We start from the raw sequence: 72,089 nt of genomic DNA on the forward strand, positions 1-72,089 counted from the left end.
AATGCATCTGTTCATCCTGACCTATCAGAAACAGAGTTAGTTTCCTCCTTCGGCTCTAGGAGAGAGTCCACAAAAATGCTATTTTAGATAGTGAATTAATAATAAGAGCCTGGCAAGTTCTTTTACAAACTAAGTGATTAAACTCAATTTTCTAGAGCCAACATATTACATGGCCAGATGAACAATGAAAATTTTCTATAACAAACATTATATACATTTCTGGGAGATTAAACAGATTTCTAGTTTATTTACAATAGACATTTAAATCATGATAATAAGAAAATATAAAATAGGAAACCATACAGAAGATTTGTACTCTTCTTGGCTAGATTCTTTGTTTAGACTACTTCTGTGGTTTCCAGAATGAAAACATTCCCTAACCTTGTCGTTTGTATCTTGGCCTGGGAGGATCATACCGGAACTGCACTTTGAATTCTCTAAGTACTTATGGCAACAAAATTATTCAAGAATTCTCATCAAACACAACCATAACCTACCATCTTATAAGGAACGTTTGTCAAAAACATATGCAGGTTGTTAATTTCCAATTTCCACAATATCGATATTATCAATTCATGACTTTGACTAAAGCAGTGGAGGCACAGAGGACCACTAGTAAGCGGCAGAGAAACCCAGGGGAGAGCTATTTTGCAGCCTTATGTGGGTTCATTTGCAGAAGTTGCTGTTGAAAATTTATGCCAAAATTCAAATTTGACTCATCTGCACATGTGGACAGAGAAGTGCTATGGAAGAGGCATGAATTTTATCACAAGAGTTCAAGTCACACTTTGGAACACAGATGTTTTTTTTAAAGAGGAAAGATTACCACTCCCAAATGCTCAAGTTATGTTATTGAACCAAATCCAATAAGCTTTTTTTTTTTTAATGGAAAAAAGGACAATTATGAATTCTTTTCTCTTCCAGAAAAACAGGAGGAGTTTTAAATCAACCAGTCAACAAAGCCAAACAGGACTATTTCTCTGAGCCTCCAATCCAATAAAAAGTTAGAAGTGGAATCCAGACAATCTGGAGGTCTGCAAACTTGAATCAAAATTAAATGATATTTTCTGTGGTGCCGCAAGGAGATAATAAAACACTCGTACTGGTCTTGACCAATCTCCTCAACGTTTTTGCTTTTCTTGAGTAATCACAATGATTATAAGCTCAGCTGCCTATTCACTGAGGCATTAGATAAGGGGAAGACAAAGGAAAAAACAAAACAAAATACAAGCAGAATTTTAAGACTGAAGAAAGTTTAAAGTGAGTTCACATTAAAATAAGTTTAATGACTTCACTTTACAGAAAACCGAGGCCCCGGGAGGTTAAATCATCTGTGTGCACTGGTTCGCTTCCTTATTAACTCATTCATTCATTCAATACATCATCACTGAATATCTTCTGTGTCCCGGATGCAAAGATAAGAGTCAGCAAAGAGTTCCAAGTCTGATGGCAGAGCCAGGCAGGGAAATCGGCACACCCAGGTCGTCACTGAGTCTGGAATACAGAGCTTTTCCCATGTTCCAGTGGGACCCATTCTGCTAGCCCACGTTTTCTCCAGTCTGTCATGTGATAGGAATCACCTGGAGTGCTTGTCAGACCTGCACATGCCGGGCCCTGCCCTGGACTTCCTGAATCCAAAGATACACCAAAGGGACCTGGGATTCAAAATTTTTAACAAGTGCCCAGATGAATCTAATCACCCTGTGCCAGCCAGGTTCAGGGACCTCTTACCTTTTACTTCCCTCTCTCAGTGGGTAGGTGCAACCATTGGCTTAGGAGTCCCACATCACACTGTTTTGGAAAGAACCTACATCAGCATTTCTCAGCACAGCCTCAGCTACAGAATGACCGACAGAGTTTTAATAAAAATACCTAAGAGTAAGAAGCCCAGGCCCCACTTAATCCAGCTATATTGGAATCTCTAAAATTGAGGATTTCTTTTTTGAAGTTCCGCAGGGGACTCTGATGAACAGTCAGTGTTGAGGACCACTGCCAATCCGGGTCCTTTCGGAACCCTCCCTGCCCGTAATGAGGCTGGGGAGAGGCTTGGGAGTATCTCTGGAACCCGTGGTACAAGGTGCCGCCATTACCAGGATATGCCCTCTCCAGCCCTGTGCTTGCCCAACATCTTAGATTCAGGTAGGAAGAAAAAAAAAAAAAAAGCCAAAAGGTGTTTATAAAGCAGACCTCTCTGAGATGGTAAGATTCACAAATTTTCCATCAAGACAAAGCAAAATGAAGGAGACATTGGCTCAATAGCTATCATGTCAGATGGTGTGTACCTCACACTACAGTAATCTATCACCCTCTGCCCCTACTATAATCTCACCCGCATGCCTTTGTATTCATTTATGCATCTGCTAGGGCATCATCCTCCCAGGATTTAGCACTTTAGCTGAGCCACATCTTCTTGGCCCTTGGACATGGGAGCCCCTGGAGGGTGGGACCTTGTTCCTTTGTCCCCAACACTTGTACAGTGTCAGGATGCAGCGATGCTCGGTAAATGCTATGCAACTGACCCATCTGGCTCTCGGTGCAGAACTTTCCCTACCACCCTGCAAAGCCTCTCCCCAGGTGCATGACATTCAGGAGACAGAAGAACATGGGCTTCTCCCGAGGAGTGGCATGTCCTGGCACACTGGCTTCCGGGGAACTCCAGAAAAAAGAACATGGGTGATGACACAATGTTCCATTGGCAGCCAATAGCCTTGTAGCTTTCACAATGCATGTTTCTCTCCAGAGCATCAGGAAATACTTTGAGACTTTGGGGATGGACTCCAGTTCATCTTCCATTTTCTGTCTCGTGCTGAAATAGTGAGTCTAGAAGCAGCAGAAAATACGCCTTCTCCTTGCAAGTAGATTCCTTTGACACCACTTCAAAAATCTGCATAGCAAGCTTCATGCTAATCGCTTTCAGTGATGTTTGCCTAATGACGCCCAAGCTCTTACAAATTCATTATGAGCCCTCTCTGCTTCCCTTTTATTACTATGCTGTCCTTTTCTTTTTAATTAGTAATGCTTTGGATTCAATGCATAACTTGACAGGTAACTTAAAAGGAACTCTTGTAAAAAGTTCTTTTCTCCACAAGGTCAAGATTGTTCCCGTTATTATTTATAATCGTTTTCATGTTCTCTGAATTTTATTTTGTTTTCTTAAAATATTTGAAGGTGCTGTATTTTGGTGTTCTTGGATGAATTATAATTACTGGGTACTGGTATTTAGTTGCACATTTCATCCAGGCTGGGTATTTTGTGTTTCTCAAGTGTATCTCACAGAGAACTGAAAAGAATTCCTTGGTGGAGTAATAAGATAGAACACATGTAGGTACTTAAATAGATATCGATGGAACAATTGAGTAGAACTTCATGTTCACTAAGTCTAACAGGTTGAATCTCTGCCTCTTTTGGTTTCTAGATCCTTTTCTGAACTTATCTTCTATCTTTCATCATTTGTAACAACATCTCAGTGACTCTATCCAGACTCCCCCTAGCCCATCTGTATTACTGAAGAGAAGCACCCCAGCCCAGCCTCATGCACCCAGGTAATCTCAGGATGCTGATACCTGCCTGTGTCTTCCAGGGACCAAGCCCATCGTCCTTTAATCTTCCTCTGTTTGTAATGCATAGCTACCAAAATGCATATTCAGTGTGTGCTTTGAGGCATATGAAATGGAATCTTAAAAAGCAATAATCCATCACCACAAGAAAGGGGCTTAGTTTAATGTGTCCCTGCAAATAATAACATCATTCCCTCTTTCCCTTTCCAGTGCCAGCATGACTTCATTGTGAGATACAGGTGCACCGCTCCGAAGTTACTCTATCTTAGGTAACTACAGAAAGCCAGTCTATTAACTAAAGCCCAAAAATGGAGCACAATTCTTCTATTAACCATTTATTAAGTCAACAAGCAGAGAAATGGCTTCATTTTTCCTTCTACTGTGCAGCAGGTTTATGCATTTAGCGGTATTATTCCTTGAACAGATGTGTCTTTTCAAAGTCATCTTACTTTCCCATGAACGCAGGATTTTTTTCTTAATTGTACGCTTGTAGTCTGCAACAGCTTCAAAAGGTGTTTCTGAACACACCACTGAGATTGCTCCTTACAGAGAGCCAAGTGACATGAAAACCACAATATCATCGGGAATGCGAGCCGCCAGCTCCCCGCATCAAGCACCCAATTAGTGCGTATTCTTTGGCTAAATACACTCCACAGCCAGTGCAGCCATCCTCAGCGCTTTGATTTCCAAAGCCTTAGAAATACCTGGGAGTTATTTGAATGTGACAGTATTAGAACTACAAAAGAGAAGCAAGAAGCATTCACAGTCAGTCAGCAAACTGCTGAATTTGACAGCAAAGACACTGAAGGTTGTGTCAAAGTCCGTCCACATTGCCATTTTTGAACAACTATGCACTTTTACTGTTTTTTTTTTCTCAGCACTTCCCTTTATCAATAAAAAAGGAGCATTCACAAAGAATCAATATCTAAATCATATCGGGCAACTACTATTACTCGTATGATTTCCTCAACGCTGAGCATGAGAAAGAAACCCTTGCTACTATACTTTTGAAAGGTACCAGTGCAGCTGGCAACCAAGTCGATACCATTTTTTTTTTTCCTATAAGGAAGTATAATCAGCTCTTGGGTCACCTTCAAAATATGGTTCCGTGCTTTCCCTGGAGTCGAGTTACTGTGAGATCAAGTGACTGAAAAAGCAAGGAGAGAAAATAAAAGGATGGTTCAGCAGGAAAGGCGCAGTGCTGCTGTCCGGGCCTGCCTCTGCCCAGTGCAAGGTCATGGAAATTCAGTGTGAGCCCAAGTAGTTCTTCAGCAGCAGACAGCAACGGGTGTGATCCTGGCACATGCTGGTGTTTGTCTGACAGCTGCGTGCGCTCCAGCCAAAAAGCTGCAGTAAGCGATCTGCCCAGTTCTGCTCTGCGGAGGAAGGCTCGCCCTGCAAGTCCCACTGAGTCATGAGGTCAAGGAAGAATTCCACTGAAGTCTTTAAATAGCCTTGGCTCCAGCGGGCTAACGTGGGTGAGGCTACCGGAGTGTGCCTGTGTGCGCCTGGCAGGGACACACAGATCTCCATGCTGCAGGAGGGGGAGTTGAGAGGGGATTTCTTCAGCTGCCTCCCCGTGACACTGGTAAGATCTGTTTGCAGTGGTGCAACAGAAGAGCTCACGCATGAACGTGCTAATGGAACTCTGGTATCTGATGATAACAGCCAACAGCCAACAGGAACTGGCCTCCCTCTTTTGTGTATCGGAAAATTGACTTGGGAGTCTACTGGGAAAAGTGATTTTTCCATGGATAAGTTATGTGGACCCCTCTGAGCAGCTCCATGCTAAAGTTGCCTGAGCTCAGAACCTGAGAGGGGGTTCCCCACTGCATTCTTTCCCAGCGGGGTGGGGGTGGCGGATGGGGACGAAATAACTCTAGGGAACGGAGGGTGTGACTGGCTCGTGTCATGTCCTTCAGTCACCGTTCTTTGGTTACTGAGGCTTCGGGGCTCAGTCTAGTCCACACCGTCCAGTGTGTCAACCCTGCTGTAGACTTTGCTTACAATTCCCTTTAGCAGGGATCACAACCTGCCACATGTTATAGAAACCCACATGGGTCTGTCTCTTTCTCCAGACCATGAGTTCCTTGGTAGAAGCAGCAGGACATTTATTCCTCTCGAGCTTCTAGCCCAGTGTTCAGCCTAAAGAAGGTGCTAAGAAATACATGTTTAACCAAGGGTATTAAGAAATTAGACAAGTCTTGGCAACAACCCCAAATCTAAGTCTTGATATCGTTTGCTATATTCTATAGACAAATCGGCCCCCAAACCTGAGCAGTTGGCTCTCCAGTGATCTGAAGGGACTGTGCTTTCTTCACTGCCACCTTTTCATTGGAATTTCTTTACCTCTGTATAAACCGTCATGTCTTAGGGGCTCTTGGCTGCTGTGACAGCAGTTAAGATCCGATGACCCTGGTGGCAGGAATTCTGTAATTGCTCATCCTAATGTCCATGTTTAACTAACAGCTGTGTACTCTTAGAATTAAAAGCAAAACAAACTTAATAGTTTTACAGAGCCTTTTGTTCAAAGAACTTTTAAATGTCACCAAACTCATTTTTTAAATGTCCACATGCAAAAGCCAAGTGGCAAATATTACCCTCCTTTGAATGTGAAAAGGGTAATTACTTTCTGTGTGTGTTGCTTGCCTATGCCTCACCTCCTCTTTCCTGCCATTTGATAATTTTCTCCCCCAATTATTAGCTCACCCCTGAGAGGGCAAATCTAGTAAGGGAGAAGAGGAATTAGAATTGGATGATTTAACCATCATCTGGAGTCTCTAGAAAAGCAGAGGGGTATAACGGGGTGCCAGAGGATTGGGAAAGAAGGTTGAAACTGTGTTAAAATTGGTTTGTATTTATTATCCGAAAGCCATCATGCTATTCCCGTCACTCACCAGCAGACGTAAACATGAGCAGCTCGATTGTTACTTTACGGTCATTTTAGAAACACATTTCTTATGATTGTTCCCCCAGAACTCAGGGGGGAGAAAGCTCTGGTTGACCTGGTCGTTGCCAGCAGAGCAGGGCTCTAGCTTGCTCTTTGGTCCTCAGTGATGCTTGATGGAGGCTGATGCAGGAGCACGTCTCGGGGCTGCGCCCTGACTGCAGGCTGCCAATTCGAGGGTTGAAACCAGATGGTGTCAGTGTCTCATGCCACCCTTGGCCCACGGCACATACTTAGCAAAAATCTGACTTCTGAGTCCCATTGAATCGGACCTGCTGTCAACTATCCCAAGGGCTGACTCCCACTGCTCCTTGGGAGAATTGGAATGGTTTCTCTTTGGAGAAAACCAAAGACATGTTTGGGATGAGATGAACATCACACATCATGGGGCTTCTTAGACACGTACACAGGTAAAAGCAAACACCTCCGTAGAATGAGTGCTCAATACCATTCGGCAAATACGGACACAAGCGCTAACCAACATGAACAGTAAGAGCAGAAAGCTGGGGCTGGAGCGGTACCCAGCCGGCAGGTGCGACAGGTGTCCACGAGCCGGCGACCGGCTGCACCCCTGGGGTCCGGTCAGTGGTGCTTTTTGTCCTTCAGGTAACTGAAGAGCATGTCCAGCCCCCCCTCCACCAGCTCCGGCAGAGGCTTGGAAAGCGGGTTATGGGAAATGTGGAGCCCCTTGTCCATGGGGTTCCAGGCAATCCGCCCCAGTCTCCACAGCAGGTAGAGCTCGTCCGGCAGGGTCTGGATGTCGTTGTTGTTGAGGTTCAGCAGCTCCAGGCTGGTCAGCAGGCAGAGCGACCGTGGGAAGGAGTGGATGTTGTTGCTCTCGGCGATGAAGATCTGCAGGCCCGCCAGGCACTGAATGCTCTCGGCGATGTTTTCCAGGCGGTTGGAACCCACGTGCAGGAAATCCAGCTCCTTCAGCGCGAACACGCAGATGGGGATGTGAGCAAAATAGTTGTTGCTGAGGTTGAGCTTCCGCAGCCTGGAGAGGTCGGCGAGGCTGGCGGGGAGCTGGGAGAGGCAGTTGTGGGACAGGCTCAGGACCTCCAGGCTCCTGCAGGCGCTCAGCTCGGCGGGCAGCTCGGTCAGGCAGTTCATGTTCAGGAACAGGACCTTGAGGCTCTGGAGGACGCTGATTTCCCGGGGCAGGCTCCGCAGGCGGTTCCCACAGAGGTTCAGGACCACCAGCCGGCTCAGCTTGCCCACGTCGGCCGGCACGGCCCTGAGCTGGTTGTGAGACAGGTTGAGTTTCTGCACCTCGGACAAGCCCCACAGGAAGTCGGGGACGTCCGTCATTCCCTTGGTGACCAGGCTGAAGCTGACGTGGCGCATGCCCCGCTTCAGCAGGGCCCGGGGGTCCTTGCCCGGGAGCAGGCTGTCGTCCCACGGGGCGAAGGGCTGCCTCCCGCGCAGGAGCACCATCCTCCGGGGGCCCTTGTCCCTGCAGGGAGCCCTTGACTGCTTGGCCCCCATCCTCCTTCCTCTTCACCCACTGGCCTTGGGCACCCCAGGCTGGGACAGTGTCCCCCGCAAGCTGTCGCCGGCAGGGAGCTCGCGGAGGGCGCTCAGTGGGGCCTTGCAGGTGCCTGAGAGTCCCCTCCCTGCTCCGTCCCCGAGGTGGGTGTGGGTGGCTTCTCTCCCAGCAGCCCGGCTGTAATGATACACTTGTCCCTGAGACCGCGGAACTGAACCGCTCGAGTCCCTCTGAATGCCACGAGGCAGCTGTCACTGTCATTCGGCCCGAGTTTTATTGGCCTGGTGTGTGCAAAGAGGTCACAGGGAGGCTGCATCTAACTGTTGCCTCTTGGCTTGTCTTGGGTATCGGAGCCGGCAGGTGGTAAACCAGCCCACCCCCCAAAAGAAGCAAAGCCAAAAACTGGAGCAGGCCGCGCGGGGCCTGCCTGGGCGCATGGGGGCGGGAAGGCCTCGGGAGCCCTGCAGCGACAGTGAGCCTCGAGAATGGAAGGATGGTCAGGTGATACCGTGCACGCCCGTTTCAAACTCTGATGAGTTGTGTAGCTGTGAGGAACTCATGGGGGGGGCCTGCAATCCTCGGGGCCAAAGGTTTCTGCAGGGTGCCTGTCACAGGAGAGAGGGAAGGGCCCAGACCCTCCACGCTCATGTCAACCGGAGACGCTCTGCAGCCATCTCTTTCACTCTGGGCTTCTGGGTGGAGCGGGGCCCCCTTTAAATGTTTGAACAGCCACTCGAGTGGCTTATCCTAGTGAGGTTGGCCCGGGGTGCCCATGGTCCTGGAAGAACAGAGCCTCCCTGGAACATTCCAGTCAACCAATCAATCTCTCTGTCTCTCCCCCTGCCTTCCCTCCCTTCGTCTCTCCTCCCACCCTCTCTCTCTTAAATTAAAACGGTTAATTTATACCCCTAAGTATGTAGAGTTAATTATTGGCATCATGGGCTGAAAACTGCATTCCCCCGACATTTCAAATGTTGAAGTCCTCACCCCCATGTTGTGCCCAAGATCGCGAATCCGGGAAACCACCAAGGAGCCGACACCGATGCAAACACACGAGGGTTTATTTACGGGAGCTTGGGTCCAAGTGTACCCGACACAGCGGAGCAGGGAGCAAGGACTTGGACCCCGAGGTGGGTTTCAGCTTAGTTTTTTATAGAACGGTCTAGGGGACCTCCAGAAGGGGTGGAGGAATTTGTCAAGTTCTGTTTACATTCTGATAGGGGGCTTTCAAGGGCATTGAGCTCTGTTCTCATTCTAATAGGGGCTTCCTAGGACGTTAAGCTGTAAGCTGTTTTCTTCCTGTAACTGAAGTAAGGTAAAGTTCAGCTCTTATTCACAGGGGCCTGGGATGGCTGTACTTGTGCTAATGCTGAACTTAAAGTGGAATGGCCTTAATTTTCTCGGCCTCCACACCCCACTCTTCCCCCGGACCTCAGATGGGACTGTATTTGGAGACGGGGCCATGTGAGGACACAAGGAAGAGACAGCCATCTGCAAGCCAAGGACAAAGGCCTCAGAAGCCACCAATCCTGCTGACACCTTGATCTGGGACTTGTAGCCTCCAGGATGATGAGAAAATAAACTTCTGCTGTTTGAGCCACTCAGTCTGTGGTGCTTAGCTACGGCAGCCCTGGTAAACAGTGGAGGAGGCAGACACATTTGCATAGGTGAAAAATCCTAAAAATAGGTAGTGATTAAGGAGAGAAGAGGTAGCGAGGGTGAGGACCCAGGCTGAGAGAAAGGGCTTGCGGTCTGGAACAAAGGCTGGCTTGAGCCGGAAGTGTGTGGCTTTTGCTGGCAGCCCTCGGCGCAGCACTTGTATATCCTGGAGAGCAATGCTGGTCCTATGACCGTGCTCTCAGAGCTGTGACCACCACGCCAGGAGCTGGAGCTGAGCCCCTGCTGGGTGCCGCCTGCGGAATCTGCAGGTCTGTCCACACAGGGACCAACCTCCGGGCAGGAGGAGCAGCAGGAGGTTGTAAAACAACGCAAGGCCATTTCTCCTTCCACCTGGTATTGACCCAACAAGCCCCTGGGATTCTTGAATAAAGGGGAATATCTGGGGCTTTTTTTTTTTTTAACAGAGTACTTGAGTGTTCTAGCTATTAAGTGGGGTGGCGTGGCGTGGGTGGCGTGGGTGGGGGAGGTAATGTGGCTAAATTTGCACCCTAAGTTTTGGAAGCATACTATGCCTTATATATGTAAATTTTATCTGACAACAAGGTTCTGGTGTTAAAAAAATAGGTATGCATCCTCTTTCCCTCTTTCCTTCTGGGAGCATGAGAAATTATGTTAGTTCCTAAAATATAGGAGCTGAAAAGGTCTAAGCAAGAATCTACAGGTTGCTTCTTTGTGGTAATTACCCTCCTTCCCCTTAATATGTTCTTTCTAACTAAATACTTTTTAAGCATTTATCAGTAGCCAACATTTGTCAAATGTTTACTGTGTGAAAAGCATCCAGGGGTGGCTCAGTCGGTTGAGCATCTGCCTTCTGCTCAGGTCATGATCCCAGGGCCCTGGGATGGAGCCCTTCATCTGGCTACCTGCTCAGTGGGGAGTCTGCTTCTCCTTCTGCCTCCTCCCCTGGCTTGAACTCTCTCAATCCCTCTCTCTCTCTCTCTCTCTCTCTCTCTGTCAAATAAATAAAATATTTTTTTAAAGGAACAACACTAGGCACTGTACAAGCAAGATGGGAGGATGGGTACTGAAACCATCGTAATTTTATAGGTGAGGAAGCGATGATAGAAAGAGGTTACTTAGGCACTATCAAGTCAGTTGCCCAAATTCAGGGATCTGGTCCATGGCAGAACCAGAATTCAAATCCAGTTATTCTGACTCCATAGCTCAGACTGGAACCATCAGAAGACTCTCAGCTTACTCCTGTAGAAAGATGGAATGAATATGGCCAGGATATGGATTTTTGTTTGCAAGTTGCTAGGAAGTAGGACTGGAGGAAATAAAGGTAAAGGAAGTACTACATAATTACATGCATAGAAATAGCTATACAAATTGGCATTAACCCTTCTCAGTCTACCTGCAGCACAAGTAGGAAAAGCAAAGTTAAAACGCCATTCCAGAAAACTCTAGCATAAGGGACTTCATCCTTTCCAAAACTAATTTGGTTCTTCTAGCAAAGTTGTTATTTATCAAATGAATGAGCTATGTGAATAACAGACTGTTTCTTCTAAGTTTTTGAAATGTAGATCCTGCCATCTTAGTTAGCCATGTTTACCCAGTCTGAGAATAGTTCACCTCAAGGATGGTCATTGTGTCTGGGTAGTGTCCTCATCTGTGAAATGGGCCACTTGGGGGTAGAGATTTCCCAGAGCTCTTTCCTACTGTATCAGTGGGATTCTCACTACAAAACAGACCTGCCTAGGGAAGTGAAAGAGATTTAACCCCTTTTCTGGTGAAAGCATGCAAAATCCAAGGCAGTTTTTTTTTTTAATTTAAAAAAAATTTTTTTGCTCGCATTAATATTGGTCCCTGGAGAATAAACACTAAGGGACTAATGGGGAATGCTGTTGGATCTAGGATTCACTATGCAGCACTTGGGCCAAAAGAGATTTCCCAAGGCTCTCTGAATGAAATTCAGTTTGGAATAAGTCTCAGAATGAAGCTTTGTTGAACAGACTTGAAACTCCAAGTCATGGTAAGTCGTGTGGTTGTCTTTAACACCTAAGGAAGTTAGGAAATAATTGAAATGTATTTAGTATGCTCAATGTGTTTACTACATTTTTGTATATTCTAATTGATGCCTCTTCCAATATATGAAATTCAACATTTAATTATTTCTTTAATTTCATTAAAATGATGATAGTATAAAATAGTAGATGATGAAGGTGCCTATAGCTCCCCCTGAATTCATGCTAATGGAATATCTATTTTCTTTATTCTTTTTATTCTCACTGTGGTTTTTCAGCTTATGTCTACACATCATATCTGTTGATTTGGGAAGAAACTAATGCATATGTTTAAATAGTATAATAAAACAATCATTTAGCTAATTGAAAATTTTAGAAATAGAAACTGTATAAAAGTATAGACAATTGGGTTATCCTCTTGTGTATGGAAATGGGGTTCTTTCTCCCACGCATATCTACCTCAATGTATTTTCTTTGACCAAAAAAAAGAAAAAAGGTCTGTGTTTGTTCTGGCTTCCTCAGAAGCAGTGCTTGAGGCCAAAGCCATGGGCTGATACTGCTTTATTGAGGAGTATAACCCAGGCAAGCAGACATGAGTGGGATCCTGAGAAGTAGGACAGGGAGTGAGAGCAAAGTCAAGCCGTGCGTTCTGAGCTGGACACACTCTGTGTCAAGTGCAGCCTGTTCTTCAGTTCAGCAGACATTTGAGGAGAGGCTGTGTCCCAGAGCAGCCTGTGGTTAAGCATCTGTAAAATGCATGTAATGGGGAAACCCTACATACATAGCACAGTTCCCTAATTCATGGTTATTAATGGTCTATGACTCACAGGACTGTGACAGCACATGGTACGATCTCAGTATAAGTGGCCCTAACATACACATGCCTCTGGATCCATTTCCTGAACACTCTCCATGGGTTTGATTTTTATTATACTCTTGTTAATGAACTTGACACTTTTTTCAAGGCCAATCAAACCTGTATCCATGAAGCACCCCTCATTCATCTTTTACTCGGCTTGTATCTACAGAGTATTTACTTAGTGTCAGGAGCTGTTTTGGACACTATTTTTTTTTTAAGATTTAATTTATTTATTCATGAAAGACACACAGAGGCAGAGACACAGGCAGAGGAAGAAGCAGGATCTTTATGGGGAGCCTGATGTGGAACTTGATCTTGGGACTCTGGGATCACGGCCTGAGCCACAGGCAGACACTCAACCACTGAGCCACCCAGGCGTCCCTGTTTTAGACACTCTTATAGAGTCTATCTGATATTTAAACTACCTGAGAGGTCAATATTGCTAACCTCAAGATCAATATGAGACAGCTGAGCTTTGGTGGGGTTAGCTGACACTCCAGGTTACAAAACTAGTTAGTATCAGTTACCAACACCACCTGGGTTGTCTGATGTAAATTCTGTTCTCTTGGGCACCTGGATGGCTCAGTGGTTGAGTGTCTGCCTTTGGCTCAGGTTGTGATCCTGGTCTGGGACTGAGTCCTTCATCGAGCTCCCTGCAGGGAGCCTGCTTCTCCCTCTGCCTGTGTCCTTGCCTCTTTCTCTGTGTCTCTCATGAATAAATAAATAAAATCTTTAAAAAAATAAAATAAATTCTATTCTCTTTCTACCATGTGCCTACCCTGCTTGACTCTGCACATTTCTTGATAAAGTGACCTGTTACTCTTCTGATTAGAATGTGCCCCTTCCCTCTAGCCCTTAGCCAGCTCAGCAGAAGGCAGCACTGTATGGCAGCCAATGTCATAGGCCCTGGTTGTTGTGGCTGATGGCCTTGGGTTATAATCCTGAGTTTATTCCAGAAAGGCTGTGTGACCCTGGGCAAACTACTTAGCTTGTCTGTATTTTCATGTCTTCATATGTGAAGAGGAGAGAGTCATAGTACCTATAGATTGCTATGGGAATTAAATGCCGTACATAATAGAACAGGGCTCCGCACGTAGCCTGTGAATGGAAGCCCAACAGAGCATGGGGAAGATGGCCAATTCCACTGCCTCTTCCAGGGGTTCCATTGCGAGGAAATTCACCAGGATAAGGCCAGCCTGGTCCATTTCCTCTCCTGGAAACTTCCCTTAGCCAAACTTTTCAGCAATCAATTCTTCCCATAGGAAAACGGGCTTTCCGGGGATCCCTGGGTGGCTCAACAGTTTAATGCCTGCCTTCAGCCCAGGGCATGATCCTGGAGTCCCAGAATCGAGTCCCATATCGGGTTCCCTGCATGGAGCCTGCTTCTCCCTCTGCCTGTGTATTTGCCTCTCTCTCTCTCTCTGTCTCTCGTGAATAAATAAATAAAATCTTAAAAAAAAAAAATGGAAAACGGGCTTTCCTAGAGAGGGAGAGGTGAGGGGCAGGTCCTCAGGCACATCCAAAATGAGCTGCTTTTCTTTCGAGGTCAAGCTCCTCTTGCAAAAGTGAGGATCACAGGTTTCAAGTTCCTCATCTCCCCCAGAGCCCTATGAGGACGTAAGAGGTGCCCAGTAAATGCTTGCTGAAGTAAACAAACATCTGGGGCCTGATGAAAGTGTGATGTGAGAAAAGAACAACACAGGAGGCACATGGCTGTCCTGCTTCTTAACGACTGCATATTGACCTATGTCTGCCTAACGAGTCCCTGGGAGGATCCCCCCACCTCCTATGTGCGTGGGCTCATGGCAGAAGCCCTGACATCACCTCCTTCACAGCAGATGCCAAACAAAACTGTCAGATAAGCCAGGCCCAGTTCATCTTGCAGAAGAGGCCTCTGTACCATCTCACGGAAGGTCCTGGTCCTGCTCTCCTGCAAGATGCGCAGCAGTGAGTGGGGAGTGGGGAGGCCTGGCTCTTTTAAATCCCTGTCTATATAAATGGGCTTCCTTCTCCCAAGCCTGTTGTGAGGACCGAGTGGAAAGAGTGAAGTGAGTAGCACAGCACCCCGTGCATTCGAGAGCCCACTGTAACCTATCTTTGACACCGTGGCCAGAACGATCAGAAGTCTGATCCTCCCAACCCACTGCTTGCAGGTCCGGCAATGACACACCTGTGCCCACAGATACTCCTCGCAGCCTATGGTGACACACTTGCCCTTTCACAGTCTCATGTCCTACCGTCCACTACCCCAACACACACACCCTTGACTTCCCCGCAATACTGAGGTAGAGACTGACTGTCCTGCATACCCTCTGCATGTTCAGGATGCGGGTGGTCCTTTGTTATGCTGGTCTTACTCCACATGTTAGCGCCCCTCGTGCTTCGCACCAGACACAGGGTCACCACCTCAAGGGAACTTTCATGACCACCTCACTTTACTCCAAGGCTACCTGGGCATCCTTCCTCCCTTCCTAGAGCATTCTGGACTTTCCCTTGACACAAACAGTGCTCACCGCCTCCCTACACCAGCGGTTTTTAACGAGGGCAATTTTGCCCCTCAGGGGACACTTGGCAATGTCTGAGGATAGGTCTGCTTGTCAACCGTGGGGTTGGTGGGGGTGCTGCTGGTATCTTGTGGGTAGAGGCCAGGGATGCTGCTAACATCCTACAATGTAGAGAACAGCCCTGCAGTGAAGAGTTATCTGGTCCCGAATCTCAACAGTGCTAAGGCTGAGGAAACGGCCCATATGGGGATCATCAACTTCTGTGCCAGTCTCCTCTCCTGGACTATAAATATATTTGCTAGGGCTGGAGCTAAATCTTACTCCTTATTGTTCGCTACCCTTGAGCATAGGAGATTGGCCAATAGAGGCTACCAGTTCACGGGATCGTGGCTCCTCCCCTGCTAAGTCTTCCTATTCATGAATTGAGCCCACTGTATTCTGAGAGGGTTACTGCCCCTCTACTATGTGACCCACGTGACCAGAAATGTAAATAAACCCTGCCTCGTTTATCAACTGGTACCCAACTTCTATCTCTACAAAATTACCCTGTTAACATTAACCATTCAGGAACAGAAAGCCCGCAGCAAGGCCACTTCACTCTAGAATCTGAACATCAAGAGCTCCAGCTGGTCCCAGAAATCAAGCACTGTGCAATTCTCAGAAAACATTGAGTCTACTCTTGCTGGCCAGCTGCACTTTATTAAATCATCCCCACAAATTAAAACTGAGTTTTTAAAAAGGTTGCTTGCAGAGAGAGATCTATTTTGTTATTGCACACTTTTTCCTTTCAGGAAATCCCTCTACAAGGCTACCCTCAGTGCTCTCCCAGCTTGGTCTGCCCAGCGTCTTCCTGTCTGTCCTCATGGAGCTAAGTGACAGTGAAGGCTTTTATGATCCTACTCCTTTGGGCCCGATCAGCAAAGCACACTTCATGCTTAAACGGCATGGAAGCAAAGAGGAAATAAAAAGATGTTTTGATTAAAAGTCGAGGGAGTAATCAAACACCAAATCAGCATTCTGCACGTTAAATTTTATCAGAAAGCAAGGTCATGAATTTGAGAGCAATGAGATTCTATATAATATCCTCAGACCAGAGTAGCAAAGCTCATTAAAGATCAAGTCTCCTTTTAAGAAGTTTCAAATTATTGGAGGTATTTTAGGATAATAAATTTTAAAATTGCAAAAAAACAAAACAAAACAAAACAAAAAAAAGATAGAAGCAGAGAGACTAAGTTCAGTGAAGTGAACCATTCAGTCCCAATCTGAGATGCATGCTTCTCCCATAGGAAGTTTAAAATATGCATGGGTGTGTATTTAAGATATGCATTTGATAAATTAAAAGTTTAAAATCTTGTTTAAAAACTCCTCCAACAGGGCACCTGGGTGGCTCAGTTCATTAAGCTTCTGCCTTCTGCTTGGGTCACGATCCCCAGGATCCTGGGATAGAGCCCCACGAGCCCCATGTTGGGCTTCCTATTCAGTGAGGAGTCTGCTTCTCCCTTTCCCTCTGCCTCACCTCCTTTCTCATGCTCTCTCTCAATCTCAAACAAATAAATAAAATCTTGAAATATATATCTGTATCGATCTATCTATATATGTGTATATATAGATATATAGTATACATATATATGAGTATATCTATCTATCTATCTATCTATCTATCTATCTATCTATCTATACTCCTCCAACAACTTATTACTGTTTTCATTTCAGATTTTCACCCCCTCCCTGTCAAAGCAATAAGGTCAAATATAAAGGGGAAGAAGCCCTGTATCTGAGGGAGTCCACATCCAGTTTCAAATCCATGGTTACAAGTCAGGCTTTGCAGTCAGAAAGCTGAGGGTCAATTCCTAGCTCTGCCATTTTCTAGCAGTGAGATCGGGGCTGATTACTTAGGCTCTCTAAACCTCAGTTTCCTCCTCTGGGGGTGGGAATAATAATAATGTGTCATTGTTATGAGGATTAAATGGGATGAAGCAGGTAAACTGCTTCTGGGGTCCTGGCATAGAGTAAAGTAATTGGTAAGGATTAGTGATGACAAGTATTATTACTCTTCTACTGGTTTTGTGACCTTAGACATGTTCTCAGCCTCACTGGGTGTGTTGTGGGGATTAGAAACAGAATGTGAATGGCAGTGGCTCAGAGTTGGGCTCTATTGGATGATAGCCATCACCATCAACACCATGGACATCACTGTCTTGTAGTTACCTGACGTTTTAGTGACTGCCCAGAAGCTGAAAGAGAGTTAAGGTAAGAGGCCTATATGCTTAGAAACATATACATAAATGATTGCAACTACAAAAATTATATAAGCGCATGGGCAAGAATTGAGACAAAGCAAGGAAGAATAGAAACTGGTTTTGGTGTCAGGCATGCAGATGAAGGTTTTTCCTTTTTCTTTGATTTCTACTAATGTTATAACTGTGCGATTATAATGCACAGTTTATTATAAAATATTTACATAAAATAATATGTTTATATAAAATAATGTAGTTTATTATAAAAATTTAGTAAATAAAAAAGTTTCTTATATAAAGGCACAAGAAATCCTCATATACCTATTAGCCACTGTCAACAATTAATAATGCCTTTCTTAATCATGAATGAAAAATCCAAGTCAGCACTGTTGCCAATGGTCATACCTTTCATAAATAAATGAGACAATAAAATTGTCCTGGAATAAGCTGGTGAGGAATACTGAACAAAAAAGAAAAGGGTCTGGCTCAAGTCAAAGCTTCACTCCAGCTAGCTCAAAGTAATCAGGATCGAGCCCTGGTGTGGTTATGCTATTTCATCCCCTGCATTCATTTGGCAAGCATTAATAAAACGCTTGCTGTCTACCAGGCCAGGTGCAAGGTCCTATGAATGCAAAGAAGAGAAAGCCACTGGGAAACAGCAAAATGAAGCCAGCTCCACCGAGTTCCTACTGAATTCCCACCATCAATCTAACATAGTAGTTCAATGCGTGGTTACAAACAAGGGCTGTTAATCTGTCTAGGGTGTGACAGGAAGAGACAGAGGGAAGAAGAAGCTCTGTGAAGGACAGGGAAGATGGAGAGAGGTTCAGGGCAGGCAGGAGCCTGGTGTGGCTACATGGGGGCTGGGCTGAGCTAGGAGAAGAGGAGCTAGCAGAGCAGAAGGTGCTAGCACTTTGCAATGGAGGCCAGATCCACACAGGTGAGAGGAGCAGCAGTGGATGGGGCAGAGGAGGTAGGAAGGTGACTAGCACGGACAAAAAATGGGCAGTGCACCCTTGCAGTGTCGCTCTTCTCAGAATGAATCATCTCTAAAGAGTTACTTGACTTAAAAGTTAAAGACTTAACTTTGTATAATGATTATTCTGCTCAACGTAAGTGTGAAGAGGGTTTCATTGTTCTAGTGTCATGATTTTTAAAAAAATACATGGCTTTGGCTATAGGTCTCCAAGGTCCAATGAGCATGCATTTGGGTATTTGCAAAATTTAATGATTTAATATTGTAATAGATTTTAAGTATCTCTTAAAAATAATTAAAAGGAATGGAAATAAGTCTATTTATTTATTTTTTTAAATTTGAATTCAATTAGCCAATACATAGTACATCATTAGTTTTAGATGTAGAGGTCAGTTTTTCATCAGTTGCATATAACACCCAGTGCTCATCACATCACGTGCCTCCTAATGCTCATCATCCAGTTACCCCTTCCGCCACCCACCTCCACTCCAGCAACAACCCTCAGTTTCTTTCCTAGAGTTAAGAGTCTCTCATGGTTTGTCTCCCACTCTGATTTCCTCCCATTCACTTTTCCCTCCCTTGCCCTATGATCCTCTGTGCTGTTTCTCATATTCCACATATAAGTGAAACTGTATGATGATTGTCTTTCTCTGGTTAACTTATTTCACTCAGCGTAGTACCCTCCAGTTCCATCCATGTTGATGGAAATGGTAAGATTTCACACTTTTTTTATGGCTGAGTAATACTCCTGTGTGTGAATGTGTATGTGTATCACATTTTCTTTATCCATTCATCTGCCAGTGGACATCTGGGTTCTTTCCACAGTTTGGCTATTGTGGACATTGCTGCTATAAACATTTGGGTGCAGGTGCCTCTTCAGATCACTATATTTGTATCTTTGGGGTAAATACCTAGTAGTGCAATTGCTAGGTCATAGGGTAGCTCTATTTTTTTAGGTCCTTTGTGACAACCCTCTATACTGTTTTCCAGAGTGGCTACACCAGTTTGCATTCCTACCAATAGTGCAAGAGAGTTCCTCTTTCTCCACATCCTCGCCCACATTTGTTGTTTCCTGACTTAATCACTTTGACCATTCTGACTGATGTGAGGTGTTATTTCATTGTGATTTTGATTTGTATTACCCTGATGCCAAGTTGAACATTTCTTCATGTGTCTGTTGGCCATTTGTATCTCTTTAGAGAACTGTCTGTTCATGTTTTCTGCCCATTGAAGGAAATCCTTTTTTGAAAAAATACATATTTATTTATTTGAGGGAGAGTGAGAGTGAGAGGAGGGGCAGAGGGAAAGAATCTCATGCAGACTCCTCCCTGAGCTCAGAGCTTGACCAAGGGCTTGATCTCAAGACCCTGAGATCATGACCTGAGCCAAAATCAAGAGTCAGGCACTCAACTGACTGAGTCACTCAGGCACCCCATAGAAAGAAGTCTTTAGTACTACAAATGCTTTATAATCTTTCTGTTATATATCACGTCCAACTAAGTAAACTTTATTTCTACATTAACACCTTTCCTGTGTGGCTTATTCTTGTCTCCTTTGCTTGTCCCCTTGCAAGCTCCACTCAGGTGTGCAGACTTCTTCCTCATGCTCCCTGAGCTGGCCTGACATCCAGGCCCATGGTGCACTGATAGGAGCCCTCATCTTTGCAAATTCCTGTGCAGTGCCTGCCTCCCTCGCTGGAGGCAGCTTGCTTGGGATACTGAGAGTTGATGGAATCACCATCCAGTCCAGATGCTGGAAGTACAGAGAGTGGGTGGCCCAGCTTCCAGTCTAGTTGCCTTGGGGGGTAGTTAGGTGGTTAAGTCCAACAGCCATCTCAGGACCAACCAAGGGGTGGGGAAAAAGACATTTTGAAATTTAATTGAGTTTAAACCAAAAATTACAGAAAAATCAGTGACTTAAATTGCATTTATATGGATGAGTTTGTGTGAGTTTTCAGTTTCCAAGCAACTATGAGAACTTGGGATAGACTTAAGTTTAGTTATAAGAAAACAAGAAAGTTACTTTTTTTTATTTTTGCACAACTCAATTTGGCCAAAAATCATGCATACTATATACCTACAGAACTTTTTAAAATTCCAAAGCAAAATTAATGAAAACATTATGGGAAAGAAAGCAAAACATGCTTTTTTGAAAGCGAAAGAAATCAACCTTTGCTGTGGTTCGTGGCTGTATAAAAATTTGTGTATTTGGATTCAATTTGTTCTGCAGTTCAGTAAATTGGAGCAATTTATTTTGGCTTTTGGTTCAGGTCATATACTTATAAATATATTTGTCCTTTGAGAAGCAAATATGCTCCAAAAGAGTAAGTCTAGAGTGGTTCTTCATGCCTCTTAAAATCTTCTCTGTTTATACACATGTGAAATACCTAGGTATAATACTCTTTTTAGAAGCTTCTGCCTCCAAAGGGGGCCTTAGAAGAGCAGGATCTCCATCCTCACCTGAGATGTTCTGGTGAACTCGCAGGCAAAGATAGGCCTACTGTGGAGCTGTCAAAGTTTAGACTTTCCTCACTTGCCCAGAGTGCCTCCAAGGCACTATTTAAGACCTAATGATGTGTTGACACTGTGGCTTTTTAAAAATAAAATGTATAAAAGTAAGGCATTTTTAGCTACAGTCCATTTGACTTCCCCTCCACTATACTTTCTCCCACTTCAGGTGGCACTAAAGTAGCAAAACATTTTTAGGATCCAGAGGACAGGAATTTGGATGCACCTTGCTTGGGCTGAACAAGTATTTATGCTGTTGTTTAAAGCCATTAAGTTTTGGAGTGGTTTGTTATACAGCAACAAATAACTGATACACGCGTGTAAAGTTATACCCAGTGGATTTGGTTCCCATCAGGAATGTACTCAGTAACGCAGTGTATTAAATTAGAAATGAGTCATACATTTTCCTTCCTTCCTTCCCTCCTTCCCTCTTCCCTCCCTCCCTTCTTCCCTCCTTTCTACCTTCCCTTTTCTTCTTTCTTTCTCTCTTTTGTTGCATGGGAATTACGTATTGATAAAATTCAAATAAGCCTTTTAAAATGCAAATTGGAAGATGTTTTAGAAAGTTTCAGTATAACCAGTAAGAATTCATAGACTCATGATTTTAAAGTATAGGAACAGTACCTTCTTTTTTTTGTCTTTAACTTTATTTCCTAGAGAACAACAGAAAATTCAGATAAATGTAAATGGAATACTGCATGCTAATTCAGCAAATTCTACAATGTAGATGGCCTATACTCTTCAAAAATGTCAAGATCATAAAAGTTACAATAAAAAAAAAAAAGTGAGTCAGGACTTATTCCAGATAAAAGGAGCCTAAAGAGAAATGACAACTAATTGCTGCGTGTGATCCATGACTGAATCTTGGAACAGAAAAAGTTAATTTTCTCATTTTAATATAAGGACATTAATGGGATAAATGTGAAATTTGAATAAGGTTTGTAGATTAGATAAAATAGTATTTCACCAGTGTTAATTTTACTCTTTGAAAATCATACTGTGGTTATATAAAAAAAATGTTATGTGTTTTTGGTCTTTTTTTATAGATGTATCTATTTTAGAGAGAGAATGTGTGTGCACACAGCGGAAGAAAGGCAGAAGAGGGAGAGAAAGAGAGGAAGAATCTCAAGCAGACTGTCCACTGAGCATGGAGTTAGACATGGGGCTCAATCCCACGACCCTGAGATCATGACCCAAGCTGAAATCAAGAGTTGAACACTCAAACAACTGAGCCACCCAGGCGCCCAAAGAGAATTTCATGTTTTTAAAAGAAATGCCCACTGACATATTCCAGAGTAAAAGGATATTATGTCTACTCTGAAATGGTTAAGATAATATATGCAAATATATTTTATATATATATACATATATATATATATAACAGAATAATGAGGCAAATAAAGTAAAATATTATCATTTGGAGATCTGGGTTAAGGATATGTAAGAACTCTATGATTTTATACCTTTTCTCTAAGTCTGAAATTATTTCAATTAAAGTGTTTAAAATATTTTCTTTTAAAGTAATGGAGGGGGCGTCTGGGTGACTCAGTTAAGCACCTGGCTCTTGATTTTGGCTCAGATCATGATCTCAGGGTCATGGGATCGAGCCCTGCATGGGGCTCCACACTCAGTTTGGAGTCTGATGGAGATTTTCTCCCTTCCTTTCCCTCCACCCCTCCCCCACGCACTTATGGGCTCTCTCTCTCTTAAATAAATAAATTATATATATATATATAATTTATTTATTTAAAATAATGGAATGTGAACAAAATGATCAAAAATGACTACTTAAGTAAGTCGAAATTATTGTGTCTATGAAAAGCAAATGGTAAGAATCACATAGCAGCGGGAGGCAAGAGGATAGGAGATTAAAGCTTGGAGTTGGAATGGACATTTTTTTTAATGCCTAAAATGAATAAAAGAGCTGAGGAATTCATCCAAGATGTGTTTGAGCGATAGGAAAGGGGAAGTATCACTGAAGGCAGCAGCAGGAGAAAGTAAAACCATTTTGCTTTTGTACCAAGCTCAGATTGTTCAACACACGAATCTCACTTTTGTGACCCAAAGAGACTCGAGAATGGGAACTCTAGAGGCACCAGGAAGGCAGAGTGGCTACAGAGGAAGAGGATATGGAAAATGTCTCCTCACAGCATGAAAACTCGCCTTCCTCTCCTTTTTTTGAATGGCCTTTGTTAGTGTTTTTAATTTTCTTCTTTTTGAAGAAACTCTTTCTTTAGAGTGCCCTAACTCCCTTTTCTGGGAAATCACACTCCATCTCAGGGAAGTTTGCTGCTCAGTCCTCTCCTGTCCGTGCTTTTATTTGATGAATCAACCTTTGGCAAGAGGGCACTTGGTTTGCCTCATGTCTCCAGGATTCAAGCAGAGACTCCAGATGAGGAGGATTTGAAAGCTGGCAGAACTTGAAGGACCATCCAGCTAAACTGAGGAACCTCAGGGATCAGAGAAATTAAGTGAGTCACTCAAGGTCAAACAGGTCTGTAGAGGTAAAGCTGAGTCAAAAGCTTGGAGCTCCAGACATCTGGTGCATTTGCCCTCAAGGACATGATATTCAAGACCTCACAAGAGCTACTTTTTCCCCATGAACTGAGGGAAAAGCTTGGAAGGCAGTGTGTAGGGGTGAGGGGAGGAGGTGCTGGGGGCCAATCTGCCATCAGAGCCCTGGACAGCCCCCTAGAGTCCAGGGTCTCCTCTGTGCAGCTGACAGTTGGGTTGTTCCAAATGCATTTCAAGCTCAATGGCCATTTGTAAAAGGACTTCTATAAGTTTGTTTCCTCTGCTGTTACTTGATCATTTTCTTTAAAAACACGGCATTTTACATATAGAATCATAAACCAAGAAAGAATGGAAAAGATTTGAAAAGCAAGTTCACAGAGCCCAGAGAAGATGGAAGAGGAGGACGTGGGAGGAGGGGGAAGGAAGCTGATGCATGAGCTTCAAAATCAAGGCCACACTTTTCCTCCGTAATTTGGAAAGACTGCTTTGCTAAGTGGGGGAACTGTACTGCTGGACAGAAAAAGCTTCCAGGTAAAATCTGAGGGAGGCGGTGAACATTCAGCAGCAGACCAGGAGACTACCACCCCCATGGGAAGATGTTGGAGCCACAACAGCAAGGGAGGCTGCACCTCCGATTGTCATGCGGAAGATGTTGTTTACCAGGACCACGGCTTGCATCATTTCTTCATGCTGGCCCCAGAGTGAAATTCCCACATACCCTGCCATGAAATAACAGTACTGTTAACAGCAATTTGCCATTACTTTGTGAGTCTCTCCTTTCTCGATTACCCTCCCATCTCCCCACTTCCCTTCACCTTGCCACCATGTTTGTCTCCAAAGAGTTGTATTGATTTTTAGTAGAAGGGTGTGGGGGAGGGATGGAATGGGAGGGCTAGGGGTGATAAGCAGGGGGAATGTTCCTCACATGTAACCTGAAAAGTTTTCTTTCCAGTCCGGGGAGTCTTAAGTGACTTTCTTGCAATAGCTTGGGAATTGCATTTCTGTTTCTTTTATGCTCCTTTCAAGACTCTGATTCTTTTGAAATATGTACAAATGTGTGTGTTTTCTTCCTCACCCTTGAGAATTACTTTCCTATAAACAGATTTCCAATTTTTAAAAATTACTTCTTTTCCAAAAAAAGTAGAAGTGAAGTGACTTTGCCCTTAAGAGACTTGCTGTGCATCTGGGGGCCTTGAATTCTTTCTGCAAATTAAATAATTTCTGTAAGGACTGGGTATGCCTCAGCTCAGAGTCTGGCTCATAGGATGTACCTGTAAGTGACAGCTGCTGTCATTTTCAATATCTTGCTTCTCTCTTCCCATATACAAATATAGAGGTGCCTTATCTAAATGAAATCGGGGTAGGTATAATGGACAACAGGAAGCATGCTAGGAAAAATCAGGCAATCAGCATCAAAGTGAATCTGGGATCACTGTATTGTTCACCTGAAACTAATATACCACTGTATGTTCAGTATACTGGAATTAAAATAAAAAACTCAATATAAAAAAGAAAAGGAAAATGCATCTGCTTCACCTTCCCTTACTCTTCCCTTTCCAATCTATTTGTATATATTTACATGAAATACCAGTGTTTCTCTGTCTCTTATTCAATCCAGCATTACTACTACATAGGAGACACTTTGGCATCTGCTATGGGGGAGGCACCAAGGTATGGACACTGTCCTTGAGACACAGCCAGGAGGAGGAGGTGGGTGATGGGGAAGGGCTTTTGCAGTTGGAAGGTTGGATAGATTTTTTTGCAGTGTAGTGATTTTTTATTAACTAATTACAAGGTTTACCATAATCCCAAGAATGACATTTTTCAGGTTTAACAGAGTCAGCAGATCTATCAACCAGCTAGTTTAGCCCCAATTACACCATAAAACTCTTCTGTTTACTGGAAGTCTATAAGACATTGAGCTCTAGGCATTTTTCCAAAGAGTGGGATAGACAGTGAGAGTGAATGGAATAGAAAATAGATGGACAGAGAGAAAAAGAAATGGAAAGAAGAAAGAATTATATATGGAGAAAATATGAAAAGAACATAGGGTTTAGTGACTACCGAGGAGAAGAGCTGGGAGGGGTTTGGGAAGGTTATCCTTTCTGAAAGTTATCATAGGAGAGTGACAGCTCTCAGAATCAAGTTGACACAGCGTCACCTATTTCTAAAAGAGTATTCAAGGAAGATTTTGTTTTCAGCAACTTCAACACGTATCATTTGAAATGGGCTAACCACAGTCAGGCCCTTCCACATGAAGTCCTGCCAGAAAGTTTCATAACTATCTTTTTAGAGCCAAGCAAATTATTTTTAACCAGTAGACACTAAAGACTCCCTAAAGTATGTCATCAACAGGAGTCTGTACTCTCCCACTGTTGATGCCAATCTCATAATTCAAAACAGCTGAAAGGCCTAAACATCAACAAAGGACATACAACAAAACTTAAAAATCTACCATGCTAAAGCTGGGGGGAAATCCCAGGTCTCTGGTTTACTGCCTCTGAATTTGTAGATAATTGGACAGAGATCTGGTGCCATTGAGAGGTGCCCTGTGTTATCCACCATCTACCAGACAGTAGAGCCTGGGCTGAACCCCAGTGTCTTGACTCCAGGTTCAGCACCATCCCACTCTCCTACATGGTCCTTTCTTGAAAACAGAAAGTGTCACCTTTCTTGAGGACATTATATTCTAAGCCAGAATCGAATCCTCAAAATAAAAGGACTAAGACAGTAATTGGTTGACTTCCAGGCTTCAGTCAGTAAGTAGAATTATTCTGGTCACCAGTGTGGCCTGCCTTATGTCTCAGAGATCACCCCATGAAGAGAATAGTTGCCTGCTCCCCCATACAATTAAGGTGAAAAGCATCTGGGTGGCTCAGTCGGTTAGGCGCCCAACTTGTGATTTTGGCTCAGATCATGATTCCAGGGTCTTAAGATCAGGCCCTGGTTGTCGGAATCTGTACTCCACAGGGAGTCTGCTTGGGATTCTCTCTCCCTCTCCCTTTGCCCCTCCTCATACTCTCTCTCTCTCTAAAATAAATAAATCTTCAAAAAAAGAAAGATGAGCTTTGGGAGAGGAAAAGGATAATTTGGCACACAGAACACCAGGTATCAGTGTGGTGCCTCGTAACCTCTCTGCCCCTAACAGAAGACACTGGAAAAAATATGTCATCATGACATTGGGGGCTAGATGGAAAATTCAGTCCACAGTGAGGAAACTTGGCTTTCAGAACCAATCTTCCACTGATTGCCTGGAGAACTTGCCTTCTCGCTCAGCCCTTGAACCTTGAGTAGAGATGCCATCTACATCAGAAGATTATGGAAGTGATTCAGTGAGATAACAGGTGTGATTGCTCATTGTAAACCAGACTTCACCACACAGATTTAAGCTATTATTATCATTATTAATTAGCACACTTTTTTCAAAAATTAATCTCTCTGATCCTTGCTACTTAGCCAGTTAGCAAATGCTGAGATAGACGTATTCAGTTTGACCTGGTTAGTATAAATTAATGGTTAAGAGGAAAGACTTTGGACTTCAGTTATTTACTCTTTCCCAGCCTTGGCTTCCTCCTGTGTGAAATGGAGATGGAAAAGCCACCTCTCTCTCAAGTCATTGTGATGGCTAAAGGAGTTTACACATGTACCGTGATTAGTACACGGCTTGCCATATGCTTAACTGCCCTCAGAATGTTATCTGAATTTATTAGCAAAAGAAGTTAAGTTTTCTCTTCCCCATGGAAAATAGACAGAATTTTGTCCTGAGGATTAAAATCTAAAGGAGATGCTTGCCTGGGCTGGTCATAGGGCCAAGCAGATGGGAATCAAGATGCTTGTGGGCTGTGCCCTGGGCTACTCCAAGGCTTCTAGCACAGTGTTCCAAAGAACACTGTGAAAGCTGCAAGATTGGAGACACAACCCACTCACATGTGCTGTTCACTCTAGAATCTTTCCTTTTAATCTCACTTCTCAACACAGGGCAGGGTCTCGTGGACCTCTGTACAGTATAATAGGGAATTCATAAAGTGGAGTTAGGAATATAAATTAAGATGTATTCATATCATTTGATTGGATATATTCTGTAGGTTGGAGATTTATTACTTGGTGATTTTAATTTAAATTGAAAGACCTCCTTATTTCCTTAGACTAGACATACTTAAAGATGAAGCATTTGTCAATGATTTTCTATACATAGAGCAGTCTTTTAGGGGAAAAGATGGGCTTATAATCCTTGCTTATATTCTAGATGTTTTAATCTGAATATTTGATACCAGGTTAAGAATGGAATTTTTTGAGAAATGTTAACAAGTTGGCATTCTGTAATTTTCTGGGCCACGTGTTTATGTGGGCATGTGTGCACATATGTATGGGTGCTCTTTTGCTTCATATAGTAAAGATGCTAGCATTTTGCTTTGAGAGCCTGGGATCAATGGTCAAAGTGTGCTGGGCCAACTGTAATGGAATGTGAAGGTGCATTGGAAGCTCAGACATGCTCATCACAGAGCTGCTCCTGCTTCCAAATCTCAACCATGCCCTGAGAATGAAGACAAAAAATCCTTCACCAGCCTCAGCATGAGCTGATTTTGTCCCTCCCCCTCTTCCTTGACTCTCCACTGTATCATCCAGTTCCTTCTGTGACCATGCTCTTTCCAATCCAGTCACCCAGAAGGTTCTCCTCTCCATGCCCCCTCATAGGCTACATTCGCCAAACCTGCAGGTCTCCACCTGAACAAGAATATAGGCATTTTTGGTTGGGTCCCCCCCAGATTTGTAGTCTTTTGAAGATCCAAGGAGCCAAGTTAAGGTTATCTGTATTTTAGAAATTACCCACCATGATCTGCTTTCATTCGGCTGTAAAGTTGTGGTTTGGTTTACCTAACTGCTTTTGCTATTTGTTTTATATTTTATGTCATTCTTCGGGAATGTTATTTTTTAAAATTCCTCACTGGCTTTCTAAAAACCCAGTTAAGGGCCTTGGGGGTGTGAAACAGAGGTCAGATGTCAAAGCCAGTATTTAAAAATTTATGAAAAGGAAATGATGAAGGAAGAGCACTGATGGTGCAAGGCTGGAAATCAGAATGATGAACAAGAGAGCAAAGCAGCACTAAGCAAGGAGAAGGGTATCTGCATGGACTTCAGAATGTTAAGTGGATGAATTCACTGGAGTATAGGCCATAAATAAAGCAATGGAGACTAGATGTCCTCAGACAAACATCACCAACCATCAGGGAAACACAAATCAAGACCACAAGGAGCAATCACCTCACACCTGTCTAAAAAAAGACAAGAGGTAACAAGTGTTGATGAGGATGCAGTCGTGCACTGTTGTGGGGGATGTAATCTGGTGCAGCCACTCTGAAAAACAGTATGGAGATTCCTCAAAAATTAAAAATAGAAATGCCTTATGATCTAGCAATTCCACTTCTGGGTGTTTCTTTGAAGAAAATGAGAATAAGACCTCAAAGAGATAGCTGCACACCCATGTTCATGGCAGCATTATTCACAATAGCTAAAATATAGAAACAGCCTAAGTGTCCATTGACAGATAAATGGATAAAGAGGATGTGTTGTGACAAAGAAGGAAATCCTGCCATTTACAACATGGGTGAACTCTGAGGCATTATGATAAGTGAACTAAAGTCAGACACAGAAAGGCAAATACTGTATAATAGCATTTATATGTGAAATCTGAAAAAGCCAAACTCGTAGAAATAGAGACTAGAGTGTTGGTTACCAGGAGCTGGGGGGGGGGGGGGGGGGGGATTGGAAGATTTTGGTCAAAGGGTACAAATTTCCATTATAAGACAAGTAAGTTCTGGGGCTCTATTGTAAAGCATGATGATTATAGTCAATGATACTGTATCATATACTTAAAAGTTACTGAGAGAGTAGACCTTAAATGTTCTCACCACAAAAAAGAAATGGTAATTAGGTGACATGATGTAGGTTTTAGCTAACGCTATGGTAGGAATCATTTTGCAATACATAGGCGCATCCAATCAATACACTGCACACCTTAAACCTGTCCAATGTTATTTGTCAATTATATCTCAATAAAGCTGAGAAGACAAATCCTTTGAACAATGGTCTAATCTGCACTATTTGATTATTTACAAGATAGACGGGGCAACATGAGATCTGTATGGCCTTAGGTTACTGAGATGCTCCCTTTTTTTTTTTTTTTTTTACATCTTTTGCCCTGACAATCCCTAGAAGCAAACTTTTTTTTTCTTTTTTTTTTTTTTTTTAGTGTGAAACTACTTGTGATAAAAGAAACAGAAGGGAAATGGCAAAGCAGCAGTACAGGAAAGCATGAAAAAATGATGCATCTCTCTAGATAAGTAGTATGTTAGAGCAATCTTTGCTTTTATGGCTTCCATGTTTTGAATCCTATTTTTTGGTATGATTTCCTTCTCCTTGTGGAGACCATAAAATTTTTTTCACATATTTTCTTCTAAAATATTAGTACAAAGTTTCAGTTTTAACTTTTTAAACCTTTAAATTTTGGATCCAACTAGAAGTTGTTTTATTTGTTTTGTTTTAAAGATTTTATTTATTTATTCATGAGAGACACAGAGAGAGGCAGAGACACAGGCAGAGGGAGAAGCAGGTTCCCCACGATCCCTGAACCCTGGGATCACGCCCTGAGCCGAAGGCAGATGCTCAACTGCTGAGCCACCCAGGCATCCCTGAAAGGCGTTTTTGTTAGGTGTGAGGTAAGGATCCAACTTAGTTTTTTTTTTTTTTTTTTTTTTCCAAATAGCTCTCTGGTTATCCCAAAACAATTTAATAAACAGAAAACAATTTTCTCCAGGTTCAAAATGATCTGGGCTTTTTTATCTCTTGGTTTTCCCCATGGGAGAAGTCCATTAAATAGGAATTTCAGATCACCTGACCTCATGTTCCTGGTGGATGCGTTAAGTTGAAAGGGGGCGTGGGGGGGGGGGCGTGGGAATGTTTGTCTTAGCTAGCCTTGAATGCACTGGCATAAATTTCAGGACACTTGTGCTACGAAGAAAGGAGAATCATGCATGGTAACTAGCTGGCCGCCATGCTTTGAATTCATGTGTTTGATTTCTGCATTCTTGCATTGCTATGCCAAACCAATGCTGCAGGAAAATTTAGTCACGTTCAACACATTTAGGGTACCTTATTGAAGTGTTGTCAGGGCCAGGGGTGGGGCGTATGTAATTTTGCATGTTATTTGGCTATACTAGTATAATTTTTGCCTTGCAGGTTACCTTCATAATTTGATTCCCATATATAATGTGATTCTATGATATAGTAGGAGAAATTACACGTATGTTTAACTTGGTTTGAAGGGGCTAAAGGAGGCTTTTGTTGGAAGTGTCAGTGAAGCTGATGGGAGGAATTTAACTAGATGAGGGGCTGAGGCAGAACTTTCCTGACGAAGCCGTGTAAGAAGAACTTGAAACGAGAGAACATGTCATATTCTAGAAACCTACAAGTCTGGGATGGTTGGGATTTTTGAATGATAGCAATGATCAGTAACAGAATAACTAACATATATTTGCTGTTTACTGTGAGCCAAGACCTTTACATCTTTATTTCTTTTAATCCCCACAAATGCTTTCTTTAAATACAATTATCTCTATTGAACCAACAAGGAGACCAAGACTTAGAGAAATCAAATAGGTTGTCTTAGGTGGCATAAATATTTACTGCAGAACATTTACTTTGTGGAGGAGAAATTAAGAATGATTTTGTCAAATTCTAAAAGAAATTGTGACTTGGTTGTTTGCTCTGTTTTTTCCACAGACTTCTTTATGACCAAGTGCAGGTCACTTTGATTCTCTGTGTGTCTCCTCCTGTGTAGAACGAGTGTTTGACAAAGGTTGGATCCTCCATTTGTAAACACGATGCCTGTCGCCTGCTCTGATCCAGCAAAGCAGAGAGCTCTGCCAGCGACTTAAAGAATTTTCCCTTTCTTTCTGACTCACATCTTGTCCCTGGCACATTTCCTATTTTGGGGGCTGGCCTCCTACTACTACAGATACCATCCTACTTTTTACCTTCTTTTTGCTGCTAAACCACTGGACTAATTGGCAAATAAAGCTGGCTCCAGTTTGCATCACTGGCTTAAAACTCACTTTTACCCAACCTGTTACTGAGCAGAGTAAATGTATGGTTAGACACTTCTGGGCTCTCTCAATTCAATGGCCATTTCTTGAGACTCATTTTCTTTTGTATCTGATACTATAAAATCTTTTTCTCCTTGACTCTTAGCTTCATTTGGTTTCCACAACCGTACTGGTTGTCCTCACTCTCCCAGAAACTCATTTTTCAATGTGTTCTGGCTTTTGTCCCACACCCAAATTGTGGGCCTGGTGAAGCTTTCAATCCCCAGATAAGAGCTCTTCTCTACATTTCTCTCTTGGGATTTTACTGTCAGTGCTACATGCATGACTCTGAAAAGGCAGTCCCCTTCCTGGCCACTTTCTAAAAGTTCAAGACCACTTTTTCGGCTCAGTCAGTTCTGGATGTCCACTCGCACTTCACTGAAGCATTTCAAAATGAATATAGTTAATATTGAACTTATTTCCCCTCCTCTCTCTAAACCCAGATTTCTAATTTGTTATCATCATTTTACTGGGAATGGGAGCTGGTAAACTATGAGCATTCTTATGTTTTCCATCTTCCTAATCCTTCATTAATCAATCATTAGAACGTTCTTTCTATGGATTGTTCCTTCTTTCCTTCTTCCCTCCTTTTTCTTTTCACTCTTTCATTCTCTCTCTCTCTCTCTCTCTCTCTCTCTGTTTTAGTCTTACTTGTCATTCCTCAACAAATTGGTTCTGACTCTTATTATCACATGCCTGGGCCTTAGCTATAGTCAACTATCTAATTTCCTTGCCACTCATACTTGAGCTGTTCAATCTATCCTTCAAAGAGTTGCCAGATTAACATGGATAAACCCCAGAAGTGTTATGTTAAGTGAAAGAAGGCACAAAAGGCTACATACTGTATGATTCTATTTATCCAGAAGGTAAGACCATAATGATAGAAAACAGATCAGTGATTACTAGGGCCCAGAGTGCGCAGGAAGAAGATGGACTGTAAGGGAGCACAAAGGAACATTTTTGGGTTCTGGCACTATTTTATATCATGATCACATGACACATATACATTTATCAAAATTCACTGCTAATTGGTAGATTTTATTCTATGAAATTTATGCCTGATTTATAAATATATATCTCAGCTCAGGACTCTATGCCTTACATTCCCAGTTGATATTAATTCACTTTTGCCTATGTTCCATGTACGTTAGTGTGATTGTCTTTACTGTAGTGGTCACTATCATATGAAAAACACCCATGCCTCTCCCATGTGCTGTTCTGGGTTCAGATTTGAAATCTTCCTAAATGACTTAGAAATCATCATAGCCAACTTCTGTGTAGAATGTGATAAGAGCATCTTGCTCTTATCTCTTATCACATTTCTGCCATGCTTTTATTTAGAAAGAGTTAACATATTAATAGCTTGGAAGTTCAGAAAATAGGTTGCAATGGTCTCTCTTTTCATCTCCGCGCTGTCTACTCTTGTGTCAATGTCCAACTTCATTTCTTTTTTTTTCCCCCAACTTCATTTATACCTTCTCTTCTCTGATTGTTCCATCTCTTTGTGATCTGTTCTGATACTTTGAACTCTGATGTACAGTGATGGAGATCTATTCCATCCAATTCTTTTGGGGGGAAATCACTGTATGCGTTTGAAAAGAATACTTTGAAAATCTTCTTGATTAAAAGTGAGACTCAAAGACAAAGAATAAATCACAAAGAGTGGCCACCAAAATGCCTTCCAAAGAAGTTGGAATCTGTTACCTGGAGAGCTCATAGTTTGGGAGAGCAACAGTAATAAGTTTAGGTGTGCAGATTTGGAAGGCAGTTGCTGGTACAGTGCTGAAGTCATTCCCATTATAGAAGAGAAAAGTATTTGAAACTCCCTTTGAAAAGAACTTTCAGAGTGAGGGGAGAGAAGCCAGAGAGGCCGATATGGTTGGTGGAAAGATGAGGGACAAGTCTGCGGCCAGCTCTGCCACTGAGTGATCACTTCGGAAAACACCAGTGTCTAAGTAGGACTTTCAGGTTGTTTGCTGAGGAGCATGTGATCCAACCTGCCTCCTACATCTCCGCCACCCAAGGTTCACTGAAGTTAACAGTGCTCTGGGTTGGCTCAGGAGATGGAGACAGCACGTGCAAACAGATGCCTGGAAGATGAAAGATGCCATTTGGGCTCCCTTGAACAATGCTCTGTGTGTGAGCCACTGCTCTGGGACCTCACCAGTCACATCAAGCCATATAGTCTTGTCTCAGTCTCCAGGAAGATACAGACAAGGTACATAAACAAAAGGAATGCAATTAAAGATCAGGTCCTAACTGTAGCCTAATGTGAACTACATCTCCCAGAGACAGTGAAGGAAAGAATTTTCTTCTTTGTATCTTTGGTCCACGCACTTAGTAGGTCTTACCAACAAATGGTTGTCTCTTCTCCTTCTAAACAACTTCCTTGGTTTTCCTTTCACATGGAATGGCATGATTTGGCATAGCCTACTCTTCTGGGGAATATATATATATATATTTGCCCAAGATCGCGAATCCGAGAAACCGCCAAGGAGCCGACACCGATGCAAACACACGAGGGTTTATTTACAAGCTCGAGCCTGGGTCCAAGTATACCAATGCAGCGGAGCAGGGACTTGGACCCCGAAACTAAGAGGCTTAGCAACTTTATAGGGGCCAGTGGCCAGTGGGATACACAGAAAGTTGCACAGTCATGCTGGTCCACTGAGCCGGATTTCCGGTTAGGGTGTGCCCTGGTCTTTGACTAGGGTGGGGCCGTATCCCTGAGCTGGATTTCCAATTAGGGTGTGTCCTGGTCTTTGATTAGGGCAGGGAAGTACCCTAAGTAATAAGCAGGTCGGCACAAGGCGGGTGCAGCCCAAAATAGAGTCAGTCCTGCTCTGCTTGTCCAGGGGTAGGGGATTTTGTTAAATTTCCTGGGTCCCACATTCCCCCCTTTTTCAGAGGATCCTATGCAGGACCCAATCATGGGTCCAGGTTGCTCTCAGAGTGAGCCAGGGGAATGATTAAACCAGGATTCTCACCAACCTTGTTGCTTTTCTCGCTTTCATTTACATTAAAGGCAGCATATAACTCCCCCAACCCTTTGTTGTAAGAAGAATAATTCTAATTTCCTTCTATTTTGAAGGACAACCTCGGACTAGGGAGTCTTGGAGGTGGGAAATAAATGAGAACAGTGCAGTCTTAGCTTTAGGGGATTGTCCTTGTCTGGTTGGCTTTTCCATTTTGGAACAGAGTCCGTGAGAACGGTGTGTTGGTCAGCTGGCCGGACGTGTGTGTAGTGGACCCAGGGAGTAATCCCGTTGACTTTGAGAGTGGTGGGAGTGGTCAGGATCACGAGGTAGGGTCCCTTCCAGCGAGGTTGAAGTGTCTGGTGTTGGTATCTCCGCACATACACCCAGTCACCTGGCCGATATTGATGGGGGTCCGGGGGTGGCCCAGTCTCATAGAGGGCCCTCAGCTTAGGCCACACCTGCTCATGGGTTCGTTGTAACATTTGGAGGGAGAAAAGAAGTTGGTGGTCATCAAATTCAGCAAGCACCTCAGGTTTTAAATTGGGGATAACAGGTGGAGGAAGACCGAACAGGATCTCGTAGGGAGTCAGTCCCATCTTATATGGGGAGTTCCTCACCCTATATAGGGTGAAGTCCCGCCAGTCTCCAGGGCTAACTTAGTTAAGGTCTCCTTTAATGTTCTGTTCCTCCTCTCTACCTGTCCTGAGCTCTGGGGCCTATATGCACAATGTCATTTCCAATCTGCCCCAAGTACTAGTGTCACTCCCCGTGTTACCTTAGAGACGTGTTACCCTGGGCCGTTGTCTGACCCAATTCTAATGGGAAAACCATACCCGGTACAATGTCTTCCAGCAGTATCTTGGTCATGGTCTGTGCCGTTTCATGTTTGGTGGGAAATGCCTCTGTCCATCCTGATAAAGTATCTACAAACACTAGTAAATACCTATACCCGTATTTTCCAGGTTTCACCTCAGTGAAGTCCACTTCCCAGTAGGCTCCTGGGCGGTCCCCTCGGAGCCGGGTGCCCGGGTTAGATCCATGGGCGGAGGCATTTGTTAACTGGCATGTGTGGCAGCTCGCCACAATCTTCTCAATCTTTGCTCCAGAGTCTTTAATAGTGATCTTTGCATGTCGTATGAGGTCTTCCATCTTCCTTGTCCCCATGTGAGTGCTCCGATGCATTTGGGATAGGACTCGCCGTCCTAGTTCCTCTGGCAGGATGATGCTGGAGTCTGCGGCCCTCCACCAGCCACGCAAGCACTGGGTCACAGGCAAGCGTTTGATCCAGTGTAAGTCAGCATCAGTAGAGTTGGGGGGTGTCAGGCAGGGTCGGTGCCCCCGGATCAGGTCGCGTGGTAGCTAAGACCTGGGTCTCCAGAAGGGCCGCCTCTTTTGCTTTTAAATCGGCTCGCAGGTTTCCCCTGGCTACTGGCGTGTCTGCCTTTTGGTGCCCCGGACAGTGGAGGACGGCCAGGGCCTTGGGCAGCCAGAGGGCCCTCAGGAGCTCGAGAATCTCCGTTTTGCTTTTAACAGTCTCTCCCTCTGCTGTCAGAGCCCTCTCTCCCTGTAAAGGGCTCCGTGCATGTGGGCGGTGGCGAGGGCGGACCTGCTGTCGGCGGAGATGTTTATGCGTTTACCTTCCCCCGTGGTCAGCGCCTTGGCCAGTGCGGTCAGTTCTGCCCGTTGAGCCGACGTTCCGGCTGCCAGTGGCTCGGCCCAGACGGTCTCCATCTCCGGGGTCACGGCTGCCCCCGCATATCTGAGTCCTTCTTGGACAAAACTGCTGCCGTCCGTGTACCAGGTGGCGTCCGCGTTCTGCAGTGGCTGGTCCTGGAGATCAGCTCTGATTCCGTGCACCTGTGCCAAAATTTCATGACAGTCATGCAGAGGGGGGTCCCAGTCTGGGTTAGGGAGTAGCGTTGCCAGATCCAGGGTATTTGGTGGCTTGAATAAAATCCTGGTGGGGTTTAGCAGCAGGCTCTGATAATGGGTCAGATGGGCATTGCTGATCCAGCGGTCTGGGGGCTGAGTACCCCTTCAATAGCATGTGGCGTGGTGACATGCAGTTCTTGCCCCATGGCCAGTTTGTCTGTGTCCTTGACCATAATGGCCACCACAGCAATAATTTTTAAGCATGGGGGGAATCCAGTGGCCACCGTGTCCAGCTTTTTGGAGAGATAGGCTATGGGTCTCTTCCAAGGACCTAAGTACTGGACAAGGACCCCTTTTGCCACCCCGTCTTTCTTGTCTACATACAGGTAGAAAAGCTTGGCTAGATCGGGCAACCCAAGGGCCGGGGCAGACAGCAAGGCCTTTTTAAGGTCATTAAAGGCTCTGTTCATGGCCTCTGTCCATTCAAAATTTTGCTGATGCCTGGTGGCCTCATAGAGGGGTCTGGCCATCTCGGCAAAACCCGGAATCCATAAGTGACAGAACCCTGCTCACCCCAGGAATTCACGTACCTGGCGGACGGTTTGCAGCTGTGGGATTCTTAAGACGGTTTCCTTCCGTGCATCCGTCAACCATCCTTGTCCATCTTTTAATTTGTACCCAAGGCAGCTCACCTCTGCTCTGCAGATCTGGGCTTTTTTAGCTGAGGCCCAGTATCCTAGGGCCGCTATGGTCTGGAGCAAGTCCCTGGTGCCTCGCAGGCATGTGTCCTGGTCCTCTGCCGCCAACAGGATATCATATACATATTGTAATAAAGTCAAATGAGGGTGCTCGGAATGGAACTCACCCAAGTCTTTGTGTAAGGCCTCCTCGAAGATGGTCGGTGAATTTTTGAATCCTTGTGGTAGTCAAGTCCAGGTGAGCTGGCCATTGATGCCTTTCTCAGGGTCCATCCATTCAAAGGCGAAGAGGTCTTGGCTCCTGGGCACTAAAGGCAGGCTGAAAAAGGCATCTTTTAAATCTAATACTGTATACCAAGTTTTGTCTGGAGGCAGGGTGGAGAGGAGGGTGTATGGGTTTGGGACCGTAGGGTGCATATCCTCTACTTGCCGGTTGACTTCCCTCAAGTCCTGGACTGGCCTGTAATCATTAGAGTGCGGTTTCTGAACCGGCAGCAAGGGAGTGTTCCATGCCGATTGGCAGGGCCTTAGTATGCCCGAGTCCAGTAGTCGCCGTATGTGGGGTGTGATCCCCTCTCGTGCTACTAGAGGCATGGGGTATTGGCGGACCCTGACAGGATCTGCCCCCGGTTTTAGTTCTATGTATATGGTCAGTTGATGCTGGGCCAGCCCAATTCCCCCAGTTTCTGCCCACGCTTGGGGAAATTCCTGCAGCCAACGGTCAGTGTCAGTCATTGGGGCTGAGGGCATTTGGTGGAGAGGATATTCGTCTTCTAAACTCAGGACAAGCACCTGAATTGGGTGCCCCTCTTTGTTTAGGACTTTTGCCCCTTTGAGGCGGAAGCAAATTTGTGCCCCCATGTTGGTGAGCAAATCCCAACCTAACAATGGGTAGGGACACTCAGGGATGACCATGAAGGAGTGGGATACCCGGCCCATGCTGAGATCCACAGTTCTTCGAGTAGTCCATGAGTACTGTTTGGTGCCCGTGGCCCCTTGCACCCATGAAGTTTTGTTTGCCAATTTCCCTTGGGGTTGTAATAAAACCAAATGTTGTGCCCCAGTGTCCACTAGGAATTCAACAGGTTGCCCCTCCACTCTAAGAGTTACCCTGGGCTTGGGGAGGGGTGCCGAACCCTGACTTCCCTAATCGTCCAGCTCCTCCATTTCTAAGATCTTGGCAGGGGCCTTAGATCTTTTGTTAGGGCAGCTTTTCACCCAGTGGCCCTCCTCTTTGCAATAGGCTCACTGGTTTTTGTTCAGCTTAGGGCGCTCCCGAGGGGACCCAGGGCCATCCTCCTTACCTGTCCCTGAAGCCAGCTTCTTGAGGTGCCTCCGTCTTTCCTGTGGGTCGTCCATGGTTGTGGCCAGCAGGATCTTGGCCAGGTTTCGGGTCTGACGGTCACTTAGTTTGGTTTGTTTTTCTTCCGGACTTGATTATTATAGACTAGTTCTGCTACTATCACTAAGTCCTGCAAGCTCTTCTCTCCCAGTCTCTCTACTCTTTGTAATTTCTATTTATTTATTTATTTATTTATTTATTTATTTATTTATTTATTTTTGTAATTTCTTTTTAATGTCCAGAGTGGCCTGGTTACCAAAAGCCATGATAATTACAGCCTTTGTTTCCGGGGCTCCTGGGTTCATAGGGGTGTACTGCCTAAAAGCCTCTATGACTCCCTCTAAGAAGGCTGCTGGACTCTCATCCTTACCCTGCCTCACATCATAGACCTTGGCCAGATTGGGAGGCTTGTGCACGGGAGCTTTGAGACCTGCCATTAGAGTCTGGCGGTAGACCTGGGGTCTCTCCTTACCTTCAGCTGAGTTGTAGTCCCAGGTGGGGCGGGATAAAGGGAAGGCAGCATTTATGAGGTCTGGGTTTTGAGGCGCTGTCTGTCCTCTCCCAGGACAGACTTCCGGGCTTCCACCTGAATTCGTTCTCTCTCCTCGGTGGTGAAGAGAACCTGCAGGAGCTGTTGGCAGTCATCCCAAGTAGGCTGGTGGGTAAAGAGAACAGCATCTAAAAGCCCGATTAGATCTCGGATTATCAGAGAACTTTGCATTTTGGGTTTTCCAATTATATAAATCACTGGTGGAGAACGGCCAATATAACATTAGCTGTTCGCCAGTCTCGTCGGGGGGCCTCATGGCATGGAGAGGAAGGGCGGTGGAGTCGGCTGGCCCTCATGCGGAGGTGGGGCCGTCCGGTGGGTCCGGCCGCGTGTCCCTGCTGCTGGCCCGCGACAGGGACTCCCTCGTCAGGGAAGGGTGGCGCCCCTTCTGCAGCCCTTCATGCCTCCAATGGAGGGGCGGAAGGGGGAGGGGGTGCCCGGTAGGGCGGCAGGAGAATCAGGTCCTCCAGCGAGGAATCCTGGAAGACCGGACGAAGGGGTGCTTCGGGCATAGAGTTGGTCTCCTTCTTGGCTTTCCGCAGGGCTAGAATCTCTGTGGGTCCTGCCTTCGGGGGTAAAAACGGTTTTAGCCAAAGAGGAGGATTCTCGATCACGTCCTGCCAGGCCAGGATGTAGGGCACCTGGTCAGGGTGGCCGTCCGGTTTGTCCCTGAGGATCACGGCCTTAACCTGTAAGATAATAGGTAGGTGGAAAGTTCCTTCTCGGGGCCATCCCACCTCAAAGGTTGGCCATTCTGATATATAATAAATTTGGAATCTCTCTCTCCCTATGTCTATGCTCAGAATACGAGCTCTTTCCCTAACATCCGAGAAGTGGGAGAGCATAAGGTATAGGGGAGTGGTTTCTGTCTCCCCCATTATGTCCCCGATCCACACCAAGACACAGACAGTAAAGACGATTAACAAGGACCCAACAGCACAGACAAATGCACAAACAGTTAGCAAGGACATAGTAACACAGACCAACGTGCAAATAGTTAACAAGAACACGGTAACAGACAAATGTTCTGAGTGGCCGCGGAGACAAGACAGAAAGTAACCTGAAGGGCTGGCAGCCGGCCCTCCTTACAGATGAGGACCCCCATCCTCCTTACAGATGAGGACCCCCGTCCCCCTTACAGATGAGGACCCCGTCCCCCTTACAGATGAGGACCCCCGTCCTCCATACAGATGAGGACCCCGTCCTCCTTACAGATGAGGACCCCCGTCCTCCATACAGATGAGGACCTCTGTCCCCCTTACAGATGAGGACCCCCATCCCCCTTACAGATGAGGACCCCCGTCCCCCTTACAGATGAGGACCCCTTCCCCCTTACAGATGAGGACCCCCGTCCCCCTTACAGATGAGGACCCCGTCCTCCTTACAGATGAGGACCCCCGTCCTCCATACAGATGAGGACCTCTGTCCCCCTTACAGATGAGGACCCCCGTCCCCCTTACAGATGAGGACCCCGTCCCCCTTACAGACGAGGACCCCGGCCTCCTTACAGATGAGGACCCCCGTCCTCCATACAGATGAGGACCTCTGTCCCCCTTACAGATGAGGACCCCAGACCCCCTTACAGATGAGGACCCCGTCCCCCTTACAGATGAGGACCCCGTCCCCCTTACAGATGAGGACCCCGTCCTCCTTACAGATGAGGACCCCCGTCCTCCATACAGATTAGGACCTCTGTCCCCCTTACAGATGAGGACCCCGTCCCCCTTACAGATGAGGACCCCGTCCTCCTTACAGATGAGGACCCCCGTCCTCCATACAGATGAGGACCTCCGTCGCCAGGCAGGGGCAAGGGACGTCTCCTCAACACCCCCGGTCGCCGGCCCGCCAGTGCGTCCACCTAAGCCAATGCCAACCCAATACAGATGGGAATTCCTACAGGAACAGTACAGTTTAGAGCTCTCAGAAAATATCTCCCTGCTCCGCTGTGTCGGGTACACTTGGACCCAGGCTCCAGCCTGTAATAAACCCTCGTGTGTTTGCATCGGTGTCGGCTCCTTGGCGGTTTCTCGGATTCGCAATCTTGGGCACAACAATATATAGCCTTTCTTTGGCTAGACTTCTATTAAGAAGAAGTTGCTGTTTGATTCCATTAGAAGTTCAAAAAAATAAGCAAAGTCTAAGAATTAGCTCAGATTAGATTTGAAGTCTGCAGAGATAGTTAGTGTCCTGGTAAAAGCTGGTAGCACCTTCTAATGAAATATTTATTAGGATTGTGGTTTTGCAAATGGCAAATCAATTTAAAGTAATGTTTCTTCCAGAAGGTGGAAGAGCACAGTGGAGCTTCACACCCATCACAGACTGACATTTCCTTGAACCTCCTAGCTTCAGCCTTTCATTGTGTAGCAAAAGTGTGACACAAATGTAGCAGAACAGAGTGCTCCTGCAAGAGCACAAACTGCTCTAAAGAGGCCAGTGCAGCTGCCCACGTGCCCAACATAAACAAAGCATCAGCAAATTCAGGAAAACAAAACACATAATTGAAATGAGATGAGGACAAGAGTCAAGCTTTGCAAGATCATCCCTAAGTGGATGCAGCTAATGGCTTTATCATTTCTTCTCCAATCAGGGCTGAATGAATGAGTAGGCAGTCTTAGGAAGCCCATAGCAACAGGAAAGGATCACAGATACCCACAACTTGCAAGCAGCAAACACAGGTTTTCTGGTTGGGGAAATACTTATATGGGAGGCTTGGGAAATGAATGGAGGGAGAAGCAAAGAACAAAAGCAAGGGGTAGGAGTGTCCTCTAGTTTCACAGAGAAATCCTGAAGTCTTTCTATAATTCCCTATGGGAGAATGTGGCTTATGCAAATGTGTAATACCTGACTGGCACGAAGCACAGTGCCTCACAGAGGGAAACCAGTGAAGGTGTGGTGCACTATTTTGGGCTTTACCTTTGTTAACCCCCTGTTCCTTCTTTCCTCCAAACCATGGATTCTCATTTAACATGGCTTTGATTTCATGAAATCCTAACATAGAAGTGGAAAGGCAAGTAGAAAAGACAGAATTATGGAAATCAAAATTATTAGTATAAATCGTAAATTTGAGATTTTCACTTCTGGTCAAGACGTGTTATCTGAAAAACAGGACAAAATACATAAGCAATGGTTTTCAGACACTGGACATTAAGGCAGGGGTATGATTCCTGAAATAGGAGAAACAAACATGGTAGGAGGGCAACCAGGAATAGACAGGCAGTCTCCCTGAGTTCAGGAGACGATGCTAGGAATATGGGGCTGGAGTTTGCAGGGCAGAAAACCAGACAGGTGGGAGCTATATACAGAGAGAGTTCTGGAGGTCTGCAAAGGGCCCCCTCCAGTCTGCAGCTGAGTACTGATCCATGTGTGCACGTGATAAATCCATCCCAAGCCAGGAAAAGAACTGCCCAAAAGGGTTAAGAGAACAACTGCATCAACTCTCACAGGACCAGCAAGAGTTTGCATTCCAGAGTGGAAAAACCTTGTAACTTGGCAACGTCAAGTAGAGTGCTCATAAGGTACTGCGCTGTAGTGAAAAACACTTTTATTTATTTTTATTTTTTATTTTTTTCAATGTTCAGTTTCCTTTAATGACCCCCATCTCCCTGAAGGGCAGGTACAGGCAGCTAGGCGATGATGACAAGAGATGTTTACTTGAAGATCTTGCCCTGATTGAAGGTTTTGCCCACATGCTGGAAGGCCCCCTCCCAGGAAAAGTCCTCTCAAACCAGCGTCTGGGTCTCCTCGCTGCCAGGATCCAGTTTCCGCCACGTATAGGACTCGTAGTCCACCTGCCAATCTGGACTCAGCGGAAAGGCAAGCTCCTGGCCTCGGAAGACCCAGACTCCAGAAATGGAGCTGCTGTTGTTGGTTCCAAAGAGGATGACACTGGCAAAGGCATTCTTCCTCAGCTTGTCCAACCGTTGGAACATTCCAGTGATAAGGTTACAACTCATAAAGGTCTGAGTGAGCTCCTCAGGGAAGCGGTACTCAGCGTACCACAGGGACCAGCCATCCTTATCGAAGTGCTCCCAGAAATAGGGCAGTGCCACAGGGAGAGTGTTCTCATTGGAGTACTTGCGCTTAAATTCGTCTAGCACAAAGGTACTCTTGGGCAGGTGAGCAAAGGGGTCTTTGGCCTTTGGCTCAGCAGCCAGTGCCTGCTCACATTCATCCATTTCCTCCTCAGGAGCAGGGGCAGCAGCCTTCTTCTCCTCTTTCCACTCAGCCTGGAGCTTCTGCTTCTCTTCCCGAGAATCCTTCTCTTTCCGTGGGGTGTCTTTTTTAGGTTGGCTCTCTGCAAACTTTTTAGCATCAAACTGGGCCATCTTCTCACAGAGTTTCACCTCCCCCAAGACAGCCCGGAACTGGGGCTGGTTAATGCAGGTAAGGAACCAGCGGTTGGTATTGGGAAAGGCCTGGCGGAAAGAAGGCTCCAGGACCTGTTTATAGAGCCACAACAGGGTGCAGACAACTGTGATGTCAGCCTGTCACACGTTTGCCCACTAGAAAAGTCCTGGTCTTCAAATGAGTATCCAGGAGCCCCAGAATTCGCCTCACTTCCTCCTTTGCATTCTCTGTGGCCTGCTTGTTGTGGTGCATGATGCCCAAGGTAGGAAACACCCAGGTACTGGCTGGGGGCACTATGTCGCTATCAGCAAAGCTCACCCACTGCATCACCTGGGCTGCTGCCTCTGGAGTATTTCCCCGCAGCTCCTCATTGTTCACATAGTAGGCAATGGCATGCTCTCAAACACACAGAATCCATCGTCACCCTCAAATGCTGGAACCTTGCCGGCAGGAAATTTACGGAGAAATTCAGGGGTGCGGTTGGTTTGGCCAAAGTGGAAGTGGGGTGGTGCGGAGAGCACGCGCACCTGAGCCCCGCTGTACTGAGCAGCAATGAGAGCCTTGAAGGCCCTCCAGTTTTCAGGATATGTGTACAGGGTCCTGGCCACCATGGTGATTCTGCCCAGAAAGGGGGTAAAAAACACTTTTAGATGAGATCTACTTATTTGTTTTTTTGGTGTTAGTTGTATAAGTTCTTTATATATTTTGGATACTAACTCTTCATTGGATGTATCATTTGCAAATATCTTCTCCCATTCAGTAGGTTGTCTTTTATTTTTGTTGATTATTTGCTTTAAAAAAAAATGGGTAGAAGACATGAGCAGATATTTCTCCAAAGAAGATATACAGATAACCAACATACAAATGAAGAGATGCCGAACATCACTCATCATTAGGGAAATGCAAATCAAACCTACAATGAGATATCACCTTACATGTATCAGAATAGCTAAAATCAAAAACATGAAAACAACAAGTGTTGGTGAGGACGTGGAGAAAAAGGAACCCTCTTGCACTGTTGGTGGGAATGCAAACTGGTGCAGCCATTATGGAAAAGAGTATGGATGTTTCAAAAAAATTAAAAATAGAACTATCTTACAATCCAGTGATGACAACTGAGTATTTACCCAAAAAATATGAAAACACTAATTCGAAAGGATATATGCACTCTTATGTTTATAATAGCATTATTTTCAATAGCCAAAATATGGAGAAGCAGTACAATTGTCCATTGATAGATGAATGGATAAAGAAGATGTGATATATATATATATTTCAGAATATTTATATATATATATATATATATAACAGAATATTTTTTAGCCACAAGAAATAATGAAACCCTGTCATTTGCAACAACATGGATGGCTCTAGATAGTACAGTGCTAAGTAAAATAAATTAGTAAGAGAAAGACAAATATCATATGATTTTACTCATATGTAGAATTTAAGAAACAAACTAATGAACTGAGGGATGAAAAGAGACAAACTAAAAAACAGGTTCTTAACTATGTAGAACAGATGGTTAACAGAGGGGAGGTTGGGTGGGAAGATAGATGAAACAGGTGAAGGGGATTAACAGAACATTTACCTTGATGAGCACTGAGTAATACATGGAACTGTATCACTATATTGTATACCAGAAACTTTATGTTAACTACATGGAATTAAAATTTTTAATAAAAGAGATATGCTTAGATTTAGTCAACAAAGCTTAGAATATATGTAAGTACCATGTTTCCTTGTGGTGTGCCCTCTGTTCTGGTTTGTTTTTAAATCAAATGTCTGTTTGGGAGGAGATGAACGTATTCAGTCTATTAGATCTGCCCTGCTGGATTTTTTTTTTTTTAAGTGTAACCTTGACTAGCTGTCTTATTGTTTATCCTGTAAGATTAGTCTATCAATTAAAGTTTGATAATTAATTGCATCTCCTTTTCCTTCTAATTTTTCATGCACCTAATCCATACTGGGGATTGACCAATATTTGGGATGGGCCTGGGGCTGGTTGTTTTGTTTTATTTTGTTTTTTTGCCAGCTGTGTTCTACTCTATTATGGTCTTTATATATTTGGCTTAAAGCATATTCAAATTTATTCCTGTGAAATACAATCGATACACTGAAAAAAAAGGGGGGGGGATCCAACCTTTTTCATGGAAATAAATGGCATTCCAAAATTCAAAAACATTTATAGTAACACAAAATATCCAGACTCTAACAAGGTAAAGTACACAATGTTTTTTGTTTGTTTGTTTGTTTTAGGTTTTTTGGTTTTTTTTTTTTTTTTTGTAGTTTCAGAGGTAAAATTTAATGAGTCATCAGTTGCATATAACATCCAGTGCTCATTACATCACATGTCCCCCTTAATGCCATCACCCCATTATCCTTTCACCCCAGCCACCTCCGCTTTAGCAACTCTCAGTTTGTTTCCTAGAGTTTAGCCTGTTATCAAATCAGAAAATGCTATGCAGGAGAAAAAGCAAGAAAATATGACTCTGTTGCATATTGGGAGGAGGCCCTTTCACAGATCTTCAGGGCTATCTCTATGCAGCACTCGCCTCTCTGGTTAAAATCTATCAAATATTTAAAGAAGAAATAATAATACCAGTTCTATACAAACTCTTCAATGACATTGCAGAGGAGGGAATACTTAACACATTCTATGAGGCCAGCATTATTCAGATACCAAAACCAGACAAAAGTATTACAGGAAAGAAAACTATCAACCAATATCCCTCAAGAATATGAATGTAAAAATCCTTAACAAACAAATCTGTAATAAATTTAACCAAGCAATATACTAAACAAGCTAATACATCATGTACGAATGTGGTTGTTTCTAGAAATGCTAATTGATTTTCTTCTGAAAACCAATCAGTATAATTCATATATTAACAAACTAAAAAAAGAAAATCTACACAGTTATCTCAAAATAGACACAGAAAAAAAATCATGTGACAAAAGTTAACATTCTTTCCTGATTTAAAAAAAAAAAAAGCTTTCTACAAATTAGAAACAGAAGGAAACTTCCTTGATCTGATAAACAGTATTTACAAAATACCTACAGCTAACATTGTACTAGAGGTCCTAGCCAATGAAATAAGAGAGAAAAGAAAGTCTTCTAGATCAGAAAGAAAGAAGGGAAACAGTTTTATTCTCAAACAACACAGAAAATTCTACAAATACATAAGAAACTAAAATAACTAATGAGTAAGTTTAGCAAGGTTCCAGGATACAATGTCAATGTACAAAAAATATTTTATTTCTTAGCCTAGCAATAAATATACATTTAAGTGAAGCAGAAAACACTATTTACAATGGCATTAAGATTATGAAATATTTAGGGATCCCTCAGTGGCTCAGCGGTTAAGCGTCTGTCTTCCGCTCAGGGCGTGATCCTGGAGTCCCAGGATTGAGTCCCACATTGGGCTCCCTTCATGGAGTCTGCTTCTCTCTCTCTCTCTCTGTCTCTCATGAATAAATAAATAAATCTTTAAAAAAAAGAGAGAGAAAACCACAAAACATTGCTAAGAGAAATGATGTTCATGGATTTGAAGATTCAACTGATGTTAAAACATCAATTGTACCCAAAATGGTCTGTGATTTGATAAATCTCAACAAGCATTTTTTTTATTGAAATTGACCAGCTAATTCTAATATTTGTAGGAAATGCAAAAAAACAAAACATCTTTGAGGAAAAGGAAAAAAGTTGGAGGACTTAAACTGATTTTGAGATATATTATAAAGCTACAGCAAACCAGTCAGTGTAGTCTTGGCATAAAAATAGACAAATAGAGAGTCCAAAAGTATTCCAAATATGTACACATATATATCCAACAGATTTTTGACAAAGGTGTAACTTAATGGTGAAAGGATAGTCTTTTCAACTGATTATGCAAAAGAAGAGGAAGAAGAAGAGAGGAAGAAAAGAACAAACCTCTACCCATAGCTTATACCATATATAAAAACGCATCATAGACTCAAATATAATATGTAAAACTATAAAACTTTTAGGAGAAAATATAAAAGAAAATCTTTTGTGATCTTGTTTTAGACAAAGACTTCTTACATAACACCAAAAACACAACTCAAAAAAAACAAACAAACAAACAAACAAAAAACCTGACAATGGACTCCATAAATGGGGGGAATATCTACTCTTTGAAAGACACTATTAAAAGAAGAAAAAGATAAGGTATGAATTGGAAGAAAATATTTGCAAGTCACATATCCGATAAAGGACTTGGAGCTGATTATATAAGGATTCTCAGAATTTAGTAATAAGAAAACAAACAACCCATTAAAAGATTGGCAAAACATTTGGACATCTCATCAAAAAGATACGTGCATAGCAAATCAGTGTGTCAAAATATGTGCAACATCATTAGGGAAATGCAAATCAAAGCCAAATGAAATATCACTATACAACCACTGGAATAGCTGAATTTCAGAAGACTATCCACGCTCAGTGTTGGTGTGCATATGGAACAACTTCAACCCGTATACACTGTTGGGGGGACTGTAAAATGGTATAATCATTTTCTAAAACACCCAGAGAGTTTCTTAAAAACTTAAACATACACTTACCACTTAATCCAGTTGTTCCACTCCTAGATATTTACTCAAGATAAATGAGTGCATATCTCTCCACAAAGATTTATACCGGAATATTCATGGTGGATTTATTCATAATGGCCAAAAACTGGAAATTCAAATGTCCACCAAGAAGTGAACAGAGAAGAGAATTAGAGTATATACATACGACGCAATAGAAACAATTTTCAGCAATAAAAAGTAACAAACTATGGATACCCATAACAAGATAAGAGAATCCGAAAGTAATTATGCTAAGTGAAAGAAGCCACACAAGGGAGTGCATACTTTTATGATCCCATTTGTATACAATTGACTATGCAAATTAATCTATAGCGACAGAAAGTACATTGCTGATGACCTGGAGGTGTGGTGGCAGAGAGAAGGGCAAGAAAGATTACCAAGGGGTATGAAGAAAGCTGAGGAGATGTATATACATGATGTGTGTGTATGTATGTATGTAATGCCAAAATTTATCAAGTTGTCTTTTAAACATGCGCTTTTATTTCCTATCAATTTACCTCAATAAAATTGGAAAAGTTTGGGCAGCCTGGTGGCTCAGCAGTTTAGCGCTTCCTTCGGCCCAGGGTGTGATCCTGGAGCCCCGAGATCGAATTCCCTGTCGGGCTCCCTGCATGGAGCCTGCTTCTCCCCTCTGCCTCTCTCTTTCTCTGTGTCTCTCATGAATAAATAGATAAAATCTTAAAAAAAAAAAACTGGAAAAGTTCATTCTTTTTCTAAATTGTTCAATTAGGAAAAATAATACATTTCTTTGCGGGGCCTTTTAGTTTTAAAGCAAATACTACTTTCGCTTTCTGATTTTCACGAGAACCCTGTGAAATTGGGAGGCAGAGAGGTGCTATTTCCATTATTTAGAACATAATTCTGACCTCGGAGAGGTGAGGTGTTTTGTTTAAGTTCTCATGCCCACGCAGTGCTAGATCCAAAGTTACAATTCAGGTTTTCTGACTACTGGACCAATCACAATACTTGCTCTGTTTAGTATCCAAGTCTCTTGGGAAACACTGCAATTGGCCTATTAGAGATTCTGTTTCTATTGGCCCAAATTCAACCAATAAATCCCCCAAATCATGGAACTTTAATAGGTTACTAGAATTAAAATAAAACCAAAGTTACAAGAGACAGTTTGAAAGGATTTTCAATCACAAAATGCATAGTACCGCGTACTCCAGCCAACTCGGGTGAGTTGTGGACCAGTTTACTGATCATGCTGGATAATCACTGTAAATCCCTGGAAGCTCCAGGACTGAGACTGCCTATGGAGCACATGTAATTCCCAATAAAAAGAGTCCATAAAAGAGTTTTCTTTGTAAATGACTCACTCTCCACTGACTCTCAAATTCCTAGTGACAATCTCATTGTTACTAGGGGTATGTTTTCTTTCCACATATATCTTTGACTTTTTCTTTTATCTAAAATGCATCTGATAGCCCTTGAAGGACATGGGTTGCTCTGCAATGCAAAGCTTTATGCTGTAAGGTTGGAAGGCATACAGAAAATATAACATTCCATGTCCTCAACCAGCCATTTGTCTTGGGTGGGACTTTCACCTGAGCACCAGCTTTCAAGTTGTAGTGATTACCTGCTCCACGAGAATGTGTAAGGACAGAGCAAGGTTGGCCTTCCAATAGAGTCTGGCTAAGCAATAAAGAGATGTGCATAAATTACCATTCACAGTTGGTGCTTTTATTTTGAATTTCCTACCCTAAACTCTTACAGCCAACATTTGAGAAACAGATGAAATGTCCATGCCTTCCGTGTGTTTTCAGCTGGAATCCTGTCTGCAGTGATTGCTGTCTCCTGTGCCCTTCTCTGTGACTTCTGGTCCTAGTGCTAAGCCATCCCTGGCTCTCCTCACCAGGATTCACCTACAATCACAATACACTCTTCCTCCAAGCTCCATCGTCAGTGCCACTCCTTTTACAAACCTTCTCTGGCCATTTAATGTGCTCCATTTAGCTCTCTGTCCTGTTATTTGATGTGTAAGATTCCTATGTCCTTTTTAATCTCTGCTTTGTACTATGATCATTTAAGGACATGTCTGCTTCTCTCACTAGCCGGCAAGCACCTTGAGGGCACTATTGTATTTTACTCAACTTTCTATTTCACATAAATCTCCCACCTGAGTAATTCAACAATCTTGAGAGGCACCTGGGTGGCTCAGTAGGTTAAGCATCTGCCTTCGGCTCAGGTCATGATGTCAGGGTTCTGGGATTGAGCCCCACATTGGGCTCCCTGCTCAGTGAGGATTCTGTTTCTCCCTCTCCCTCTGCCCCTCCCCTTGCTCATGCTCTCTCTCTCTCTTTCAAATTAACCAATAAAACTTTTAAAAAATGTGTATTGAGCAGATACAAAGACAGGCAAGGGAAAAGAATGTGGCATAATTCTGTGTTCCCACAGGTTAGATAAAGAAATGGCTTGTTGTCATGACCTTGAAAGTCCCACATTTGTCCCACTGCCTTCCCTCTTCACTTAGAGGGAGCGGTGATTTTTCACTTACAACTAATTAATTCCAATGCTTTCCCACATTATTTTATTATATATGTTCACATTCCTAAATATTTTATAGTATATGTCATACATAGTACATAAGTATTCTTTGCATGTGTGTGTGTGTGTGTGTGTGTGTATATAAAACATATATAATCAACTGTTCTTAAACGTCATGTAAAATTGGAATCACACTGCATGTATCTTGTGACTCCCTTTTTGGGTCAAAATTGTGTCCTCAAGGATTATGCACCTTGCTGTTTCTGTAAACACACACACCAAGAGACAGAGCAGGGATCCCCTTGAACTGTAAGTCACCATTGCTGCAGGACCCTTTGGATTCCTTGTGCCTGGGGAAAGGCAGGCAGGCAGAGGAATCACCTGATTGCCCGGCAGAACTAGAGCCAACCTTACCCAGTGGGGCAGGAAGGAAACCAACCATGTGGGACTCGGATGATCCGATCCATGAGTCCTGTTTGGCCATCGGGATTGTGAATGGATAGCACAGCATCTCATCCTGAGAGGTGGTGGTGGTCAAGGGTGCCATCTCCTCAGGAGCAGAGTTGGCCTCGCACCACCACGCAAGCTGCCAGGTCACGGGTGCTCGGGTAGACTGGCACACCAGGAAAGAGAGAAGGTTCCTGTCCTTATGGATCTTATATCTCAGTGTGTGTGTGAGAGAGAACTGAAGACAGAAACGATAAACAGTAGATACAATAAATAAGCAAATTAAACATCATACTCAAAGTGGCAAGTACTAGTGAAAAGGGGAAACATGGAGCAGGGTAATGAGGTTAGGAGTGCCAGATGGCTGGAGCGGGGAGGCATTTGCATTATTAAAGAGAGTGGGGCTCAGAGAAAAGGGTATATATGAGCAAATCTTGAAGACAATGAGGGGTTAGTCCTGTAAATGTCTGAAATAAGTGCATTCAAGGTAGGGGAAACTACCAGTGCACTGCAGGAGGCAGAAGTGTGCCTGGCACACCAGGAAGAGGAGGGAGCACAGTCCTCCTGGGAGGACAGGAGATAGAAGTCAGAGCAGCCAGGGAAGAGAGGGGCAGGGGAAGCAGAGCCGGAGGTCATGGGGGGCTTTTGTAAGGATGATCCTGCGGCCTTTCACTCTTACTCTAGGTTGAAATGGGAAGCCATTTCAGGTTTTTGAGTGGAGGACTGTTATGATCTGACTTAATATTTTTGAAAGGATTACCCTGATACCATAAGAGAAACAAAATCTAGGGTTCCAGTGATAGAGGTGGGGAGACAGAAGCCTATTGCAATAATACAGGTGAGAAGCAATGCTGGCTTGGAGCAGGGTGTCAGCAGTGGGAAGTGGAGAGGATGATCTGGAAATAGTTTTAAGAGAGAGTCACCTAGTCTTCCCGATAAATTGAAAAAGGGGGTTTTGTATTAGGCAAGTGGAAGGATGGAGTTGCAATCACATGAGATAGGAAAGTTTGCAAGCAGGATCGGGTTTGTTTGGGGACTTTGGGAGGATGCCGACGAGGAGTTACCTTTCGGACATGTAAATTTGGGTTATCTAATAGGCATCCAAGTAGAGATGTCAAACGGTTTGATGTATGCACCTGGAGTGCCGAGCAAACCAAATATTGGAGTCTTTGGCATATAGGCGGCATATAGCAGCCATGTCAGAAAAGTTGACATATTATTTAACTTAACCGAGTTTAAAGTCAATAGATACTTTTATAGTTTTCTTAAATGACACAAGGAATTTGAAACACTGTAATTTGTAATACTCCTTTTGTGGTGCATTTTTTCCCCGTTTTTGTTTAATCTTACAGGATGTATGGCTATTATTTTATACAGCCAGGGCTTACATTTATCTTTTCTCAGCATCCTTTCTTTGCATCTCAGATCTATATTTTGGGGTCACTTGCCTTTTCCTGAAGTGCATTCTTCAGAATTCCCTTAACAAAGGTTGGTTTATATTGGTCTGAAAACGATTTTACTTTACAATCATTTCTGATAATTTTTTCCAAGAATACAATTCTAAGTTGACATCTATTTCCTCTACGCACGCTAAAAATACCATTTCACGTCCTGGGCATCCCGCTGTTGCCTGTGGAAAAATCAGATCTCAGACGAAATGTCATTCAATTGTAGTTAGTCTGTGTTTTCTCTCTGGCTTTTTCAAAGATCTGTTTGTCTTGCCATGATACAACTAAATGGGCATGTCTTTTTCTTCTTCTCTTAATTGTACTTGGAAATTGTTGGGTATAGTCTGTGAATTGAAGATTTTTATCTGCTTTAAAAAAATCCACAGTTATTCTCTTTTCAATATTGCCTGGGATGCATTCCTACAGGGGACCTTGCCCGTCTAGCTACCGTGTCTCTTAACATCTCTGTCAGATGTGCCAGCAGGTGCAGGTCCCGAGTGCTGAACTCTGGATAATGTCTTCAGAATTGGCTTCCATTTTGCAACAGTCTCTTTAGGTATAAACTGCTGCTAAACCAGTCAACTGTTTTCCTGCCAGTTATTATACATATCTTGCCTAGAAATTATTCAGTTACTTTTAAAACTGCTTTTTAAATTATTTTTTTAAGGATTTTTATTTATTTATTTGAGAGAAAGAGAGAGCACGTGAGTGGGGAAGAGGGGCAGAGAGAGAAGCAGACTCCCCACTGAGCAGGGAACCCAATGCGGGGGCTCTTCCAGGACCCTGAGATCATGACCTGAGCTGAATGCAGATGTTTAACCAACTTGAGCCACCCATGCAACCCTGCTTTTTTTGATTATTTTTTTAGGCTCTCACTTTTTTTTTTTCTTTAGAACATATTAAACACTCTTACGTTACGTTTTGCATCTGATAATTCCAATACTTGCTATCTCTCAGGTCTGGTTCTGCTGTGTTTTTGTTGGCTCTCAATCATGACACTGTGACTCCTTGTGTGTTTTGTGATCTTTATGTTGAGCCATTCCATGTTTTCTGGAATTTTCTTTGAGGGAATCCTTGGAGGCCTCACTTGAAGGTAAATGTTTCCAGAGATCACTTTGGTCTGCTTTGCCAGTTATCCCACCAACAGCCCTGGGTAGACTATAAACTAAATTATGGTTCAAAAAATTCTGGACCACCAACACTGGCTGAATCCAAGGTGTAGGGCCCCTGGTAGTGATTACTTCTCAGGAAAATCTGTTCCTCTCTCTAGCTCAAGGACTCAATCTAGTCAGCTGGCCTCACCCCCCTCTGGGGGCAGGGGGCAGCACTTACAGCCCACATTGTCACCAAGTAGGTGATTGTTTGAGGTTCTAGCTTAATATAAGGGGGTCTCATATTATACTTTTCTTCTTGGATCAGCCATGAAAACCAAAGACCAAGCCTCTAGGTTCAGCAAGTGTTCTCAGGGCTAAACCCTGCCTCCTGTGTACTTTCTATTTCACGTTGCATTCTCACTTTGTTTCTGGCCTGTATGTTTGCCTCAACTGCTTGTGGGTATAACTGGATGTTCTAGTCATCCTGTACTCTAGCATATGTGGCATATGTCAGCAGAAAAACTGGTCAGGGTGTCTGTCCCCAGGCTGGTGGAATCACAAAATCACACTCTCTTTTGTCTTAACAACGGTCATGTTATATCCACATAGTCTTATTCTTAACAACGGTCATGTTATATCCACATAGTCTCACTTACAATGATTGAAAAGATGCTACTTTTTGATAAGACACTTCTTTTTTTAATTATTGTTGTTCGGGGATCCCTGGGTGGCTCAGCAGTTTAGCGCCTGCCTTCGGCCCAGGGTGGGATCCTGGAGTCCCGGGATCGAGTCCCACATTGGGCTCCCTGCGTGGAGCCTGCTTCTCCCTCTGTGTGTGTCTCTGCCTCTGTCTCTCTCTCTGTGTCTCTCATGAATAAATAAGTAAAATCTTTAAAAAAAATTACTGTTGTTCTTTTTTGACCTCATAGCTAAGTGTTTGAGAGCCTCTACATAGGGAGAGGAAAAAAAGTAGAATCAAAAAACAAGGTCACTAAGGAAGCACAGAGGGTTTTGAAAGCAGGCAAATGAGAGATAGGATAGCCTGTCTCCTAAGCCGGAAGGAGTGGGCTCAGCTCCTGTCCATGCAGTTCTGTGGTTGGGACAGGTGCAGCTGAAGAGGCCTGGATGGGACAGATAGGCCCAAATAACCACTGCTGGACAAAAGCAGGACTTTACATTTAGATCCTTCCAGAAATTATACACATGAAGATATATTAGTTGAAGACATATTGAAGACATGAACCCTTCAGCTTCTGTTAATAAAAACTGATTTCTCTGAAACTTGTTTTTCTAGGTATTCATAGCAGAAACTCTGTTAGCTGACCATGAACAGTTAGATTTGGATTTTCTGCCTGAAAACCCAAACGACTTTGAATTTTCACTTCCTGGTTCAAAGCTTGATCTTCTCTTTGTTCATTTTATTAAATGCAAAAAAATGATGGGCTTGTAGTAAATGTTAACCAACTCTACGTGGCTTACATTTTAAAATTTAATTTGATAATTGTTTGCCTCTAACCCATAATAAATGAGCGTGATTCGACTGTGAATGAATACCACCAATCCGTGTTTCTAGTCAATGACCAGGAGAGTCTGAAAGAAGTAATTTCTTCTGAAAGAAGATTTCTCTTCTGTCAAACCTTTTCCATTAGATTATCAAACCTTATTGATTTGATTTCTCTATGCAATTTGCGGCTCTGTGTAACTTTGGCCTTTGGGTCTCTTTCATTTAATTTTCAGAAACTTCTGGGAATCTCTTCTCTCTCATTGTACATTAACTTAAAATTATGCAGAATAATTTTCCATTTAGCTGAATGAGGCAACTAGGAAAGACAGTAATGAATGTCACCAATCTCTACTAAGCATTGTTCACACTTGCAGAAAATTCTGAAAAGAAAAATTAAATATATATTTCTTTCTTGACAGTTTCAAATTTCTCCCAAGTCCCCCCAAATTAACCATATTTAATAAATCTTCATGAAAATCCAGTCAAAATATTTTGGTCTTACCAATAGTACAGCAATATCTGCTCTTCTTTTGATAAATACTTCTGATTATGTTTTGATAAGCTAAGATGAATGATTGTTCTGAGATCATTAGATTCACTTTTATCTGTGTTTTTTTTTTCAGGTTTAAGGCTATTTAAATAAATGCGTCATATCATAAAGTCTTTGAGTTACAAAAAGAACAATTGATATATTGTTTTACTTCTTCCTGATAATTAGAAGCTGCACTTACCATTTTTTATTCTACTTGTGAAAATCTGCAATAAAGTGAGGCTTACACCGGCATTCGGGCTGATTGAATGGGGTTCCTGGTAGCTAGCATAAGCATTTGGTAGCTCCCTTATTTCACTAGGGGGAGCTGTTGGTCCTTCCTTATTCAGGAAACCAGCCATTGTACCAAACAACCATGTCTGTACAGCTACTTTCTGATTAGGAGTGTTTCATTATCACTTCAAGCTCGGCACAATTTTGAAAGACCTCTTTAATCATTCAAAGAGGCCGTAAAGAAGCTATGAAAAAGAAGCTGATAAACTCAATCAGATACCTTGAAAACTTCTAAAGAATGTTCAGCTGGCTTCGGGCTCAACATCAAATACTGACAACTACTCCAATACAGAAAGAAAAATTATAAAAATTCCACCCAAGAAACAAATTTCATTAAAGTTGAAAGGGATCATAGGTCAAAAGGTACATGATAAGTGGTCTCAAAACTGCTTATTTAAGAACAAACGGCCATGAAAATATTGTCAATTAACCAGGCCGTCCTTTTTTTTTTTTTTTTCCTTTCCTTTTTTTTTTTTTTTTCCTTTTCAATCCAATTCAAAGAATCTGGGTATTCCCAGCCCTCATGGCTTGAGGGTGCAAAAGAAGTCCCATTATCACCAAGATCTGAATGTTTGTTAGCTTGCTAAACCCACTTTGTCACTGCAGAATCTTTACCCTGTTTAGAAATCATCCCTTTCTTCTGGAATCTCAGAGCCCCAGGGAGGCTCTCCAGTTGGGGAAAGGGCTCCTTCTCCTATGGTTCTGGCTTCTACTGGAGTCCCAATGGTTTAGAGTCAAGGAGCAAACTCTCTCAGATGGCAGGGGCCTTTCTTCCTCAGGATGTAAAGGCTGAGGAAGCAGTCCCACGGCATCCCTGGAGCCTTGGTGAATCCACTGCATACACACCCTTTCTTTCTGGAGATATACTGGCTCACAGGTGCCTTGATGCTCCTTCTGCAAATCAATGTTTTCAACTCCTTTCCTCACCCAGTTTGCCAGGCTTATCCATAATATTCACATAAAGGTAAGAAAGATAATACTTTGAAAATATTAAACTAATGGATTTCTCATTTCTTTCCCCCTGGAAACCATGTGTCCCGTAATAGCAATTTGCCATTTTGGAAGGGGAGACAGTAGATCAGAAAGGGAAAACAGGAACATCCCCATCTGGAAAGAAAAAGAAACACACAACTGGGCTTCTGGCTCCTGGGAATTGCACAGAGAACAGAACAGAGCATGCAGGACACACCAGAGAAGGGCCCTGTAATGGATTAAATTGTGTTCCCTCATCTCCCTGTGGCTCCAAATTTCATATGTGGAAGTCCTAACCCCAGTACATCAGACTGTGACTGTGTTTAGAGAGAGGGCCTTTAAAGAAGTAATTTAGGTGAGAGGCACCCGGTTGGCTCAGTCGGTTAAACGTCTGCCTTCAGCTCAGGTCATGATCCCAGGGGCCTGGGATGGAGCCCCCAGTTGGACTCCCTGCTCAGCGGGGAGCCTGCTTCTCTTCTCCCTCTCCTCCTGCTGTGCTCTCTCTTTCTGTCTCTGTCAAATAAATAAATAAATAAATAAATAAATAAATAAAATCTTTTAAAAAAATAATTAAGGTGAGATGAGGTCATATGGGTTGGGCTCTAATCCAATGTGAGTGGTGTTTATAAGAAGAGGAGTTTAGCACGCAGCCTGGCACAGGGGGAAGACCACGTAAAGACACGGACAAAAGACACACAGGCTGAAGAGAGGCCCCAAGAGAAACCTGACATCTCAATCTTCAACCTCCAGCATCCAGAACTATGAGACAAGATATTTCTGTTGGCTGAGTCTCCCAGTCTGTTTGGTTACGACAGCCCCGGGGTAAAAAATACAGGCCCTGACTTCCTCTCTGGGCTGATGTTGTGGAGGAGGGTGGTCATGTGAAGAGTTTAAGGGACATGGAGAGAGGTCTTCAGTCCTACAGCCCATGTAGGACTCTGGGCAGAAAACATCTCTGAGTCCTCGATCCAACACAGGGGTCCCATCTGTGTGCAATGAGTAGTGAAGTTGGGCATGGAAGGACAAATGCTGGGGAGGTCACTCCCAGCTGTGTGGGCCTCGTGGAGGGCACAGAAAGTTGCTCACATGTCAGAGGACTCCCTGGGTAGACGGTGGCTGCTGTGAAGGAGAAATCTGGACCCGGCAGGTAAACCTGCCTACTGTGCTCCCTGCAGGGGAACAAATGGGAGTCTCAGTCAGACTGTGTCCCTTGGAGAGAGACATGAGGCAAGGCCAGCAGGGAGCATACCCAGGCCCAGCTGAAGTGGCCAGTAAGTGAGGGGTGGCCCTTGTTGAGAGGTCATGGGTCCTGGCTGCTGCCTGGAGGGCTCAGTAAGCTTGGCTCACCCAGACACCATCTTGGGAAGGGAATGACACGGGGGCTGTAGAATCGGAAACACTGAACCTTTTCCTGAAAGGACAATGAACCTGAAAGACCATTCTTAGTAAATGTAACCTTTCCTTCTACCTGGGGGGTGGGAACCAAGTTTACAACACATCCAGGTGGCATGAGAGCAGCAAATTTAACCCTGACATGACATGCTGGCCATGGCCACCATTTCTCCTGCTGTACACGCAAGTCTCATGTGCCATGTGGGTGCTGGGCCCTGGAATGTTCCTGCTGCTGCATGGTGGCATTACCTGTCTCTAGTGATGTCTCTTCTCTTTCACCTCTTTTTCTTTGTTATCAAATTCCAGATCCCTGAAAATATCACCCATATAATCTGCTGATACACAAAAGAAGCTGTGTTTACCCTTGCGGGGCTCAGGGAGGAGATCCATGGGGAGGAGGCAAAGGCAGGAATCTTCGTCAGGATTCTGGGGTCTGGATGAAGGTTGGTTTTCAAGCACAGGGGCCTTCATTAGGATGGGGTAACATCAGTAATGCAATGGATAAGACTGGTGATCACGGCAAGACAATGATTTTTGAAGCAGAGGGGTAAACCATCTATGATGCTTTCTATTGAGAAGCTGATGGGTCTTTCAGGAAGATTCTGGAAAGCCAAAGTAATTTGCAACTTTTGGGGCAAGAGTTTTCTGGAAGAGTACACTCACCTCGAGGAAGACAATGGAGTAGTGAAGTCACATCAATGCAGACAGCAAAGTGTGCTGCCACGTGTAGGACACATATTTGCAACCCTGCTCCTTCCCAAAGGCAGTCACCGAATAAAATAGAAAAGCAGCAGATGTGGGGCGAAGAGCCCTGGGCTCACCTTGGGTGGGTTCTGGTATCCCAGCCGAAAGCATGTGCCCTTGGCCAAGCAGGTCACTTAACACGCAGCCTCTCCTTTCTCCTCTGTGCCAGCCGTGCCTGGTGCTTCACAAGGTGGTGCTTGAGACAACTTTTTACAGTCACTTCTACAGCACTCTGCTGGAACATTCCTCTGAGGCCTCCTCCCCACCACTTGCCCTCTCTCCCACCCCACATCCTTCCAGTACCCCTCCTCCAGCCTCTTGCCCCTCCCCTCCCACACTCACCCTCACTCCCCTGTGCTTCTATTTACTCCTTCCTGTATCTCTGGCTTCAGTCCAGGCTGAAATCTTTGTCCCAGGCCTACAGGTATCTAGTTTCAGTTCTAGTTTCACATATACTAAATGTGCTTGCCATATGCACCAACACTCCAAGGGGTCATGGGAACCTTGGGCAGAAAATCTAAGGGGGCATCAAAAAACTCATTAATCAAGATAGATTATATTTTGGTGCAATAGTTAAAAAACAAAATCCAATCAGCAAACTCTGCCCCCTAGGCTGGCCACTTCGTTTTGTAAATAGCATTTGATTTCACCACTGAGATCAGGGTGAGGTGAGTAAGGCCAGGTGGTACAAGTACAGGGACGAATCTCTCTTTGTTGACAATTTTATTTTTATTTTGCTTATTTATTTTATTATTTAATTATTTTTTCCTGAGAGACACAGAGAGAGAGGCAGAGACACAGGCAGAGGGAGAGAGAAGCAGGCTCCATGCAGGGAGCCTGACATGGGACTCGATCCCAGGTCCCCAGGATCACGCCCTGGGCGGAAGGCAGATGCTCAACCGCTGAGCCACCCAGGTATCCCTTTATTGATAATTTTAATATTTTGTTCATCCTGAACTTTATGTTATTTTTTTAATTTATTGTATTTTATTTTAGAGCTTTTTTAAATTTAATTTTTATTTTCATAAGACTGCACTAAGACACGGTCTAGCTTACCGACTCAGTGTTTGGGGCATTCCCTTTCGTTTTGTACAAAGGTGAGGGTCTCACTAGGCCCACCCTTGTCCCAGCCCTGCCACCACTTCGTTTGCTCTGTGATCTCTGGGAAGTCACTTTCATTCTCTGCGTCTCAGTTTCCTCCTGTATCAAGTGGGGATGGCAACAATAGTACCTATCTCACAGAGTTATTGAGAAGATCAAATACACTGGTAAGTGTGAAAGCATTTATCCCAGGGACTACGTACTCACTAGAACTACACTCCTGGGGCGACATGCGCATGAGGTGACCTCTTCCGCTACTTGGCATCAATCCCCTGTTTCACTCACTTACCCGCTCAACCAACATCCCTTCAGCAACTAATCTGTAAAAGACAATCCACTAGGCACCATACAGAATTGAAAAATGTGTAAGACACATTTAAAATTTAAAATCTACCCACAGATAGAGTTAGGCTGATTTCAGCTGCAAATGGCAGGATACAGGATGAAAAACATTGCTTACTAAATAGAGGTTTTTTGTTTTTTGTTGTTTTTTACAGAACAGGACATCTGGAGACACAGGGGTACAGAATTATCCAATCCACAAGATCAATGGCCTCAGGACTCAGGGGCAGCTTCTCTGTGCTGCCCTTGACCATTTCCTCAGGATGGCACCATGGTAGCGAAGCCTCCGAACACAGCCTCAGCTGGCGGCATGCAAAAGCAAGAGGAAGGGGGTGGTGTGCATACACATCAGTGTATGTATCATTGTGTGGCATAAATTGTGTGTGTGTGGTGTGTGTACGCACGGTCCGTGTGGTCTATATTGTGCTGTTGTATATGCATGTTTGTGCTTTGTGTGTTTTGTATGTGGCATGTATTGTGTGTTCTGTGTAGATGTGTGCGCGCGTTGTGTGTGGTATGAGTTGTGTATATGCGTGCTGCATGTGTAGTGCGTTGGGTTAGGGTATGGTGTGCTGGTCTGTAGTATGTGCTGCATGTGCGTTGTATATGGTGGGTGTTGTGTGTGGTCTGTATTACGTTGTGTGTGCGTGTGTGAATGTGTTGTGTGTGGCATGTGTTATGGATATGTGTCGTGCGTGTGGTATGGGTATGTGTGTTGTATATGGTGTGTGGTCTGTGGGTACGTGTTGTGTTGCTGTGTGTACGTGTGTGTGCGCTGGGGGTAGACTGCCTTCTCTGAGCGTCCCTCTCATTGGGGAACACAGCCATTCTCCATGCGCTCCCACCCGGCACCCCAGTCCTCCCCTGAGTGGGGAGGCTGGGAGGAGCAGAGCTGGCTTAGACTTGGGCAGTGGGCCCCTCCTTGCCCCACTGGCATCCTGCTACAGGGAAGGAGGGGACAGGCAGGCCATTGGGTAGGCCACCAACAGTTCCTCCTACAATAAGAAATGTTTCCCTGGTGGATTTTTATAATCACCTGGACGTATGCTAGTATGACACTTTAAGGAAGGATTGCCTGAGCAGAGAGAAGCTTCATTAGCTCAGCATGTTACGCTTCACTGATGGAGATCATCAGTGTCTTCCCCAGCTCAGTCCCCACCTGGGTGGAAACTCCGCTCCACCCTGTAGGGCGTGAGGGGTGCACAGGCAGCTCTGGCGAGAGCTCGGGGTTCAGAGAGGCTTTGCTATGAGCAGCCTTCCCTGAGGCTAGACTAGCTACCCTTCCTGAAGGCAGAGGTTGGGAGCCACCAGGGAAGGTACTGGTGAGCACTCCCTGCAAAAGGAGGAGGGAGAGAGGACTTTCAGCAGACAGGACCAAAGGAGGCCTAGTGGGAGGGCCTGTGGTCCCTGTGGGCTTCAGAGGGGGAGGACGGGGAGGGCAGATGTGGACCTGGGGGGTATGGAGGGGAGATGTGCACCTGGGGGGTGGGGAGGGCAGATGTGGACAGGGTGGGAGGGGAGCTGTGGACCCGGGAGGGCTTACAGGGCAGTCTAGGAGTTGTAGGGTGTCTTTGCTGTATGACTTAAAATATTCGGTTCTGCTACAGAAAATAAGGGAAACAAGCAAAGCAGGATGAAAGTGATGGTGGAAGCAAGTGGCTTGGGAGTCACAGGCATACGAGAAGCACAGCCGGCCCCAACCCTCTGGAGGCCCCCGGCCCCTCATGGTGTTCAGGGGGTGTATGGGGACCTCTGTGTAAACTCCGCCCCACAGGCTCAAACGGCTCAAACAGCTGTGCCTGTCCCTGTGTCTCTGCCCAGCAGCAAGTGTGAGTCAGCCCCAGAGCCCCAGGACCCCCACAAAAGCCCCCCAGAAAGGCGAGTGGTGGGGCGGTGGGAGCAAGAGGGCAGGAGTCTGGTGGCTGACTCTCTGCCAATCCTTGGGGGTGGGGGGCTCCCCTACTCCTCTCTGTTTTCCTCCCTGCTTTTTATCCTGGGTGTAAGGCTGATGGAGCCCCTGAGCCTTCCAGTCCTCGGTCTCTGGAGCAGCTGCCTGCTGACTTGGAAGTGACTTCCCACAGGAGGGGGTTTCACTTCCTTCAGCAGGATTGGGTTGATCCAGACCCAGATCCAGCTGTAGCAGATCCAGCTACAACAAGATTTCTTGTTGTAGCTCTGCCTGGATGCACAGGTCGCCAGGCAAGGCCAGAGAACTTACGGGCTCATTGCTGAATGAGAGCAACAGATCTTAAAACAAAACTTGGCTTTTCTTCCTTTCTCTTGCTCCCCACCCCTCACATTCAAGATTATAAAGCATTGCTGGGAGCCCTGCCCTTCCTTCTGTCCACCTTGCTGGTGCAGGGGTGAGGTGGGAGAGTGGACCTCAAATATGTATCAGCCCCTAAGTGTCCTCCTCTATTATTAGGAAGGAGAACAACCCAAGCTGGCGTCATGAATGTGAACATCCCTGCATTTCCTCTCTTTCCCTGGTTTCACAACATCCCACCAATCGCCGAGAGCTTTTGTTTGTACAAACACCTGAACCTTACAAGTCATTTTCATAACAACTTCTACCCTGCTTTGGTTCCAAAACTCCCCTTTCATATGGGAGATCAGTATTGATGTTGTCATTTACCTGCTGACAAAAAATAAGTCTCTGAAATGTGAGGTCATTTGTACCCTGTCACGCGAGAGAGTGGCGGATCGGAAAGCTGGATCCATCCTCATGCCCGGCCTGAACAGACTTTTCTATTCCTCTTATCTGAAAACACAATTTTCTTGAAGGAAAAAAAATTCAAAAGACAGAGAACGCATGTGGAGGAGCTGGGCCTTCGTCTGTAAGGGGGCCCGGTGAAGGGTTTGGGTCACAGGCTCAGGTCAGGCACCATGTGTTTCACCCAAAACTGCCTCATTTGAGTGTACCAAGCCTTTAGATCACACTGTCAGCTACTGGATGCACTGGGGGCGAAGAGCAAAGTATCTCTGTGGAGTGACCTCCCCCCCAGACACTCCCCTGGGGCAGGGGACGTTCTACAGGGCCCCTGACAGGGCCTCTCAATAGTCTAGCTTAAAAGAGGCCTAGGCAAAATAAGAAGCAGGTGCTCAGATTGGGCTGGGTCAGGATAAACTGGCTACAAAGGACTTCTGGGTACTGGGTACTGGGTACTGGGCCTGGGTACAGTCGGGAACCCGGAATCCAGAAGGGTGGTGGGTGAGGTGAAAATCCATGGAAAGGTAGAGACTGTTCATTGAGAAAAGCAGGTCACAAAATGGCATGAATAGAACCAGCTCATTTTGGTACAAAATATGTCTGTAGAAAGGATACACAAAAGCATGGACAGCAGGAATCTGGGTTGGGGGACGCCGGCTCGTCGGTTAAGCCTCTGCCTTTGGCTCAGGGCGTGATCCCGGAGTCCTGGGATCGAGTCCCCGCATTAGGCTCCTTGTAGGGAACCTGCTTCTCCCTCTGCTTATGTCTTTGCCTCTCTCTCTCTCTCTCTCTCTCTCTGTGTGTGTGTTTCTCATGAATAAATAAGTAAAATCTTAAAAAAAAAAAAAAAGAAGGAATTTGGATTGGTGTAAACTTGGCATTTTATTTCCTGATTTCTGCTTCTCTATTGCTTATTTCTGTGTTTTCTCATATAGATATATCCATCGCCTAATTTCCTCTGTCAGGGAAGCTCAGAAAGCAAAGAGAGGAAGCACTGTTACTCGCTATATACTTCGTAACTGTGAAAGCCTGTCTTATTTAAAAAAAAAATAACTTCCCTTAGGAAAAGACGGGAGCTTCTTGCACCAGTGCACCTGTCTGCGTGGATGCTGACCTTGGGGGACCCCAGTTCCGCTTCCAGTCCCGCTCCCTTCTGCTCTGACCTCCCAGGACCCTGTATGGCAGCAGTTCACTCTGCCCACATTTTCCAAATCAAAGTCGCCTGGCAGTGCCTCCTAGCTGTCCCCCAGGCCTCGGGCTGCCAACCATCTGAGAAGTATCCTGAAGGGCCCCTATTGTGTTTCCATTTGATTTTCTTTTTGACCCAAAGGGTGAATCTTCAGTGGTAAAAACTCAGCCATCTCACACACACACACACACACACACACACACACACAATCACTGTCAGTTGTTCCAAGAAGGTGAGTGTGGGGGAGACTCCCTGGATCCTGCCTCCCCGGCATCGGCATCGCACACCTAAGCCACCTGCAGTCTGGGGCCAGGGCTGAGATGCCAATTTCAATATTTCGTGTCACCCGAATGATTTCAAAGAGCCGCCCCCCTCCCCCCCAGAGTATCTAAGAAGTTGGCGCCCCGTTGTTTACACTGCTATGCCAAAGCATTCACACAAAACTGATCTGGGCTCCAGAAGGTTGTATCCTCTAAAATAATAGTGCGATATTCCAAAATGCAGCTGGGATTTCTCCCCAAAGCTTTCTCAACCTGGGGAGTATTAAGCTGATGCTTTAATTTCCCCCCAAAAGCTTAGAAATGCACCTACCCCCACCCCCACAAGAGTCTCCACAGGGCGATTCTTGTTCTCCAGCAAAATCAAAGTCTTGAAAAGCCAGACTACTGTCTTGAGAGAGGAGATTCCAAAGGCCTCCAGCTCGCTCTTCGCACAGAACCAGAAGGGAGCCTGTGCCACTTGGAGCAATCCCCTGGGTTTGCGAGTGGGGGAGACGGGGGGAGGCAGGCTGGGCTGCTGTGCCCAGGGTTCTTCACCCATAGGAAGGAGATGATTTTTTTTTTAAAGATCTTATTTATTTATTCATGAGAGACACACACAGAGAGAAGCAGGCTCCATGCAGGGAGCCTGACGCGGGACTCGATCCCAGGTCTCCAAGATAAGGGCCTGAGCCAAAGGCGGCGCTAAACCGCTGAGCCACCCGGGCTGCCCTGAAAGGAGATGATATTCAATCACATGATAAAATATCTGTGAAGGTTAAATGAGTTAATATACATTGTCCAGTGAGCACTTAATAAATGTCAGCGCTCGTTACGTGAGGTGGGGGAGAGCGATGCTTTATTCCAAAGGGAGCTAGTAGAGAGATATCTAGAAAGAAGCAGAAAGACATCTCCTAATTTCCTCTGTCAGGGAAGCTCAGAAAGCAATGAGAGGCACTGTTGCTCTCTCCCCACCACCCACTCCTGGCCCTCTGAAGGAGACTTCCAGAAAAGCGGTAACAGCAGTCACCCCCGAGCGCTATGGCCCAGGCGGCTGTTTCAGACAAGGATGCCGGTGGTCTGCCCAGGAGGCTTGCCATGGGCTGGGTGAGGAGCGAGGAGATCTCCCACAGCAGTTTGCAGGAGGGCAGAGGCCCAGGCCCAACGTGTGTGTGTGGAAGGATGGGGGCTGATGATGCCAGGACACTGGGGCGTCCCCTGATCTCAGCAAGGCAGGCGGTGTGGGCCGCAGGCAGCCCCAAGGCCCGAGAGCCCAGGGACAGTGCCCACCGGGAACCAGCCTGAAGCAGAGGTTCTGCTCCCTCAGACATGTGTCCCCTGAACCCAGAACAGCTCAACACTGCCTTAGTAGGGCCCCCAAATGCTCACAGCCTCCCCAATGCCACCTAAATCAAAAGAAAGTTCTGGAAAGGGCAAAATGGAATGAAAAGATAGGATGCTTGGACGCACTGCGTCTTAATTCTGGCCACCGGCTCCCCCATTTATGACCATGTGGAGATATCCAGAGTCCCTCTGAGGCGGTACAAGGGGCCTGAGCAAGGAGCCTGACTTGCATCCACCTCCGGAACGTCCTCCTGTGTTGGAAGCTGGAGAAATGATGAATCTCCTCCCAATTACATCTCGACTCAATTCCATTAGACTCAAGATAGGGTGTCTGTGTAGGGGAAGGATTAACCACTTTCTCGGAGAGATAAAGCAGATAATAAAAAGCCCCATATTCATGAATTAAAGCTTGCTTAGAAAACCCTCATCATCAAAAATTAGATTTGAAGCAGGTTAAAAAAAATACAATTTGTCTTCTAACATTAAATTGGAAATGATGTGCGCAGAATATGAACATTAATCTCTGCAACCTTGCAGCTTTACATTCTTAATCTAGCTGTTGCCTGTTTTCTTAGTCTTCCTGACCTTTCATCAATGAGCAGTTTATTGCTATAGGGTTTTTTTTTTTTTTCTTCTTTATGGTGTGATTTTTGTTGTTGTTGTTGCTGCTGTTTTTCACTATTCTGGGATTGCATTGCGGAGGATACCCCCTAATGGTTTTGGAGCATAATCTTTGGCAAAATAAAGTCACTGCAGGTTAATTAAGAAATTTAGAAAATTCTTCCACTGACAACTCTGTGTCCCTGAGAGGAAAGTTTATAATTAGGATAGATTCGGTGTCATTAGGATCATTTAAAATGCCAACTCTTCAAAAACTGAAGGTAATCAAGACTGCAGGGAGCAAGCACTCTATATGTTTACCTGGTTTATTGGATGTGCTGACCTTGTGAGGAACAAGTTATTTTTCTCTTCTCACTGTCTTTACACCTGTATAGTTTGATCTTTATTTCCAAGGCCCAAGAGATACCTTAAGGCTTCCCGACCACTTTCAACGCTAGAACCGTCTGATTTTCAGAGATTGTGAAGTCCAGACCCTCACGACTCAAAATGCACATCTCTCATCCAACCAGTTTCCCAGAGCTCGGGCCTGATGCCGGTTCTGTAACGCCTTGGGGCAGGTGCTAGGAGTGCGGGTGGAAGGGGAGGCTGAAAGGTGCTGCTGCTTGCATAGTGTCCACAGCCTCCCCCCAGCTGTGTAGCAGTGCTCCCATGACGACCGTGTGGCTCTCAGGCTGTTCTCGTGGGTTCCTCTGGTACATGCATGCCCAGCTGGGGCCATCCGATCCTGCGGCTCTCTGGAGGGGGCAATGATGAGGAGGTAGGCTTTGAGTCAGTCCTTGAAGCATGGGTGGCAAGGGCCCAACGAGGCAAGGGCCAGGGTGTGCCTTCCAGGCCAGGCTCAGGTGGCTCTAGTGAGACAGCGCAGGGACACAGGAAGGACCTTGTATTACCTTCCTAGGGCTGCTGTAACAAAGCACTACAGACTGGTGTGTGTGTGTGGCGGGGGGGGGGGGGGGGTGTTGCTTAAAGCAAAAAAAAATGTATTGTCTCACAGTTCTGGAGGCCAGAGGTCCAGAATCAAGGTGTTGGAAGGTTTCTGCGGAAGAGGCCCTCTCCTTTCACAGCTCTGATGGTTGAGGCCCATCTTTGGTGTCCCCTGGCTCTCACTTACATTACTCTAATCTCTGCTTCTGTTGTCACATGGCATTCTCCCGTGTGCCTGTCTCTTCCCCTATGAGGACATCAGCCATGTTGCCTTAGGGGCCAAGCTGCCCCCGAATGAACTCATCTTACCATTACCAAGCACATCTGCAAGGACCTTCCTTCCCGATAAGAGTATTGAGGTTCAGACTTGATTCTTTTTGGGGAGACACAGTTCAACCCTTTGCAGACCTGAGAAACCTTTGCCAGCTCCTCATAGCCCCATGTTTCAAATCTAAATATCAGCGGGACATTCATGGTCCCTCACAGGCCGTCCACTCTCTCTTCCAGTCTTATGGTCGCTCAATTGTCCTACTTACTCTATGCTCAAGGTTTGGGAACTTGTTACTCGGCGGCCTGTGATGGCCTCTGTGGGCCTCCCCATGCTTCCTCACTGCTCCCCCTGCCCCCAGCTAAGTGAACTCTTTGTATTTCAAGCTCAAAGTCACTTGCTCTGTAGGACCTCCTCCAGCCTTCAGCCACTGGTAAGAATGAACCACCTCTGCCCCACTATATTTTCTTCAGTGCCCCATTGCACACAACAGGTTATCCTCCTTAACTAGTTGTGATCCCTTTGTAATTCTGTTAATCATCCCCTATAGATCTGGGGCTCCTTAAACAGTAGGATTATTAGGATTGGTGATTATATTCTCAACAAGCTGCTCAAAACTCATTTAATCCCTAGTTGAAGTTTAACACCACATTTGGCAACTGGCCAAACAATGTTTATCTGAAAGAAGACTTGAGATGGTAGGATCACCTCCCTCCCATGTGGTAAAGAGAAAGAGCCGAACTCCATCTCCAGGTCTTTGATGACGGCTTCCAGAGTCAGGGCAGGTGCTAGCCAGTGGGGTCTGGCAGGGAGCCAATGGAAGGCGTAGGTCTCCGGAATGAGAGAGCAAGGTTCTGGCTACTTTAGAACAATAGGGTTGTCAGGAAGAAGGAGACAGATGGGAAAGAAGGCAGAGAAGGAAGTTCTAGGTGTCTGCTATTGGAGGGAGGGAGGGGAAGAGGAGATCTTTTGCTCCTACTGTTTGCCTGGAATCCTTAGAAGGGCCCAAGGTGGGGATGGGATTTGAGGGATGGCTGAGCACATTCTGAGTGTGCTCACGTAATCCGGGGATGGTGTTTTTTTTTTTTCTTTTTTTTTGGTTAGTGAAAGAGTAGTTACAAAGACAAATGGGATGGAAGAATGAGTGTATGATTCCTTACAGGAGTCCACACTTCCGAACACCAGGTTTGGAAAGCAGCTGGGCCTAGAGCAGGCTTCTCCTGCTGTGTGGGTGAGCGGCGCCACCTAGTGGCGCTCTGAGCAAACTGTTGTGGTCTGGGACACAAAGAGCCACGTTTTCTTTCACCTCCAAAACTCCATTTGTATGTGTTTGATATAAAATATTCCAAATCAAGGATAGTATTTGAATGAGAAAATGCTTTTTGCATGGCTATCATGCCTTTAATGTAACACTTGTGGAATGAGCGAAAGGAGGAAAGAATATCTTTAGCTCCAATGACATTTGAACATTTCACAAATACTACCAAGTACCCACCATGCCCTGGACACACCGGGAGGTTAGCATGGACACAACCCTCTCCTCATGGGATGCCTTGTGGGACATTCATAGTCATTTGGACACACTCTCATATTTTAGAGGATCTGTTTCACACACGGGTACTCTAAGAAATTTAGGGAGAGAAACTTGAGTTTATACAACTGTCCAGAACACTCGAAAGTCTATGCTTTTTGATAGATGAGGAACTTCCTTATTTTTTTTTTTTAATTTTGGGGTATGAGTAAACACCACCTCTGCCATCCCAATGGCAAGCTCATTTTTGTTCCTCCCTCTTCTCCTTGGCTACAGGTACCCCCTTGGGGACTGTGCTCAGGCCCTGTCCCTAGAGCCCCATGACTAAGTGTCTGGTCGATGTTGATGACTCATATATCTGCATCTCCTCCCTGATCTCTCGTCTTACCTGCAAATCCACATTTCCAGATGCCTATCGTTCATCTCCCCCTAGATGACCTGCAGGCACCTAAAACTCAACATGTCCAAACCACAATCATTTTCTTCTTAAATCTGTTCCTCCTCTGTTTTCTCCTTTGGTTGATGATTTAGCATCCACCATCTCTCCTGAGCCAGAGACCCCAGTCCCGCTCATCCTTCACTTGTTTCCCTCCTACAACTATTAGGCACAGACAGTACTGGGGATGCAGAGTCTCATATAAATAATTCAGGATTCCAGTCAGTGTGTTTGCTGAAAACAACAACAACAAAGCTATTTCAAAATAGAAACAGATAAACGTGTAAATGATTACCAAACTCAGGTCACATTAACTTCAGAAATTGTTATATTTAGTATTCATAAATATTTGATTACATTAACATTGTAAGTTAGTTCATCTTGATAGTTTCTTTGTAAGAATTCCTAAATAACAGGGGAATGATTTGTGAGGATTTGGAGCAGATTAAAAATTGAGTGAATGAATTGTTGCCAAATAATTTTGAAAATAGCAGAATAAAACATACTTTCTCAATTTTTACAGTAGAAAAATGTGAATATCTTTAATGTGGGAGGCAACACAGGGAAAGAGAGGTGTCAAATGCATTGCCAACTGCAACAGGTGGACGGAAACGTGTAGTATTCCGTGTTGGTGAGGATTCTGAGGCTGATGCCTAGTTACGTGAGCCTGCTGAGTTGCATTGTCCTTTTTGGGAATGGGGGGCAGCAGTATAGATGCAGTGTGCTGAAGCTGGCTCAAGTTGGAATTTTGCAAGCCAGTTGTTAAAGTGACCTCTATCAAAAATTAAACTACGTACACTTAAACTCAGATAAACCCCTTTAAAAACAAAGATACTAAATACAGCTTATCATTTCCTAATGTATTATCTATGCACTTTAAGTGTTACTGAGTCTACTGGATTGTGTGATAGAAGGTGTCACTGGGCATCTCTTCTCAATTCTGCATCTAGTGTCATCATGCTGGTAGCCTGAAATCCATCATTGGGGAGCATTTACACCATGAAAATTGGCAAACCCTATAAATCATGGCTTTCCCCTCAACTTCCCAGAGGTAATTTCAGAAGCAGGGTACCCCAGGCAAGAATAATAAAATAAAAGCTAACACTTACACAGTGAGTTTTATGTGGCAGGCACTGTTCTAACAGTGGTATAAACACTATATAAATATATTGGCTTGTTTAATTTAATGAAATCCTTGCTATGGGTCTGGGCTAAGTGCTATTAATTTGGCCAGTTTATAGATGGGGAAACAGAGGCACAGAGGTGTTATGAAACTTAATTAAAAGTTCCTTGGATGGGGCATCTAGGTGGCTCAGTCGGTTAAGCTGCTAACTCCTGGTTTTGTCTCAGGTCACAATCTCAGGGTCGTGGGATCAAGGCCCACATTACGCTCCCTGCTCAGCACAGAGTCTGCTTGTCCCTTTCCCTACCTGTCTGCTCCTCTTCTCTCTCAAATAAATAAATAAAACATTTAAAAAAAAGTTTGATGGGTAGTCAGGTAAAAGTAGACACTTGTTTTTATCTAGGAGCTAACAGTTGTAGAAGGTAGGCAAACGTACAAGAACAACCAACTATAAAAAGGCTGGAACTAAAGTGTGGAAAGTTCAATAAGAACATGGCCATTACTTATGCAAACTTTGCTGAGATTTGAAGGATGAGTAGGAGTTTGTGTATGGGGTGCTACCATATTTATTTCAAGCCTGGTTAGGGAGCATGTCATTCAAGACAGGCTCATTATGTTGCAAGGACAAATAATCCCCAAATCTTAGTGACATACCATAAGGGTTTGTTTCCATTCACACTGCATGTCCAATGCAGGTCACCTGGGGCTCAGCTCACTGTCACCTCTGAGGGTTCTGGCTGGTGGAGTTTCCAGTCTCAACTCAGAGGTTCACAATCACCACAGCAGTGATGAGCAGATCTAGCAACTCATGCATGGCCTCTTCAAACATCCACCAGGAAGTGATACAGTAACTTCTGCTGTGTTTCATTGCCCACATCAAGGAGGTAAGGAATCATAATCTTACCTTAGCCCCTGAAGAAGAAGAAATGGAATATGTGTGAACTGCCTGTAATGACCACTGTGGGGTAGGGGGACCTAAAGTGTGTTGCCTGAGGATGGGGGACAGCGCATGCCTGGTGCCTTGGCATGGGCCTGAAAACCAAGGCATCTTGACAGCAGGACTGTGGCTGTGGTGAGACTGGGGTGCCTCCCACCTTGTCCAGATAAGGAGTGCTGAGCCTAGAGACAACAATAACCAGCATGGAGCTTGCTCTTACAATGCACCCATCACTGTGCTAAGTCCTGTACATACATCAACTCATGTAAGCCCAGACCCATGGCCCTAATCACTCAAGAATTACAGGCATCATCAGAAGAAGTCTATTTGGATGGTTTCTAGTATCTATGCCCTTCCAGAATATTGTGCAAGTTGTTGAAATGCTGGATGCCCCCAGCAAGATTCACAGACGGAGTAACCACATTCTTTTGTAATAGGTCATCTTAGATTAGTGGGATCTTCCTCTATTCCCATTTTCCTCCAATTTCCAATTCTATAGTACACCTTCTAAAGAGTGAGGTTGGCCAACATTCTGTCTCCAGGACAAACGTTTGCATCCCTGTATTTGCATAGTGGCCACAGAGCCACCTGGGCGAAGTACTTGAACTTACCCATCATT

At 44.4% G+C, this 72,089-nt stretch overlaps 2 protein-coding genes, 1 long non-coding RNA gene and 1 pseudogene across 3 annotated transcripts; 1 reads left to right on the forward strand and 3 right to left on the reverse strand.

Moving 5' to 3' along the window:
* Positions 1-5,018: 5,018 nt before the first annotated feature.
* Positions 5,019-9,593, forward strand: LOC140634635 (uncharacterized). Its single transcript, XR_012032041.1, has 2 exons — positions 5,019-5,145; positions 9,333-9,593. It is a non-coding gene; the product is annotated as an uncharacterized lncRNA (long non-coding RNA).
* On the reverse strand, positions 7,006-8,094 carry LRRC30 (leucine rich repeat containing 30). The gene has a single exon (XM_072828463.1). The coding sequence runs from the start codon at positions 7,990-7,992 to the stop codon at positions 7,087-7,089; it is 906 nt and encodes a 301-aa protein (XP_072684564.1). The 5' UTR covers positions 7,993-8,094; the 3' UTR covers positions 7,006-7,086.
* A 26,060-nt stretch (positions 9,594-35,653) lies between the features above and the next one.
* Positions 35,654-39,111, reverse strand: LOC140634854 (uncharacterized). The gene is given in 4 exon segments (XM_072828510.1): positions 35,654-35,907; positions 35,910-36,383; positions 36,386-38,355; positions 39,014-39,111. Coding segments are annotated over 4 exon segments (2,796 nt in total).
* A 3,243-nt stretch (positions 39,112-42,354) lies between these two features.
* On the reverse strand, positions 42,355-43,791 carry LOC140634972 (elongation factor 1-gamma-like; annotated as a pseudogene).
* Between the last annotated feature and the right edge of the window lie 28,298 nt (positions 43,792-72,089).

Source organism: Canis lupus, chromosome 6 (assembly GCF_048164855.1).
Source record: "Canis lupus baileyi chromosome 6, mCanLup2.hap1, whole genome shotgun sequence".
NCBI lineage: Eukaryota > Metazoa > Chordata > Mammalia > Carnivora > Canidae > Canis > Canis lupus.

Bases quoted from the DNA above. Each gene is read 5' to 3' on its own strand.
- LRRC30 (XM_072828463.1), bottom strand. From the start codon at position 7,992: ATGGGGGCCAAGCAGTCAAGGGCTCCCTGCAGGGACAAGGGCCCCCGG.